We start from the raw sequence: 72,089 nt of genomic DNA on the forward strand, positions 1-72,089 counted from the left end.
TCTCATTCCTTCTAACGGTCATTCCTTACCACAGAGCCCCCTGTTTCCACTGCCTCACTCTTCTGTCCCTTTCATGTTCCACATCACTGGCATGACTCAGGGTCTCCAGGGTTGAGTTTGGCCTACAACCACTTCCAGTACTTTAGGTTTCCTCTTTCTTTAGCAGACTCCTGTGTGGACACAGTACACGTGCCACCTAAGACAGGATGTATTACAGAAGCACCTGTCAGGCCTTTACTTTTAAACACAGCAGTTTGTTCATCTCATTCCTCTGAGGAACATAGGCTCCTCTTTTGCAGGCACTTCTGAAATAATGGCTGATTGTCAACGCGGATTACTTGATCAAAAAGAAACAGCCCCCCCACCCAAAATAAAGCAAAAGTGTTCAAAGAGAAAGCATAGATGGGATTTTGGCCAAAATAGATCTGGTTTCAGCTACTTTCTTACTTGGACTTGCTTGTTTGTCCTGCCTTTTTCTTAAACTCTTTTAGCCATGCCATGTGGCATGTGGTGTCTTAGTTCCCTGGCCAGGGATTGAACCTTTGCCCCCTACATTGGGAGCACAAAGTCTTAACCACTGAACCACCAGGAAAGTCCCTCTCCACCTTCTGGTCCTTCATATTCTTTAACTCACTCTTAGTACATTCTAGCCACAAGGACCTTCCCCAATTCCTCAAATGCACCCACTTCTTTCTTCAGGGTGTCCCCTCATTCTCTTGCTTCTTCTGGAATGTGCTTCCTTCTACAGTGCATTTGGCTATCACCTACCTCTTCATTCAAGTCTCAACTTAGATGCCATTTCTTCAGAGACGCCCTCCATTGACCTCCCCAACCTCAATCAGCCCCTCTTCTTTCATATCACTTGCTGCTATTTGCAGTATATTCTTGGCGGTGTTTATTAGTATAACGCCTGTCTCTTCCCAAAGGGAAAGAGTTCTGTGAGAGCAAAGGGCATGTCAGCTTGGTTTACCAATGCTCTGCCCATAGCCTGTGTTGAAAAAGATTTTTAAATGAAAGAATAAATGACATTGATTGATTCACTTAATCTTTATGGTTTTATCTATACAATGATCATATTAATTTCAACTTTTTAAAAGTCATTAGAATGAAATAAGGGGACATATCAAAAGAGCCATGCAGACATACTTGTGTGCTTGGTCATGTTCGGCTCTTGCAATCCCATGGACTGTAGCCTGCTAAGCTCTTCTGTCCACAGGATTCTTTAGCAAGAATACTGGGCCTCCAAATTCGCTTTTACCCCTGACTCAGCTCTCCTTACTTTTGCTTTTCATGTTTTGGAAAAATTTTTGTGACTCTTTCCTTGCCACTGATTCCTGGTAAGACTCCTTCCTGAGTTCAGCTTTGCCTGCTCAGCCTTGGGATGCGTTACTGAAGGGAGGTGAACTTTCTATTACCTGTGGTTATAAACAACTGTTATTTCAGCCCCAGTCAGGAATAATCTATACATACATTTCTAGAATGAACACAGCTCCCGATGGGTGGAGAATCCAATTGACTGATGAATCTAAGCACGATTTCATTTATGGGGGATGGAGCTACAGTGTGCATCGTACTGTATCATGAGTTTCTCAGATTTCTTCTGTTGGTTTCTTAGAAACTGTGGAGCAGCACGCAGTGGCCTGTCAAACCTGGGGAGCTGGCAGAGCAACTGGCTAGTCCTGAGGGTCTTCGCATAAAAGGCAGGCGGGATCCTGGTCGACTGGCAGCTCCATCTGAATGGTGAGTGAGTGCACAGGAAAGCGACTGCTGAGGACTTTCGCAATTTCTCTCCGAACCACCTGGCTCTCCCGGCTGGCTGCTGTTGATAAAGAACTGAGAGAGATTGGCACTGATTGCACACATGGGGCGACGGCTCATCTCCGGCTTCAAGTACTTTGTCTCTGCTGCTGGGGTAGGGCACAGGCAGTGCAGTCGAAAGGAGCCGTGATGGCTCTGACAATCAGCTACACTTACACAGACATGGCTGCAAAGCACCCTGTCACTATGCGAACTTCCTGCCCACAGTTAGTTCTCTCTGGGGTCTGGCGTCCCTAGGGGCTGAGTGTGACAGAGGAGATAAGCCATGAAAAAGTCAAGTCAGAATTACTATTTCTAATACAGCCCTGATCACTGGCTCCCTGGGTTCTCTGAGTTTTCACCCTTATATATAATCACAATTTATCTCAAGGATGGTGACAAGAGCCAGCAAACATTTAGAGCAGCAGCCCTCTCTGCCGTCTTTTTCTCTTTTCCCAAAAGGTATCAGGAGGCTGTGAAGTTCCCTCCATAGTAACCTGAGTGTTTACTAGATCCTTCCATTTGCAGTGAAATATTGGTGTAGGGGAGGCTGTAAATTCCCTGCAGCCAGATCCAAGCCTCTCAGCTGAGATGAGGATGTCTGAGAAAGCACAGTCCTCCAATGACTCTTCCTGTATCCTGCCTCTGAGTAACTTCATGAGTTATTTCTCAGCAGCCTAATATATCATTCTTGGTCTGAGCTGTCTCCCGAGCCATTGACCATTTTCTCAGCCCTAGGATGTATCATGAGCAAAATCACCTTCTACTTGACAAAGTAGTTTTTTAGGGTAAACCTCACATCCCGAGAGTTATCTCACATGGTTACAGAATTGCTAACCATCCAGTAAAGGAACCACCATTAATTCTGACTAGTATATCTTTTACCTTTTTGGAATCTTAAGAATGGGACCTGTGTCTCCTTCGCCTTTCTCTCTTTGATGCTAGGGTGAAACATCTCACACACCAAAGATAATCAGTGAAGGTTTCTTGTTAAATTCATTCCACTCCTTTAACCAATAGGACATCGTGTCAAAAAGAATTTAAGGCCTTGAAGCTTGGGTGGTGTTTTATCCTTTTGTTCTACTCTCTAAACCGCTACCTTCCACCTCCAGGGTGGTCCTAAGTAGCACTGTTGCCATGACGACATTGGCACGGGGAAGGGGGTTTCAAAGGTCCTTGGTCACACAAAACACATTGCAATTGTTTTGGCATGCAACAGACACTCAGGGCGGCTCTACCAAAAGGAGGGAAATTCCTGACGTTATAGGATATGACTGAATTTTTGTCCAGGATGTTTACAAACTCACTGACCTGCAGCAACGTGAACAGAGAGAATCACTTGGTTCATTGTTAGCGACCAGACATGCAAGCTGTGCACAGACAGCACCCCATCCACTGCTAAGATGAGCTCTTTCACACCATTGTAGCTCAGGTGCTTTGGCACACCTGCCAAGAGGAGAAAACAGGAGGCCGGGGTTAGTAGGGTATCTCGTGAAATATGGCTCAATGCAAAGACTAACTGGGGCTGCAAAGTCCTTACTAAAATACTACCTTGCCCTCTCCATCTGTGGTTTCTCTTTTCAAATGTTTACGAAAGCAGGTTCACCTGTTTCAAAGGTTTTGCCATCAGCTACAGGTTCACAAAGAGCATTTGCAGATTTTACTCTGCAGCCATCAAGACAGTCATCACCCTTCACTTCCAGAGTGCATTATTTCCCCCAATTACGTTTGTAATTATCTGGAAAGCAAAGTGGAATCCCATGGGATTTGGTATTGAATAATCTTGGGTTGGCATTCTGACTACAACTATTGTGAATTTTACCCAGCACTTGGAACTTCTCTAATCCTCAGAATATTCATAGTAAAATAGGCATAATAAAAGCAATATGTAGTTAACAGTGTCCTTTGGGGACTCTGAAAACATCTCAGAAAACATCTGTCTTTGGTAAACTCTAATACTATACAATTGTTAGTCATCTAACCAGTCCCTTAGCAAACTATGATAAGAGGAGATCCTAATGTTATAATACCATCTCATTATTCTGTCTGTAGAATTTCTATCATTTTAAGTGCAGTAGTAAGGGTTTACTATTCAAGCCGCAGAATGTAGTAGTTTGACTGTCGTTGTTGTTTCTAGAGGAATAGTGTGGGACATGCGTGAAGGTGGGGAGTTTGGCAGCCAGTCAGCTATGTTTTGGGGCTGAAGGAACTGGAGTGTCTCTACCTGGATGTGGGAAGGTGAAGGGAAGTAGAATCACTGTTTTCAAACATTGCAAGGATTGTCACATAGATGATAGGGTTTGAAAATATAAGGACATTTGGTTTGGCTGGCTACAGAGAGAAAAACCAAGTCAATGGTTGGTTAAAATCATAAAAGGTATCAGGTTGATATACGAATTTTTAAAAAATCAACTCAATTAGCACCACAGTGGTAAAGCCATTTGATGCGATAGGTAAATCTCTGTCAACTAAAGATGACCCAAAGAGGATTCTGTAGAAAAGTTTTCTGAGGATGAACACTTTTTAGCTTCCACTTCAATTATATACAAACAACACAAACACCTCGTGTGTTGGTTGTAAATAAATATGCCTTGGCTCTATTAAAATTCTCCTAAAGAAAACATCTCTGGATGAGGCTCTGAAATCCATATGCTTTCAGAGTGGCTCTTGACCTTGCAAGCACATTAGTATCACTAGAGATTTAAGAAATCCCAATGACCAAGTTAGACCCAAGACCAATTAAATCAGATATTCTGGGGAGAAGACCAGCATCAGTATTTTGTTACCTCAATTGTTGATTCTAACAGAGCCAAAGTAGAGAACCATTGCACCAGTATTTACAAGCTACTGGGAAGCCCTACTTTTAAGTGGTTCTCAAGCTTGCCCACGTTAAAAAAAAAAAAAGCTAGCTTGTATTAAATCTGTCAGGATCTATCAAGAGATCTATCAAGATCTCTGGGTCTAGGGCCTGGGCATAAGTATTTTTCAAAAGCTTCCCAGATGATTGTAATGAGCTGCCAGATTAGAACCACTTTTTTAAAGGGAATAGGGAATCCTTAATCCTCCTTTTTCAGGATTTAAGAACCTTGCTCATAGGGATTCCCTCCTTGGAGCTAACTTAAAATTCAGTACAGTATGAGTTTAGTTTTATCCCATTTAATATCTTTTCGTAGAACAAACAGCTGGTCAACATGATTTTTTACTCTATGAGCTCCACAAACTTGGGGTATTAGAAACAAAGAAATTCTTGTCTCAGATTAGCCATAGAAAGTGCATGTAGTCATGCGTGAAAATGTTACACAATAATAAAATAATTAATAATATTAGCACCTTTATTGAGAACCTACTATATAGGTCAAGGTTTGTGCTAAGCACTTTCTAGTAATGATCTTATTTAATAGTTATAAAACTTAAGATCTAATCAGTGCTAGACTTGTTTGACTGGAGAAGAAATTGGGAGTCAGAAGGGTTAAGAAGAATTTGTAAGGCCACATGGGTAAGTGGGATGCCAGACTCTAAGATCCCTCCTCTGGGTGTGAAGTGTTCTGTAAACACTAGACCCCAGGTATTGTAACCCAAAGGTGACAATTACGTCTAGTGTGCCATCCCTGGAGAGTCTCCTTTGGCCTTATGCTGTCATTCATCTGGGGCTCTTGAGACGAAGTCAGGACCCCACTACCTCGTTTTCTCTTGCCTCCTTTTATCACTTTACTTTTATGGAGAATGCAAGTCTACTCCTATTTATTTTCCTCTATGAAATAATACTGACAAGCAAGAGGACATGTTCCCGTGGACCTCAGTGTTCATCACATCCTAGAAACCTTTTTCTTTCTGATGGAGAGCCTGCAAAACTATTAATGCATCCAGAAAAATACCCAAATTAGTGTTCAAAAAAAATAATTACCCAGGCTAATAGGTATATGAAAAATCACTCACTAGGTTTCATAATTAAAGATTCACATATACAATCAATAAGATATAATATAATCACCTATCAGATTATAGGAGAATCAACAGTTTGATAATATACAGTGATGGTGAGGTTGGGAAGAAATGAGCACTCTCCTACACTGTTGGTGGGAAAAAAAAACTGATATGGTCTCTTTGGTAGAAATGACAGTATCTATCAAATTTTAAAAGGTCCGTAACTTCTGAAACAGCAATACATGTCTAGGAATTATTCCACATATATAAGTGCTAAGAATATAATTGAAGCATTATTTGTAATGTCCATCAATAAGCAAGTGGATGCTAACAATAGAATACTTTGTACCCATGAAAAAGAAAGAGGTTATCTATGTATTTACTAATATGGAAAGATTCCTAGTTGAAAAAAACAAGGTGCAGAACAAAATACATGTATAATCTTGTTTGATGAAAAAAAGACGTATACACATACACTATATATATATACACACACACACTCATGTATATAGACATACATATGTATACACATATTTAGGGTTTCCCTGGTGGCTTGGTGGTAAATAATCTGTCTGTCAAGCAGGAGACATAGGTTCAATCCCTAGGTTGGAAAGATCCCCTGGACACGGGAATGGTAACCCACTCCTGTACTCTTGCTTGGGATGGGGTTGCAAAAGAGTCAGAAACAACTTAGCAACAGCATACACATGTGTATGTGTGTGTGTGTGTGTGTTTTATTACATATACATATATGTGTAAATGCATAGATGTTTTTGGAAAGATATAAGGCAATGGCAACCCACTCCAGTACTCTTGCCTGGAAAATCCCATGGATGGAGGGGCCTGGTGGGCTGCAGTCCATGGTGTCACTAGGAGTCGGACACAACTGAGCGACTTCACTTTCAGTTTTCACTTTCATGCATTGGAGAAGGAAATGGCAACCCACTCCAGTGTTCTTGCCTGGAGAATCCCAGGGACAGGGGAGCCTGGTGGGCTGCCGTCTCTGGGGTTGCACACAGTCGGACATGACTGAAGAGATTTAGCAGCAGCAGCAGCAGCATGTCACCTTTTACCTTATTAGTAGATGTTAGGGTTGAAGAATAAGATTGAGAATTTACAGGTGAAAAAATGGGGAGAAGTCTTATCATTTTATGCCTCTCCATTTACACATATATGTGTATGTATGCCTTTATATGGAAAAGCATACATACACATATATGTGTATGTATGTGTACAAGGGAAACCCATATATATATAGGGTTTCTCAGATGGTAAAGAATCCACCTACAATGCAGGAGATCCTGATTCTACTCCTGGGTTAGGAAGATCCCCTGGATAACAAATAGGCTACCCACGCCAGTATTCTTGGGCTTCCCTGGTGGCTTAGACAGTAAAGAATCGGCCTGCCTTGCAAGAGACCTGGGTTTGATTCCTGGGTTTGGAAGATCCTCTGGAGGAGGGCATGGAAACCCTCTTCAGTATTCTTGCCTGAATTCCACAAACAGAGGAGCCTGGCAGGCTACAGTCCGTGGGGTTGCAGAGTCAGACGTGACTGAGCAACTAGGCACACAGCACATACACACACACACATATATTTAAATTTATCAAGTACAAATATCATTTTATGCTAACCTAATTTGAAAACCTAACTCAAAAATAAGTATATTTCATGTAGGAGTTATCTGCCTATCTGATAGGAATTTCAATAATTAGCTACACTTTTCCTTACATTAAAAAAAAGATAATCATGAGAGAAGAGCTGTACTGAGAGAGAACACCAAATATAGTCATCCTAAATTGTATATGCATTTGTCTCTTTTCAATAGCTTCTGTAAAAGCAGCAACAGCTGCAGCTCGGCACTCAGCCCCCAGGACAGGAGGTGGAATCATCTGGGACCTAAACAAATACACTGTCCCCTGCCAAGCGAGGGCGTTCACTTGTCACACAAGGACTTTGAGTCCATTTCCTGTTTCACTGTGGCAGTAGCATCAACATCTTGTTAAAATTCAGATTTCTAAGGCCCCATCCCATCCAGGAGTACTGTCTCAGGAGCTGTCTGGTGGGCCTCACAGTCTGTTTTAACAGACCCTGCAAGTGGTTCTGATGCCACTAATGTCTGAGAACTGCTGGCCTAGTCTAACAAGCATTTTACCTTCTCAGTATCATAGTAGTTATAATGCTGCCCAAGAGACAGAGTTGCACAATCTTTCTTAGGTAATTTTCATGTATTTAGGAATAAACGTATAATTTTGCGGTTTCTCCCTCGCTGTTTATCTCTAGTATTTGTACATATTGCTTTTATACTATGCCATATGATATGATAATTGCTAGAGAAGAAATAGCCAATTCTTTTTTATTTATTCCCATATCAATAAAACTCATAGTACTTAGATTCATAAAAATTCCTTATAAGCTTACATTTTCCTTATAATGCAGGCTCACAGTGAGCATGCCTTGAGGACATTTCCTTTTGTGGTTATAGGGAAGAGAAAACACACATGCTGGAAATAATATGAAAATCACTCCTACCTTCCATGAGTAAGATGGAGAAGTCCTTAAGATAGTGACGGTGCTGGCCAAAACCAGGCCAGAAAAGACGAATGTGCAGATTGGGTCTGCTATCTTATACTCTGGCTAGAAAAAAAAGGAATTTCAGTTCTTTGAATCCAGGCCTCCCCTGCAGAAAGTCTGATTGATAAAATAAGGAAACCCCCACACTCCCTTCCTTTCCTGTCACCCGTTCACCCTCCTGACACTTACCATCCAAATCAGAGACAAGACTTCCTAAAGGCATAATCCTTCTAAGCTTTCAACTCTCAATGATTAAAGAAAGGGAGACCAGAAGACATGCTCTCCCTACAATTTAAGAAGTAAGGAGAGGGATTTTCCCAGTGGCTACCTTCCAGTGTTGGGGACTAAGGTTTGATCCCTGGTCAGGTAACTAAGATCCCACATGCTATGGAGCAACTAAGACCACGCAGCGCAACTACAGAAAGCCTGCTCACTGCAATGAAAAGCCAGTGCTGCCAAATTTTTTTAATTAATGTATTTATTTTAATTGGAGGCTAATTACATTGCAATATTGGGGTGGTTTTTGCCACACATCAACATGAATCAGCCTCAGGTGTACATGTGTCCCCCATCCTGAACCTTCCTCCCCCCCTCCCTCCCCACCCCATCCCTCTGGGTTTTCCCAGTGCACTGACTTTCAGTGTGCTTCATGCATTGAACTTGCACTCCATTTTACATATGGTTAGATACATGTTTCAATGCTATTCTTTCAGCTCAGGAAAAGCCAGTGCTGCTAATTTTTTTTAAATGAAGATAAAAAAAAAAGTAAGAGGAGAGATATCCTTGAGTGCTCCCTCAAAAGGCCTTATTTAATGTCTCTCAAATTAATGGAAGTAGAGAGGATAGACGAAAATATGCACATATGGGCACAGTATTCAATGACTTTTCAGCCCTAATTATGATAAGAAAGGGCATCATCTGCTCAGAGGTTGCATGTGACCAACGTACAGCCAGAGCTTGGTCTTGGCAGATGGGGTCAGTTTATGTCTTTCTCTCTTAAGTATGTTATAGACTCAAGGTGGGCATCTTTGATACAGTCCAAAAAGTATACACTGAGGCCTCGTTCTCACGCTCTATCACCACTGGAGCCCTTGGCCTCAGGGTGAAACATTTGCTATTCTGCCCTTGATGAAGTTCTGTGCCACAGAAAACTTTGTGCCTCATTACTTCCAAGAAACTCGGCCAGGGTGACCTTGATAAGAGTACTCTCAAACTCTACTCACCTGTACAACTCGAACAATTTTGCCTTAAACTTAAAGCTTTCAGTGAGGATTTACTCAGTTGAATTCAGACATGTCTTTGTAATTTTTGTTTACATGTTTTAGTTTTTTAGTAAAACAATAGAGTCGCTGCTAAATGGACAGTCATGATGCAAATGGACAGAGATAAATGCCCCTCTCCTCCACTACCCGCCTGCCTGTACCTCTGCCCTCACCCACCTCTTTTAGTTCTTGTTATTACCAAACACTTCACTTCATGGGAAATAGATGGGGAAAGAGTGGAAACAGTGTCAGACTTTATTTTTGGGGGCTCCAAAATCACTGCAGATGGTGATCGCAGCCATAAAATTAAAAGACACTTACTCCTTGGAAGAAAAGTTATGAGCAACCTAGATAGCATATTCAAAAGCAGAGATATTACTTTGCCAACTAAGGTCTGTCTAGTCAAGGCTATGGTTTCTCCAGTAGTCACGTATGGATATGAGAGTTGGACTGTGAAGAAAGCTGAGCACCGAAGAATTGATGCTTTTGAAGTGTGGTGTTGGAGCAGACTCTTGAGAGTCCCTTGGACTGCAAAGAGATCCAACCAGTCAATTCTGAAGGAGATCAGCCCTGGGATTTCTTTGGAAGGACTGATGCTAAGGCTGAAACTCCAGTACTTTGGCCACCTCATGCAAAGAGTTGACTCATTGGAAAAGACTCTGTGATGCTGGGAGGGATTGAGGGCAGGAGGAGAAGGGGACGACAGAGGATGAGATGGCTGGATGGCATCATTGACTCGATGGACGTGAGTCTGACTGAATTCCGGGAGTTGGCGATGGACAGGGAGGCCTGGCGTGCTGCGATTCATGGGGTCGCAAAGAGTCGGACACGACTGAGTGACTGAACTGACTGAACTAATTACCAAACAGGGAGCTATAGTGAATATTTGTTTAGGGTCAGAGCCTCACCCAGATCTACTCCAGGTTTCCATTAACACAGTTCTTTTGGAAAAGAAGTTCTCTCCCTCCCATTGTGGAAGAGTCAGTCAATGGCTCTACCCTCCCCAGCCAAGCAAAAGATACAAGATGCAGTCTACATCAATTGGGTTCCATTTCCTGGAAACATGAATTTTCAGCAGAGTGACAAGAAGAGGAAAAACATTAGCTGAATCACATTCATTTCAGGCTTCCCAAGTGGCTCAGTAATAAGGAATTCACCTCCAATGCAGGAGACGTGGATTTGATCCCTGGGTTGGAAAGATCCACTGGAGGAGGAAATGGCAACCCACTCTAGTATTCTTGCCTGGAAAATCCTTTGGACCGAGGAGCCTGGTGGGCTAAGGTTCATAGAGTTGCAAAGAGTTGGGCACCACTGAGTGACTGAGCATGCACGCACACAGGTACATTCATTTCAGCATGATGCCTGGGACAGAAATTGGATAGTTTCTGAAATCTGCATACCAAAAGTTTCCCTTATTTCTACCTTGCTTTCTTAGAGGAGTACCTCTAATAAATTTCAATCAATGAATCTGTGTTTTGCTTAAGTGAGCTAGAGACCTTTTCTGTTGCTTATAACCCAAGAATCCTACGTTTTTCATGGTTCTGTTGCTGTCCACCTTAACCCCAGGACAAAAGAACTGCTTTCTTAAAAGACTGGCAGCCGTATAGTTAAAGACATTGCTCTTATGAATTAGGAAAATCAGCTTTGAATGTTTGTTTGTTTGCACCTTGTAAAGTAATTCGTGTAGGCAAATCGGCAGTCCACCCCCATTTAAAGTAATAATGGAGGGCCAGATCACGTACCACCTAGTCTATAAAGTCACTGGAACAGGGAGTTGACTCCGACATACTCACCTTAAAGTAAATAATAAGCGCACTGGTTAACACACTGATGCTCTGAAATAGATCTCCAACGGTGTGTACAAAAGCAGCTCTGACACTGGCATTGGCTTGCACTTCTTTGTGACTGTGGGCAGGGTGTTTCTGGTGTAAAATCATACTTAGTCTGAAAGAAAAAACAATGTCCTTGGCACACATGAGATTAACCCTTAAAAATCTTTGCAGTATCATGTTGACGACAGCCTGTGTTATCCAAAATGGCAAAGGATTGAAACATTGCTGCTTTATAATGGACTCTTTTGGAGTAATTTTGAACACAGGGGTATCACAGAATTTTAAAATTTTCACACAAGGACAGACATTGAAGATTCATATCATTTTCTCTTTCTAATTAATGCTGTGCTGCGCTTAGTCACTCAGTCATGTCCGACTCTTTGTGACCCCATGGACTATAGCCCGCCAGGCTCCTCTGTCCATGGGGATTCTCCAGACAAGAATACTGGGGTGGGTTGCCATGTCCTCCTGGAGATCTTTCCAACCCAAGGATCGAACACAAGTCTCGCGCATAGCAGGCAGATTCTTTACCCTCTGAGCCACCAGGGAAGCCCAGGAATACTGGAGTGGGTAGCCTATCCCTTCTCCAGGGATCTTCTGACCCAGAAATCAAACCAGGGTCTACTGCATTGCAGACAGATTATTTACCAGCTGAACTACCAGGGAAGCCCAGTTTAATGCTACTAGTTTCATTTTAAAACTAGAGAGTAACATCTATTAGGTAAATGCCAAGTATTTGACAAGGAGGAGGGGAAATATCATTTATCAAGTGTCTACCGAGCTAGACTTAAAGCTGAGCTTTGGTGGGAGCTTAATTAAATGTGCTAGTTTCAAATGCAAAAAGCAGCAAAAAGCAATACAACAAAATAAGCAGTGAATTTCATCAAGGTTGAATTTTTTAAACTTTTATTTTACTCAATTTTATTCATTTCCACTAGAACTTGAAATGTGAATAATTCCCTAATGGCCAATGATGAAAGTAATGTGCTTATGTAAATACATAGCTATTTATCAAACCTGCAATATATTCATGTATATAAATGTTTTATATGTGTATAACATATTGCAAAATTTAACATCTCTAATCCAATTCTAAGAGATCAGTAGTGGGCCCTATAAATTATGTACCCAATTCTGTTTATCTACATTAGGAGTAATATCTCTTATGTTTTGCCTAGAAACACTTTCTGAGCATTTTGGAACAAAGGTGTAAAAAAATAATTTTTCAGTGCCACATACCCCAGTCTGTTTGCAGGTAAAGTGTGTATTAAATCTCAGGCCATCGTCACAAAGCAGAGTGACTTCTATTCATCAAGATTTGATCATTACATAATCTACAGGTTTTATATTGTTAATGTTTGAGCAGAAATTCACCTTCTATTAGAAGCTACCATTTAAAGTTCTTCAGACAGCCGTGTATGCCTGGCAGTTTCTAGGCCTGCCATGTATGCTCATCCCATAGTCATTCATTCTTTTACTCATTTTATATTAAAAAAAAAAACTTATTTAGGGATTTTATATGCCAGGCACTGTTTAATACTTGGAGCGTAATGGTGAAAACAGACATGGCCCCTCCCCATTATAACTCTAAGTATGATGGAGATGGCGGAGATTCTAAAAAGACACACATAAATGGAAAATTCTAATTATCCTGAGCCTATTAAGAACTGGTGCTACAGATAGTACAGCAAGGGAGTCTGATTTAGTTAGACAGACAAAGCAATTGAGTTGGGTTTGAAAGGTTATACTAGAGTTAAATGGGCTAGGAGAGGAGGAAATGTTTCAGGCAGAGAAAGTTTAGCCTTAAGGCTCTATCAATAACCTTCATCCTAGAATCCCTTAGCAACTTCTGTTAGAACTTTCTGCCCTGATTTTGGGCTCCCAAGGAATAGATTTATTCCCAAATTATGGTTCAGATATCTCTGTAGTCAGACAGTGAAGCATCTAGCACTTGAAATCTGTAATCCCAGTTCTCTAAGTAAACATTTTAGTCACTCAGTATGTTTATCCATAAAAATTACCTCCTTGTGCAGGGAAGTCAATGCTTTTCAATTCCCTGGTCTTTGTAAGTATGAAACTCACCTGCAATATTAGGCTCAGAGTTTGAAAGCAGTTGCAGTAAAAAGAAAATGTGGATGGTATCTATTCAGGAAGTCAGCCTCAGTCATCAAGGTGCCAGATTTATGTGGTAGTTAACTGGGTGCACCTTCATCTTTAGGCAGCATGGACACAGCCTATATGACAATGACTCCTGGGAAATTATTAATATTTTTATTGTTACTGCTGTCCTGGGGACATATTGTTCTTCTTAGGCAAAGATGATGACAGTCAGCAGGACATGTGGCCTGGCTTATTTGTCTCCTAGGAGTGATAGACTTGTATTGATCTCTCCATACTTTTTCTCCCACTGCCAATGTGAAATGCATTTCCAAGTTAACTGGGTGGAATTAGGGATCTCATCAGCGACAGAAGATCAAATACCACTCTTCTGATTGTTCATCTTAAAGATTTTGAGCAATGGGTCCCAAACTAAGAAGTAAGGAACTAAAAGCAGGTGCAAGGTCAGGATATGAGGGTACCTAGAGGAACTTATTCCAAGTATCCATGCTCAGGTTCCTCTAATTCCAAGGACTCCTTTGTACCCTCTCTTAAAAAAACAAAATGCTTACAATGCCACTCTGCTCTCTGTCTACTTTTATGCATGAACCTACCTGATTGCATGTATCATGTTTCATCGCAAGACAGGGGATACATAGATGGTATCTGGGTTTCCTGTTGCTGCCATAACAAGTTACCACAAAGCCTTTGTGGCTTAGAACAACATAAATGTATTATCTTATCGTTCTGGAGGTTAGAAAGTGGGCAGGACCGCATTCCTTCTGGAGGTTCCAGGGGGAAATTCATTTTCTTACCTTTTCCAGCTTCTAGAGGTCACTTCTGTTCACTGACTCCAGGCCCTTTCCTCTATCTTCAAAGTCAGCAATGCATCATCTTCTCTGCCCTCTGACCTTATGCTTCCCTCTTTTAAGGATTTTTGTGGTTGTGTTGGGCCTGTTTGGATAATCCAGGATAATCTGCCCATCTCAAGATCCATCCTTAACAACATTTGCAAAGTTTCTCTTCCCATGTAAATTGCATATTCAGGAGTTCCAAGGGTTAGAATGTGGAAACCCCTGAAGGGTCGTTATTGGGTCTGCCATCGATGGTAGGTAGGTAGGTAGATAGATAACAGAGTTTTAAGTAAGGTTACCCCAAATCAGACTGTCAAATAGGAAAGAGCAAATCAACCAAAAAGGGTCAAAGTCCTGGCCTCAACTCCCCATTGTCATGAGTAATCAAACAGTTCATCTAAGAAGACCAGATCAATATGGCAATGATCAGGTGTCCTATGAGAATGATTTAAGACTGCCTGGATAAGAGAATGGACCAATAGATGGAAACTAAAGAAAGAATATAGCTAACACAGTTTAAGGAAGAATGTTCATGCAGTCATAATGATACAAAGATAAGATAGGTTGCTCTTGAGAGAAATAAATTCCCTGTTATTCTGTTAAAATATATATGAAACTAATAACCATTTTATGGGGATATTGCAAAAGGGAATTCAAAAGTAGAAAGGGGCTGAAGTAAACAAAATTTATGACCCTTTCCAACCCAGGTCTCTGGGAACCCATAATGTGTTCATGTAACAAAAACAGGAGAGGGGTAAGTCACATCCCACGTGGAACTGTTTCATTTGTGTGAGAGAGTAGAATGGCTAGAAGCTCAATTCTGGGTTTGGTGGATCTATCTTCAAATCCTCCTCTGCACTACCTCATTGGCAATTTATTTAACCTTACTGAGGTTCTGTTTCCTAATCTGTAAAGTATTTGTGGTGTGCACATTGAGCTTGATAATGTAGATCAAAAGATCTTAGCAGTCGCTGGCGCAGAGGAAGCACTCAAGATGATAGCTATTAGAAGTGGATATTAAAATGCACATTAACTAGCACAAGCAGCCTGATCTTCGGTCGTAGAGCCGTTTGAACACTGTCAGGTCTCGACCATCCTCACCAGTGGGGGAATTAGAAACAAGCAGTAACAACAACAAAACCAGCACAAATCTCTGTCCTGACAAGCTTCATGGGCAGCGTGCGGGGCCACTTACATAATGTCGGCTGCCGCTGCACAGCTCGAAACAATGATCATCAGAGTCGCCTGGATCTGGTAATCAGGGTACAGCAGGCGTTCACACGCCAGGTACACCAGCACGCCTGTCAGCACCCAGATGCACAGGATGGATAGCAGGGCCCCCAGGATCTCTAGGGATACAAGCACACAGACATACATGCACAGAGAATCTGTGAACCACCTTAATCTCCCCAAGACTCATGAAACATTAATGCTCCACCTCCCCACCAAAGGAAAGAGGCTGCACGGCACTTCACTAAGTCATTTACAAAGCAGAAGTGTGGATGAATTTTAGTACTAGGATGAGACCCTTTCTTGTTGCTTTCATAAAATGCTAGTTCATTATGCTTCATGTTACTAAGTAATTTTCAGCAAATTTTTAAAGCAGATTAATTGCTGCCTGCCCTTGCTGTTTTCCTGAGGGATTTTAATTTAAACAGGTGCTTAAATGATTGAAAGTTATTAAGAGATGAAATAATGAGACGCAAAGGGTAAAATGTGTTTAGAAACTCTTAATTCTGCCACAAAACATTTACAACTTGCCAGCACTGTAAAATAGTAAAAAGGGAAGGTTTCAGAGGCTTCATGAAAATGAGTTTCATTTGCCAACTCAACTTACTATAAATACAGAGGCAAACTCCAAGGTATGTCAACACTCTAACTGCATTTTATGGGCAAGAGTAAGGAAAAAAAGTATCAGAATAGAGACATTTACGTGAATATTTAAAGATAAGACAGTGTTCAAGCTTCCTACTGAGCAAAGCATGCTTGCTTACTTAGAAGCTCCTTAAGCCTCACCTTGATCTTTCACTCAACCTTTTAGATCAGCTCTAAAACCCTACAAGGCTCTAGAAACACTCCATGAGTCAGTGGTCAGGCACATCCCATAATTTTGACCCTCCCTCCTTTTACATAGAGCAACAGATCAAATTGCCAACATCTGCTGGATCATTGAAAAAGCAAGAGAGTTCCAGAAAAACATCTATTTCTGCTTTATTGACTATATCAAAGCCTTTGACTGTGTGGATCACAATAAACTGTGGACAATTTTGAAAGAGATAGGAATACCAGACCACCTGACCTGCCTCTTGAGAAACCTGTATGCAGGTCAGGAAGCAACAGTTAGACCTGGACATGGAACAACAGACTGGTTCCAAATAGGAAAAGGAGTACGTCAAGACTGTATATTGTCACCCTGCTTATTTAACTTCTATGCAGAGTACATCATGAGAAACGCTGGGCTAGAAGAAGCACAAGCTGGAATCAAGATTGCCGGGAGAAATATCAATAACCTCAGATGCAGACGACACCACCCTTATGGCAGAAAGTGAAGAGGAACTAAAAAGCCCCTGGATGAAAATGAAAGAGGAGAGGGAAAAAGTTGGCTTAAAGCTCAACATTGAGAAAACGAAGATCATGGCATCTGGTCCCATCACTTCATGGGAAATAGATGAGGAAACAGTGTCAGACTTTACTTTGGGGGGCTCCAAAATCACTGCAGATGGTGACTGCAGCCATGAAATTAAAAGACGCTTACTCCTTGGAAGGAAAGTTATGACCAACCTAGATAGCATATTCAAAAGCAGAGACATTACTTTGCCAACAAAGGTCCATCTAGTCAAGGCTATGGTTTTTCCTGTGGTCATGTATGGATGTGAGAGTTGGACTGTGAAGAAGGCTGAGCGCCGAAGAATTGATGCTTTTGAAGTGTGGTGTTGGAGAAGACTCTTGAGAGTCCCTTGGACTGCAAGGAGATCCAACCAGTCCATTCTGAAGGAGATCAGCCCTGAGATTTCTTTGGAAGGACTGATGCTAAAGCTGAAACTCCAGTACTTTGGCCACCTCATGGGAAGAGTTGACTCATTGGAAAAGATTCTGATACTGGGAGGGATTGGGGGCAGGAGGAGAAGGGGATGACACAGGATGAGATGGCTGGATGGCATCACCGACTCGATGGACATGAGTTTGAGTGAACTCCGGGAGTTGGTGATGGACAGGGAGGCCTGGCATGCTGCAGTTCATGGGGTCGCAAAGAGTCAGACACAACTGAACAACTGAACTGAACTGAACTATTTACTTTATGTATAACAGCTTGTACCTCTCAATTTCCTATCCCTATCATGCTCCACTCCCTTCCCTCTCCCCTACTTTGTTTCATTTTTTAGATTTCACATATAAGTGGTATCATATAGGATTTTTCATTCTCTGTCTGTTTTATTTCACTTAGTAGAATGTCCTCCCTGTCCATCCATGTTGATGCAAATGGCAAATTTCCACTCTTGTTATGACTGAGTAGTATTCCACTGTGTGTGTGTGTGTGTGTGTGTGTGTGTGTGTGCCCATCTTATCTTTATCACCTCATCTGTTGATGGACACTTTAGATTACTTCCATATCATGAAAATTAAAATATTGTTGCTATGAACATTGGGTGCATATGTTAATATTATCTTTACCTAAACTCACTTTTTATACTTAGCTTCTTCCTCAACAAAGTTATCCATGAAATTATATGTTTGATGTACTAGTTGATTTTCATCTATATGTCTGTGGGGGGTGCTGCCTAATATGGTAGCCATTGATCCAATGTGGCTGTTTAAATTTAAAGTAAAATTAAATATCCAGTCTTTCACTAGCACTAGCCACATTTAAATTGCTCCATGGCCCCAGTGTACTAGCTATTGTACAACATTTCTCTTGAAACAGAGAGTTCTGTTGAGCAGCCTTGGCCTCTGGATTGTCAATTCTCACTGACCTCCTTGGCCAGGAGGAGAAAGTTCAAGTAGCAACCTAAATTCTGAGTCCTGCCTGTGTTTACAAAACAGCTTTGACCCATGGTATCAGAAAGGGTAAAATACAAGTAAAAATTTATGAGGATCAATGATGGGTACTCAGTCAAAGGTAGGTGTTTTCCAAATGTAGCCCTATTAGGGACTGAAAAGCATCTTTAAATCACAATGTCACCAAGTCCTTTTATTGATGTTTATTTCCTCAATTCTCCCTCTCCCTCTCTTTCTCTGAATGTTAAAGGAAAGACAGTGCAAAACACCTCTGATGATAAATTGTTTGGCATGAAATTGTTGTTATTGTTCAGTCAAAACAAATCATGTCCAACTCTTTGCAACCCCATGGACTGCAGCATGCCAGGCTTCTCTGTCCCTCCCCATCTCCTGGAGTTTACTCAACTTCATGTCCATTGCATCGGTGATGGCACTCAACCATCTAATCTCATGAAATTAGAGCTTTCTATCATTCTAAGCATGAAAAACCACAGTTCAAAATCATCAGGCTACAACCTGTGGTCTGCGTCTAGCGGCACCTTTTAGTGAAGCTGTCTGTGTTAGCATGTTAGCCAAAGCTCTGCCCTCAGATCTGTTTCATGTTGATGTTCTCAACTGGTGTGAAAATATGGAGTTGTAACTCTTAGTATAAATGATATTTACATTCAGCCAGAAGCCCCTCTTATTCCTCTGACATAAGAAATTATACAAAGGAGGAGAAGTAGAGAGGCAGAATGTGTTGAAGAGATGGGTGGACTGTAAAAATGAGCCACAGTAAAAAGTTCCCAGACTGTAAAGCCTCATCATACCTGGTCCCCTTCCTAGACAAGAGCAAGCCATCACCCCATCAAAGACCCAGGTCTAAGAAGAGACAAAAAGTGAACTTTCCTCCCCTCTGCCTCCTCTTCCTTCTCCTTTTCTTGTGGTTGTTGATGGCTGTTTGAACAAGATATCCAGCTGAGCCATCCACTGAATGGCTAAACGCCATGTGAACTGGAAAGTCCATATTCTTTTCCCAACCCCTCTATGGGAAGTTCTTCAGTCTTTCCAACTCTCTGGGCTCTCTGGGCTTGATTTTGCAAAATGTCAGAAGCTTCAGCCCACCCTCTCTCCCCAATGCCAAGTCATTCAATGAATAACATCATGGCTGTTACCACACACTGAGATTCTTGGGCTGAGGTGGCCGCTAAAATGACTCCTCTTGTCCCATTGGAGTAGAGGTAGCCGCCATGAATCTGGCTATTAGTGTAATTAGCACTGAGAGTACACATTCCCATATACACGTCTATTTCCCTCTGTGCACCAGAGATGTGCCTCTAAGGGATTTTCAAACGAAGCTTCCCTTCACCCCTTCCATTTTCATCCTTAATTGGACTCTGCAGCATTACTCTGCCTTGATGCTCGGTTGATGAACTACACCTGCTCGGCACCATCCAAAAGTTAGCCGCTTGGAGGGGGGCTTTGATGACAGCCACAAGGAGAAGAGACTGAGCAGGAAACTGGTCAGGTCAACTAAGAGATGGGCAGCATCCGTGGTGACAGCAAGACTCCCAGCAATGTGCCCACCTACGGGGATACAGAATAGAAAGTGGGGTTAGGGCCCCACGGGGCCACCAGATCCTATGTGTACTAACCACAGTTTGGTGAAAACGCCTCAGACTCACAGAACTGAAGACGAGAAAGGGTCTTAACTTGGATATAATCTACATCGTTTTGACAAGTAAGGAAACTGAGATTGAGAGGGTGAGTAGAATTTGAACATGTAGAAATGAATTGCACAAGAGAGGCCATTCCTGGGAGAGCTAAGGTACAGAGATTAGAAAGTGGGGCCCATTTGAAGAACATTCCGGTTAGATTAGGGCATAAAGGGAAGTATAATAGGGTGACAATGGAGAGGTGCAGGCTGGATTGAAAGGGTCTCCAGACTGAGGACCTGGACTTTGTCTGTAAACCGGATGACACAGTCTGGCCCACTGGTGTGCTATTGTTCAATGTGTAATTTTACCATAGTCTTCACTACTTCTGCTCCATTAGTTTATCTTAACCACCTGGGCTTGAAATGAATATTGGGGAGGTGTAAGAAGAAAGGACAGGCACCTCGCAATGAGATCCTTTTTAAAAATGTTTATCCTATATTGTAACATAGTTGATTTACAATGTTGTGTTAATTTCAGGTGGACAGCAAAATGACTTTCTTGTTCATACACATACACCTATTCTTTTTCAGATTCTTTTCCCATATAGATTATTATGGAATATTGAGTAGAGTTCCCTGTGCCATACAGTAGGTCCTTATTGATCATCTAGCCTATATATAGTAGTGTGTTTATGTTAATCTCAAATTCCTAATTTATCTCCCCCGTACCTTCCCCTGGCTTGCCTGGTGGCTCAGACAGTAAAGCGTCTGCCTGCAACACAAGAGACCCAGGTTCAATCCCTGGGTCAGGCAGATCCCCTGCAGAAGGAAATGGCAACCCACTTTAGTATTCTTGCCTGGAAAATCCCGTGGACAGAGGAGTTTGGCAGGCTACAGCCCATGGCATCTCAAGGAGTCAGACCCGACTGAGTGACTAACACACACACCTTCCCCTTGGTAGCTTTAAGTTTATTTTCTGTGTCTGCAAGACTGTTTCTGTTTTGTAAATAGGTTCATTTGTGTCATGTTTTTAGATTCCATGCGTAAATAATATCATATGATATTTCACTTTCTCAGACTTACTTCACTTGGCATGATCATCTTGAATGCAGCAACAATCCAGTAACGCACAGGAAGGGAACCCAGACCATAGGAGACCTGCCTTGTTGTCTATTTGGTTTGTTCCCTGCACTCCCATTTAGTTCTCCGTTGAGAAAAGACCTCCAACCTCTAAAACAGAAGTCAAAGAGCAGCTTTGTGTTTTCTCAAGCAGGGCTTGTTGCTCGAGTGCAATAACCTTTACTGCTCTTGTTCCATCTTCCCAGCAAAGCGCTTCTGCTGACGGATTAGTCCTCCCAGAAGCTGGTTTTCCCTTGTGTATTGCAAAGTGATGGAGTCTGTCGGTCATCAGCCCCTCCATCATCAGACTCACCTCGTCTCAACTAATGATTTTTAAAAATTACATATAAGGTTCATAATTGCAGTAATCCCCACAGATTACTGGCTCTAGCTGTAGTTAATAACTGGTTTGTCAGAGTTTAATGGTCTGAAACAAAATCGTCTTCAAGCTTGTTACTGAGCTGTCAGGGCAAAAATCAGAATGATTCATTAGCCGAAAAGCAACATTTTGCTAACAAATCAGTTGTCCTTCCAATTATCCTCTAATGTTGCTCTGTCTGCCAAACTTGGGCCTGATAATAAAGCTGTGTTAATAATGCATTATTGCTTCCCAGAGGAATGACTGCATGCAGATAAGCACCATGCCACAGTCTTAGCAATGAATGATGGTGATGATTCTGTATGCTGGGCTAAAATCATAGCTTCAGTCAAGGAAATGACATCTTATAGGAGTTCTTCTACAGATTCAACCAAGTCAGGAGGCACCTGGGAAAGAAAAAGGACTTACTTTGGAAGAAGTATGTTTGTATGGAGACCTGGGAACTGAGAACCATTTTACAACCATCTGAGGTTCTTATAAGAACAATCCAGAAAACTGTGGGCCTTCATGCTGAATCTTATGGAGTAAATTGTTTTTAAGAGGTCATCTTGGCTGAACTGGCATTTGCTTCTGAAAGCATAGGGATATTATTGACAATTAATTGAATCATCCAGCCTGGATGTATGGAGCCCTTATGGTGCACAGTGCAGGGGTAGGATGTACAAAGATACCTAAAGTGAAACGAAGCACAGGCCCTCTCTGCAGTGATCTCATCATTTGATGCTCACTGTCCAGAAGACAGGTGACATGAGCAAAGGGATCAGAAAGCCACTGTCACTGGGAACCCTGAAGAACTTTCCACAGAAGGGATGAGTAAGAATTAACTAGAAAGGAAGTGTTTTTCAGGAAGAGATAAGAGCAGGAACAAAAACAGAGAGAAATGAAAGAGCAGGGCACCTTCGTTGAAAAGTAAAAGGGGTGAACCTTTGCCGACAAAGGTCCATATGGTCAAAGCTATGGTTTTTCCAGTAATCATGTACAGATGTGAAAATTGGACCATGATTAAGGCTAAGTGCTGAAGAATTGATGCTTTCCAATTATCCAGGAGAAGACTCTTGAGAGGTCCCTTGAGAGACTGCAAGGAGATCAAACCAGTCAATCTTAAAGGAAATCAACCCTGAATATTCATTGGAAGGACTGGTGCTGAAACTGAAGCTCCAGTACTTTGGCCACCTGATGCAAAGAGTTGACTCATTGGAAAAGACCCTGATGGTGGGAAAGATTGAAGGCAAAGGGAGAAGCGGGTGGCAGAGGATAAGATGGTTGGATAGCATTACTGACTCAATGGACATGAATTTGAGCACACTCCAGGAGAGAGTGGAGGACAGAGGAGCCAGGCATGCTGCAGTCTATGTGGTCGCAAAGAGTCAGACACGACCTAGCAGCTGAACAACAACAGGAAGTGTGGAGTGTTGGAGGAATAGTGGGCAACGAGACAGGAAGGGTGGCTTGGGCCCTTTGTAAGGTGTCACACGTCACACTAAAGGGCTTGAATGTTATCCCGTGGGAGAGAAGGATCTTTTTATGATTTTGAGGCAAGGTTATGGCATGCTCAGGTCTGTCTTTAAGCAGGAGATCTTTGCCAGTGATAGGGAGGATGACTCGGAGCCGGGAGAAGCTGGAGGTTAAGACACAGCAGGAAGAGCCAAAGGGAATTGCAATGCAGGCAGGAAGCGGGGCAGCAACAGTCATATTCCTGGAGTACTTGGCACAATGGAGGGAGCGAGACAGTGAGAGCAATGCAGGAGAGGTGCTCAGGACTGAGTCCTGGAAACAGACTCTTCTAGGGCCTGGCGGGTGGAGACGACCTTAGACAAGCAGGGGAGAGGTTGGGTCTGGGTCTCATATACACCTCAGATCTGAGAGTTCATGTCAAGCACTCGTGATGATTTTCATGAAGAGCAGAGACATACTGACGGGACTGAGAGAACTCAGTGTTCATCTGACAATTGTTTGTTCATCTAAAAATTGTTTGTTACTGGCTTCCCTGGTGGCTCAGAGGTTAAAGTGCCTGCCTCCAATGTGGGAGACCCGGGTTTGATCCCTGGGTCGGGAAGATCCCCTGGAGAAGGAAATGGTAACCCACTCCAGTATTCTTGCCTGGAAAATCCTATGGACAGAAGAAGCCTGGTAGGCTACAGTCCATGGGGTCGCAAACAGTCGGACACGGCTGAGCGACTTCACTGTATGAGTAGCATTATTATGCTGTGTTTAATGTCATGTCAGAAATTCATGATGTCATTATTTTTAAAGTATTTCAAACACATCACAGTTTGCTTTGGCACATTTTCTTAAATTTTTAGTACCAGGAACCTCAAAAAATATAAGTAACCTAAGCCACTGAGACACTCTGGCTCTAGTACAAAACAAGTACCCTTATTAATCAAGCTTGTGGTTGTCACACCACCCAGTAAATTTTCTCTTACTAAGAGAGAATTTTTCTCCCTCTGAGATACTTACCATCTTCCCCAGCCTGATGCCAGCTCTGTATTCCGGTCCAGCAAGCTAGTGCTTCCTCCATCCTTGCTTAACTCTTAACAGTCCTACCTCAGGATGTCTTTCCCTGGCCACTCTCATTTTCTTCCAGAAATGGCCATACTTGAGCTTACATTGGCCACCTCATGCGTTTGGCCACCCCATGCAAAGAGTTGACTCATTGGAGAAGACTCTGATGCTGGGAGGGATTGGGGGCAGGAGAAGAAGGGGATGACAGAGGATGAGATGGCTGGATGGCATCACGACTCAATGGACGTGAGTTTGAGTGAACTCTGGGAGTTGGTGATGGACAGGGAGGCCTGGCGTGCTGCGATTCATGGGGTCGCAGAGTCGGACACGACTGAGCGACTGAACTGAACTGAACTGAACTGAGCTTACTTCTGTGGGTTCTCTATGTCTGTATGTCTGTCTTCTTAAATACAGATGCATATTTACATATGCAGTATAACTCTGCTTAATGGCCTTTGTACAATTAGGACCTTTCACCAGCAATCAGAAAGTAGGTTCAGAGGCCCATTCACAGTGGACACACTGATACTTGTGGCCTCCTTTAATTCCTTCTTCCTCTCTGCTCTGTACCCTGTGGTCAGTTCTTTCTCTAAACACAGCTCTATGACCTTGTTCTGTCCTGTTTTAAATGTCAGTTACTCCCCAAGGCCTACAGAATAAATCCAGATTCCTCAGCCAGGCTACTCAGCCTTCTGGAACCCTCAACCACCATTCTAGTTTCATTCTCCACTAATCATGTTGTACCCCGTACTACTGCCTCCGGTTCTCTCAGTTGTTAAGTCATAAACACCCAACGCAAACTACTTTAAACAGCAAAGTGATCATTTATTGGCTCAAATAACAGAATAAATCTGGGTGGGATTGGATCAGGTACAGCCTAATCGTAAGGTTCAAAAAATCTTGGGGCTCTGCTCTGGCTCCGATTATTGCTTTTTATTTTTCTGCTGAAGGCAAACTTTCTCCCCTTCAGCAAGAAAAAAAAGTGGGTCTCTGAGTTTATATCATTTCAGCATAGTATTTTAAAGGAGAACGAAAGAGCTTTTCCCCAAATCTCCTTGTATAAAGACCCAGAGACCCCGATTTATCCAGCTTGGCATCTCACATCCCACTGTGCCTGTGAACTTGAAGTGCTGGGGCCAGAAGGACCAGAGCTGCCACCAGGACAATAAGTATGAGAAAACCTTATTGGACAGGTAATGCCAGTCCGCTGCAAACAGGGGCACCCAAATATACCTACACATCAGAATCACTTGACTTGCTTGTCCTGATGCTGCCCTACCCACTCAAAATCTTTCCAGGTGAAGCTGATATTTATGATATCCTGGGCCACATGCAAGCCCCTGAATGTGAAAGGCCCTTCTCATCTCCCTCTTTGCCATCTTTCGATTCCTACTCATCCTTCAAGGCCTTTTTCAGACCCACATCCTGCAGGAGGACCTTCCAGATTCCCAAAAGTCATCTGATAACACTACTTGCTTTCTCTGACTTGGTCAAAAATGGTTTTAGAAAGGCGGTGAGCTGTGAGTTGGGGTCTTGAATGATGGTCAGGGTTTTGACGAGTAGAGAGAATGAGGGGGCTTTTCCATATAAATCAAAAGGCATAAGCAAAGGTTACAGAGATCTTAAAGTGCAATGATTATTTTGCATAGAATGAATAAATAGAAGAAACAGAAGAAATGTCATATACGGAAGTAGTAAAAGTAGAAGATTGATAGTTTGGCAGACAGATGGTGGAATAACTTGAAAGCCAAAGTAGAATTTTTCACTTTGTCCAGGATGCCAGAGTTTTCCAATGTGTTGATCTCTTTTCACCTGGGGCAGCCAAGTAGAGCTTAACACAGAGAAAGCCCCTGAGTCAGCCTCTTTCTGCTGCAAGGATGCCTGTCAGTTTATCTCTGTGCTCAGGAAAATTTCCTGTGCTTGCTGTGATGGGGAAATGGCAAAGGTGAGCCACTGGAGAATTTTGAAGACAGAATTAACATGAAGAGAGCAATGTTTTAGGAAAATTAGCTCAATATCAATACACTTCAAATTCCAAATGATTTTCTGTCAGTAGCCATTGAATTCCTTTACTGACAACATCACTTTCTTCTGACTCTAAAGCCAGATTTGAACTCATAGACTAATTATTAGAAATGAGAAGGAAAGGAGGAGATTTATTTGCTTTCTCAAAGTGAGTAGCTTCTCATTTGCCCTCTAAAAATATGTCATTTTAGACACAAAGTGACAGGGCATGGATAGGTACAAAGAGGAAACTGAGTTTTGTGAATGAGAGACCATCTCATTCCAGAATATTAATTAGACATCACCCAGGGAGATTATGTGTCTGTTCTCAACATCCACATGATTTCAGGGCAAAGCAATAGAAGAAATTAGTGGAGAAAACAAGCCAGTTTATGCATCCTGCGAGGTGTGTTCACATGGGGGTGGTGTGTGTGTGTGTTCAATCGCCAAGTCATGTCCAACTCTTTGCAACCCCATGGACTGTGGTACGCCAGGCTTCCCTGGTTGCTCAGATGGTATGGGGTGGGGTGGGACCAGTACTTTATCTGTAAGGCTATGAATTTCCAGAATATCACTTTTTCATATCATGTTTCAAATGGATCCTATTTTTTAGATTTTCCATTTTGTTGATCTCTTATACAAGCAACTGAAAATTATGTACAATCTCGTGAATTTCCTTAATAAAAAAAAGAATGCCTCTCTAGTATAGATATCAGTGGATTTCCAGAGGGAGCTTTCCAGATTGGAGCTGCTAAAAGTAACTTCTTGGCAGCTCTATCAAGTTATTAAATCATTCATTCAAAAGACTTACCCTGGCTCTAGAAATTATATGGTATTAATTTTTTTAATTTGACTAGAAGGTTATTTACCAACTCTGGATTCATCTTGAATCTGATTAAGGGCCTAGGCTCTCTTCCCTGATGCTGGGAAGGATTGAGGGCAGAAGGAGAAGAGGGCATCAGAGGATGAGATGGCTAGATGGCATCACCAATGCAATGGACATAAACTTGGGCAAACTTCGGGGGATGGCATGCTGCAGTCCATGGAGTCGCAAAGAGTTAGACACAACTGGGTGACTGAACAACAACAACAAGCTCTCCTCAAGTTTTCTAGTTTTCAAAAGCTATGAACGTCTATGTGTATAGGTCAGAAGACTCAATAGCTTGAAGAAACAAATTAATTCTGATTGCTTGCTATTGTAGTACAAAAAAAAATAGCTTAGCAAAATCTCCTTTAGTCTTAGATTATTATTAATTTAGCACCCATTTGTGGTAATAAAGAGAAAATGAAGCCAAAATATCAGTAAGAGAATGTAACAAGTAATAGTGGTAAGAGGTGGGTATTGAAAAATGAAACTGTCAGTTGCTCAGTCATGTCTAACTCCTTGTGACTACCTGGACTGTAGCCTGCAGGCTCTTCTGTCCCTGGAATTATCCAGGCAAGAATTCTGAAGTGGGTAGCCATTCGCTTCTCCAGGGGATCTTGCCAACCAAGGGATCAAATCCAGGGATCAACTCCAGGTCTCCCACATTGCAGTCAGATTCTTTACCATCTAACCCACCAGAGAAGCCCCAAGAGTACTAGTAGCTTATGGCAAAAACTATATAGGTGGTTTATAATGTTATTTTAAATTATTTTGGTAAAAAAATTATAAATAACATAGCATACCCAAACCTTTAGATTGTTAACTATACATAGCTTTGTTATTAATAAAAAAGGATACAAATATATTAGATAAGAATATAACAAGATATTAAAAGATGCAATAAGACTAAAGCTCTGACAAAAGAAACATAGAGGAAGTAAAAATATTTTTAAAGCCAAAGATTGTGAATTGGAAAACAGAAGGAAAATTAAAATAATGTATTCAATGAAAATATTTACCAATAAAATAAATAGACACCTACTATATGCAGGTCAGGAAGCAACAGTTAGACTGGACATGGAAGAACAGACTGGTTCCAAATAGGAAAAGGAGTACGTCAAGGCTGTATATTGTCACCCTGCTTATTTAACTTCTATGCAGAGTACATCATGAGAAACACTGGGCTGGAAGAAGCACAAGCTGGAATCAAGATTGCCGGGAGAAATATCAATAATCAGATATGCAGATGACACCACCCTTATGGCAGAAAGTAAAGAAAACTAAAAAGCCTCTTGATGAAACTGAAAGAGGAGAGTGAAAAAGTTGGCTTAAAGCTCAACATTGAGAAAATGAAGATCATGGCATCTGGTCCCATCACTTCATGGGAAATAGATGGGGAAACAATGGAAACAGTGTCAGACTTTACTTTGGGGGGTTCCAAAATCACTGCAGATGGTGACTGCAGCCATGAAATTAAAAGACGCTTACTCCTTGGAAGGAAAGTTATAACCAACCTAGATAGCATATTGAAAAGCAGAGACATTACTTTGCCAACAAAGGTCCGTCTAGTCAAGGCTATGGTTTTTCCAGTATGTGTATGGATGTGAGAGTTGGACTGTGAAGAAAGCTGAGTGTCAAAGAATTGATACTTTTGAACTGTGGTGTTGGAGAAGACTCTTGAGAGTCCCTTGGACTGCAAGGAGATCCAACCAGTCCATCCTAAAGGAGATCAGTCCTGGGTGTACTTTGGAAGGACTGATGCTAAAGCTGAAACTCCAGTACTTTGGCCACTTCATGCCAAGAGTTGACTCATTGGAAAAGACTCTGAGGCTGGGAGGGATTGGGGGCAGGAGGAGAAGGGGATGACACAGGATAAGATGGCTGGATGGCATCACCAACTCGATGGACATGAGTTTGAGTGAACTCCGGGAGTGGTAATGGACAGGGAGGCCTGGCGTGCTGTGATTCATGAGGTCGCAAAGAGTTGGACACGACTGAGCGACTGAACTGAACTGAAGTTAAAATTAAGGAAAAGAAGTAAAAATATACTGACAGTATTAAAATGAGAAAGGAACTGGATTAAAGAGAATACCAATATGAGACTATCATGTTCCATTGTATGATAATAAATATTAAAATTTCTGAGATGAATCAATTTAGAGATTTATAAATAACCAAAATTTACTCAAGAAGTAGAAATTTTTAATATGTCCGTGAATGAGAAAGAAGCTAAAATATATCAAAAGATTATATCCAAGAATGTCTCTGAAGTTAGAAAATTTATTAGGGAGTTCTTAAAAAAGAAAGAATAATTTCAATGCCATATAAACTTTTAGCTTTTTTATATAAAAAGGAAATTATTGAAACTAAATTTTTCATTTCAATATGCATAATTCAGATTCAAAAACCTAGAAAAGTAGTTCCAAACAGAAAGCTATAGTTAAATTTCAATGACGAAAAAAAGGTATAAAAATCCTAACAAAAATATCAGTGACTCAGATTGAGCAATGCATTGAAAGGATGGTCCACCAAGTCAAGTTCAGAGGCACCATATGGGAGCCTAAGAACATAAGCTCTGGAGTTCAAACTGCCTGCCACTGATAGGTGTTATAAAAGTCAGTACTTTACTCTTTGTGCTTCAGATTTATGGTCTATAAACTGCAATTTATAATAGGACCTATCTCTCAGGAATGTCATCAAGGCTCAGTAAGGTAATTCATGGAAAGCACTCATCATGGCTCCCAGCACATAGTAAGCATAAATAAATGTTAGCTGTTTTCATCATAATGTCAGAAATGCATGGTGATCTCTTAATACAATGCACATTGACAATAGGCCAAACGTTTTAAAACAGAAAGAACTTAAAAGGTTTTTGATAAAAGGCAATACTCATCCTTGATTATTTGTTAACCATTAAAAAACTAGGAGGACAAGAAGAATACTTTGTTAACATAATAAAAATACTTAACCCCTCAGGAAATATTTCACTTAACAGTTAAATAGTTGAACATATGAGTTGATTTAACATATTATTTAACATGATAAAAATATGAAACATACAGAAGAGAAATAACTATTGAAAGCAAGGGGAAATAAACATTTTTGCACGAAAAAGTGTTATCTCTTGGGATGGGGAGGAGGGATGACAGGAACAAGGAAAATTAACTGAGATACATTTAGAATGGCAATAGTTCAAATACATTATTGAATTCAAAGTGAATATACAAAATGAAAACTTTCCAAAATACAATAAGTAATGATCTACAAAGCAGGATGTGAGAAAAGGGAGACCCCACTCACCTCTGGAAAGAATAAACCAAACACAAAAAACTACTATAAACCTAGAAATATATTGTCCATGTCTTTAAACAAGCAAACTAAAACCACAGAACCTTGAAGAGAGATGTAGAGTACTGGGGTAAATGGGGGAACATACCATATTCCCAGAAGGAAAAGCTGAGTATTTTAAGATTTGTGTTCCCAAATTAATTCATATACAATGAAATCATGATTAAATTTTGAAGGAAGCTGAACAAAATTATTTTAATGTTCAATTAGAATAATAAACAGAAATGAAAACTTTATATATTTTTTTCTATTAAAGGATAATGAGGGAAGAACAACAGACATTACAACATGTAAATCTACATTAATATGTTAACTGCCGACAGATCAGCAACACAGGTCAATAAAACACCTCAGAACCTAACTCTATTAAGTTCAAGAGGGAGGTGATATATGTCTACTTATGGCTGCTTCACGTTGTTGTACAGCAGAAACCAACACATTGTACAGCAATTATCCTCCAATTAACAATAAATTTTAAAAAAAGAAAATGATAATATGGAGAAAAATCAATGGAGGAAATAATGAACTATTCCATAAATGATGCTGAAATCTTTGTTAGCTCGTTAGAAAGAGAATTTTCAATCCTGAGAGCATATATAATTTCATATTGATTTAAAATTAAATGTGAATAATTGAACAACACAGTGATATTTATTTTCTCAGTAGATAGGAAAGGCTTGCTGCTGCTGCTGCTGCTAAGTCGCTTCAGTCGTGTCCGACTCTGTGCGACCCCATAGACAGCAGCCCACCAGGCTCCGCCGTCCCTGGGATTCTCCAGGCAAGAACACTGGAGTGGGGTGCCATTTCCTTCTCCAAGGCATTAAAGTGAAAAGTGAAAGTGAAGTTGCTCAGTCGTGTCCGACTCCTAGCCACCCCATGGACTGCAGCCTACCAGGCTCCTCCGTCTAAACACTAAAATAGTGGAAGACTACTATAATAAAATAAATCAGTTCAAAATGAAATGTTTGATAGAATTACCTATATAAAATTTGGAACTTCTCTAAGTCAAACCAAAAATTATACCAAAATTTTAAAAAAGTAAATGACAAATTAGAAAGTGCTTATAACAAATGTAATAGAAGTTTAATATCCTAATATATAAAGAGTTCCCAGAGATCAATATAGAGAATTACAAATTATCTGACAAAATACAGATCACTAATACATTAGCTTAGGGAAATAGAGATCACTAGTAAACATGCAAATAATATTAACAGTAACAATTAAAGGAAAGAAAGTTAAAAGTTAAGTTAGTTGAAAGTTAAGTCGCTCAGTCGTGTCCAACTCTTTGCTACCTCGTGGACTGTAGCCCACCAGGCTTCTCCATCCATGGGATTCTCCAGGCAAGAATACTGGAGTGGGTTGCCATTTCCTTCTCCAGGGGATCTTCCTGACCCAGGGATCGAACCCAAGTCTCCCACATTAGAGGCAGATGCTTTAACCTCTGAGGCACCAGGGAAGCCAGGTTACAATTCAAGGAATGCATATTAAAATAAAGCATATGCATCTATACATTAGCAAAGATTTTTGAAAGATTGAAATAAATTCTAGTAATGATTTGGAGAGAGTCATTCTGCAAAGGTGGCAGACTCAGGAATTGTTTCAAGCTTTCTAGATAGCAGTTTGACAACGTGCACAAAGAAGTAATAAAAATATTCATATTCTTCAACCAACAATTTCCATTTTCAGGAATCTCTTTGAAGGGATAAACCAGAAAAGCAGGCAGAGTTTTGTTCAAGATTTTTCACTGCATCATTGTCCATAAGCAGGAAAAAAAACTCTCTAAATTTCTAACAATCGAGAGATGGTTATGAAAATCACAAGAGCATATTATAGAATATTGTTCAGGCATAGAAATGTTTTTTGAAGAGTATTTGATGACATGGCAAAAAAGCATTCAGCATGCTCTCAGTTATATTTTAAAAAGTTGTGAGTTATGAATAGAAAATATACTGTACAAAAATACCCCATAATGTTATTGGAGATTATCATTCAATTGTGGGATTTTGACGAATATTATTTTTCTTCCTTCTATTTTCCAACTTATCTACAATGAGCATATTGTTACTTTAAGTGTACAGAAAATATGCAGTCTCTTTTTAAAAGAAGCACTTTAGACAACCCTCCTGTAATGACGCAGGGGTTTCATTTGTTTGCTTGTTTAATCGGGGACGTTTTGAGAAATACTCACCTACGACCTCTGCAATCATGAAAACTAAGCATATTCCTGAAGCAGCGCAGAGCTTCCACTTGGCACAGATTTGCTCCTGCGCACTGTCCTCTGTGGCCTTGCAGTTATGGTGGCAGTGATGGATGACTCCTGACTCCAGCTCCTCTGGCTTTTCTCCAGGACACTGATCTTTATTCAAGGGTTTCTGCTGGAGTTCCACGCTGTGGAGGAGTTTGACAGAAGCAAGAAGTGAACATGGTTGCAAACAGACTTCTCACTGACAGCCCTACCCATTCTCAGAACAGCTATGAGGACATTTGCTGACTAGCTCAGAACTTAGAATTCACAGTTCCTTCCAGATGAAACATCCAGTGTAAGGAACAAGCTAGAGATTCTCTTCTGAATTCTGTTTCAAGAAAATTTTGTTTTTATATAAGCAAACTCATATTTAGCCTATACTGCCCCTGATTAGGGCTTCCCAGGTGACTCAGTGGGTAAAAGAATCTGTTTGCAATGCAGGAGACACAGGCAGACCAAATTTGATCCCCGGCTCAGGAAGATCCCCTGGAGAAGGGCATGGCAACCCACTCCAGTATTCTTGCCTGGAGAATCCTATGGACAGTGGAGCCTGGTGGGCTACAGTCCATAGGGTCACAAAGAGGCAGGCACGACTGAAGCGACTAAGCACGCACACACACGCACAGCTCTAATTAAGAGATAGCAAAGGAGGGACTTCCCTGGTGGTCCAGTGGTTGAGCATCTGCCTAACAATGCAGGGCACACAGATTTAATCCCTGGTCCAGAAAAATTCCACATGCAGTGGGGCATCTAAGCTTGCAAGCCACAACTACTGAGCCCAAGCACCCTAAAGCCCATGCTCTGCAACAAGAGAACCCACTGCAACAATAGAAGCCACACAATGAAGAAAAATTTAAAAAGCCTACACGCCTGCAACAAAGGGTAGCCCCCGGTCACTGCAACTAGAGAAAGCTTGTACGCAGCAAGGAAGACCCAGTGCAGCTGAAGATAAATTCATTTTTTAAAAGAGATCAGAAAAAAGGAGAAAGGAAGCAAATACATTTTGATTCATTTCCTTCCCAGCAACTTCACTGAAAAGATTTTGGGCACTGCTATAAATTTAGAAAGGGGCAGTGATGAGATTATTATTATTATTAATGAGGAATGTGTGTATGAGCCAGCCTGGTGATGGAAATACTCACTGTGGCATGCCATCACTGTCTTTCTTCCCAACAGTCACATTGTTAATAGGTTATAGCACTTTTCCCTGCTGAGTCCATACGGACTCTTAACACAGCTTTGTAGAAATCTCTACCCATCTATCAAAGTTGTAATGAGAGTTTGTTGTTGTTCTTTAGCAGCTAAGTCATGTCAGACTCCTTTTCAACCCCATGGTCTGTAGCCCACCAGGCTCCTCTCTCCATGGGATTTCCCAGGCAAGAATACTGGAGTGGTTTTCCATTTCCTTCTCCAGGGGATCTTCCCATCCCTAACCCTAACCCTAACCCTAACCCTAACCCTAACCCAGGTATCAAACTCACATCTCCTGCATTTGACAAGCAGATTCTTTACCACTGAGCCACTAGGGAAGCCCAATGAGAGTTAAACCTACTTGTACTTCCCAAAAGATGCAGTGCATTTTTGTTCTGTTCAAGTATAAAGAATTCATAGAAATATGGAGCCATTTATAGAAATATAGAATTTCACAGATGCAAGGATTGTAGATGACATTAATCCAGTGCCACAGAGACGAGCCTGTCGGTTACAGTCTATGCGGGTCACAAAAGATCAGACACAACTGAACAGCTAAACAACAAACAACACAGTTTCTTATGGAAGTAATTAAGATTCAGAGACTTTAACAATTTCCTGAGGTCAGATAGCTGGGAAATGGCAGAGCTGGGACTCCAAGCTCAGTCTTGTTTTCACCCTGCCCATGCTTAAAACCAAAGTTTACCTCCACAGTGATCTCAAACCACTCAGGCTTATGGTTTTACTAAACTTATTAGAAGACATTAATAAGAATCTTAGAAGAACTTGCATTCATGGCTTTTAAAGGCACAAAGATAGAAATAAATTATTTTCCTCCACTTGAAGAGTTACTTCATTGGTCTTATCACCATCCAGAAAAAGATCTGATGGTTTTGGCTTAAATGATATTTATAATTCTCAGTTCAGTTCAGTTTGGTTCAATCACTCAGTCGTGTCCCACTCTTGCGACCCTATGAACTGCAGCACGCCAGGCCTCCCTGTCTATCACAAACCCCCACAGTTCACTCAAACTCATGTCCATAGAGTCAGTGATGCCATCCAGCCATCTCATCCTCGGTCATCCCCTTCTCCTCCTGCCCCCAATCCTTCCCAGCATCAGAGTCTTTTCCAGTGAGTCAACTCTTGGCATGAAGTGGCCAAAGTATTGGAGTTTCAGCTTTAGCATCAGTCCTTCCAAAGAACATCCAGGATTGATCTCCTTCAGAATGGACTGGTTGGATCTCCTTGCAGTCCAAGGGACTCTCAAGAGTCTTCTCCAATACCACAGTTCAAAAGCATCAATTCTTCAGCACTCAGCTTTCTTCACAGTCCAACTCTCATATCCATACATGACCAATGGAAAAACCATAGCCTTCACTAGACAGACATTTGTTGGCAAAGTAATGTCTCTGCTTTTGAATATGCTGTCTAGGTTGGTCATAGCTTTTCTTCCAAGAAGTAAGCGTCTTTTAATTTCATGGCTGCAGTCACCATCTGCAGTGATTTTGGAGCCCCAAAAAATAAAGTCTGACACTGTTTCCACTGTTTCCCCATCTATTTCCCATGAAGTGATGGGACCAGATGCCGTGATCTTCATTTTCTGAATGTTGAGCTTTAAGCCAACTTTTTCACTCTCCTCTTTCACTTTCATCAAGAGGCTTTTTGGTTCCTCTTTACTTTCTGCCATAAGGGTGGTGTCATCTGCGTATCTGAGGTTATTGATATTTCTCCCGGCAGTCTTGATTCCAGCTTGTGCTTCTTCTAGCCCAGAGTTTCTCATGATGTACTCTGCATAAAAGTTAAATAAGCCGGATGGCAATATACAGCCTTGATGTACTCCTTTTCCTATTTGGAACCAGTCTGTTGTTCCATGTCCAGTTCTAACTGTTGTTTCCTGACCTGCATATAGGTTTCTCAAGAGGCAGGTTAGGTGGTCTGGTATTCCCATCTCTTTCAGAATTTTCCACAGTTTCTTGTGATCCACACAGTCAAAGGCTTTGGCATAGTCAATAAAGCAAAAATAGATGTTTTTCTGGAACTCTCTTGCTTTTTGGATGATCCAGCGGATGTTGGCAATTTGATCTTTGGTTTCTCTGCCTTTTCTAAAACCAGCTTGAACATCTGGAAGTTCACGGTTCACGTATTGCTGAAGCCTGGCTTGGAGAATTTTGAGCATTACTTTACTAGCGTGTGAGATGAGTGCAATTGTGTGGTAGTTTGAGCATTCTACATATTCATTATAGAAAAACTGGAATTACAAAAAGGTACAAAACAGAGGGGAAAATCACTAATAAACATACTTCCAAGAGACAAATATTACTGATAGTTTTTGTTTAGCTTTGTAATACATAAATGCACTTTTTTACCTAGTTGTTGCTGTCGTTCTCTCACTAAGTCGTGTCCAACACTTTGTGACCCCATGGACTGTAGCACACCAGGCTCCTCTGTCCTCCACCATCTCCTGGAGTTTGCTCAAATTCATGTCCATTGAGTCGGTGGTACTATCTAACCATCTCATCCTCTGCCACACCCTTCTTCTTTTGCCTTCAGTCTTTCCCAGCATCAGGGTCTTTTCCAGTGAGTCAGCTCTTCAGATCAGGTGACCAAAGTATTGGAGCTTCAGCTTCAGTACCAGTCTTTCCAATGAATATTCAGGGTTCATTTCCTTTAAGATTGACTGGTTTGATCTTGCAGCTTCTCAAGGGACCTCTGAAGAGTCTTCTCCAGCACCACAATTTGAAAGCATCAATTCTTCAGCACTCAGCCTCTTTATGGTCCAACTCTCACATCCGTACATGACTATTGGGAAAACCATAGCACTGACTAAGCCCGCTAGGGCTTCCCTGGTGGCTCAGATGGTAACGAATCTGCCTACAATGCAGGAGACCCAGGTTCGATCCCTAGTTCGGAAAGATCCTCTGGAGAAGGAAATGGCAGCCCACTCCAGTATTCTTGCCTGGACGACTCAATGAAAAGAGGAGCCTGGCAGGCTATAGTCCATGGGGTTGCGAAGATTCAGACATAACTGGGAGACTCACACTTTCACTTTCTTTGACTATACAGACCTTTGTTGGCAAAGTGATGTCTCTGCTTTTTAATATGATGTCTAGATTCCTCACAGCTCTTCTTCCAAAGAGCAAGTGCCTTCTAATTTCATGGCTACAGTCACCATCCACAGTGATTTTAGAGCCCAGGAAAATAAACCTGTCACTGTTTCCACTTTTTCCCCTTCTATTTTCCATGCAGTGATGGGACTGGATGCCGTAATCTTAGTGTTTTGACTGTTGAGTTTCAAGCCAGCGTTTTCACTCTCTTCTTTCACCTTTATTAAGAGGCTCTTTAGTTCCTCTTCACTTTCTGCCATTAGAGTGATAATATCTGCATATCTTGAGGTTGTTGATATTTCTCCCAGAAGTGTTGATTTCAACTTGTGATTCATCCAGCCTGGCATTTCGTATGATGTACTCTGCATACAAGTTAAATAAGCAGGATGACAATATACAGCTTTGACGTACTCCTTTCCCAATTTTGAACCAGTTAGTTGTTTCACGTCTAGTTCTAACTATAGCAATAGTTAGAAGCATCTTCTAACTATTTAACTTCCTGTTAAATAGTTAATAGTCTAACTTCCTGTTTCTCAGGAGACAAATAAAGTAGTCTGGTATTCCCATCTCTTTAAGAATTTTTCAGAATTTGTTGTGATTCACTTTTTTCTTAGAGTCCATATTAATTAGAATGTTTTTCATTGCAAGTACAGAAAACAAAGCTCATGCTAGGTAGGTCAGTACCTGGGAATTATTGGTTTTGCAACTGAGAACATCTAGAGGCAGCAGGCCTGATTTATCAAAGCTCCAGAGCCATTGCTCTGCAGTTCTCTACTACTCTTTTACCGCAGGCTTAATTTTTATCATAAAGTGGAATAGTTGCCCAAGGTAATCAGGACTGTGTACTTGTATTTTATTATACAGGGAGAAAGAGTGTTCATTCTCCCAACTGCTAAACAGGAGTCCTGAGTTGCATGCTGATTTGACCAGCCTTTAAAGCCAGAGGAATATGGATGGGCTAATTGGCTTAGACCTTGTTACAGGCAGAAGACTGGCTAAACCCAACCACACTGACTCCTAGAGCTGAGAGTGGGGTAAACTCTACACAGATCACATGACTGCAACTCAGTGGAGGTGGGCTGGGAATTCCACCAAAGATACAGTTTTGGGACCTGATTTTTAGCTGTATATATTATTAACATTTTCTCAATTTATTAAATATTCTACATCATTAGTTCAATACAAAGAACATTATATTTAGTATAGATATGTCACAATATTTCCTAAAATTGAATAACTGACTCTTCCAATTATTTGCTTGTATAAGCTATGCTGTGATTCATATCCTTATATTTAATCTTTACTCAATATATTATTATTCCTCAAAATGTAATCCTGAAAGGGGAATTACTTGGTTAAAGAACCTCTACATTTTTAAGGAATTTCATGTATGTTGACAAATTGGCTTCAGAATGTTTTTGCTGGTGATGTTAATAACACTCAGGATTTTGAAGAATTCTAAGTAATCTAATTGGAATAAGAACCATTTGGCAAAAGACACATATGGTTCCTATATCTATAGATTTTCACCTTTGTAATGTGATACACACTGATAATTAGCAGCCATGTAGCATAGTACTGTTAGTCACCAATGGTCATTGACTCAGAGGAGCCAGAGAACTAACGGAAGAGCATGGTGGTTTCCTTTTCCTTTGTGCTGAGAAGGCAGTGTGAGGGGGACAGGGTCACTGAATGTTCTGGCATTGTTCGCATGACCACTGGTTTACTTCGCTGTATTTTCTGTTTTTCATAACCTTGTAGGCAGAGAAAACCAGGTGGTGAGTGAACTTACCTTGGATCAGTTTTGAAGGCAGAGCATAACAGGACCCCTACCAGAGGCACAGTCTGTGTGCAATGCCACAGAGGAAAAGTGCACAAAACCTGGCCAGTTTTTACTTTTAATATGGCTACCTTGTCCTAGACTAGGACAGGAGCTGAGATTGTTTCTAGAAGCACGAAGCCAGAAATCCAAAAGTGGTACTGAAATTGGAAGCAGTGTGTTCATACTATATCCAATTGTGTGTGTGTTTTACGGGCAAAGGCTGGAGCCCACCATCTTCACTGAACTCCTCAAAGGGTCTACAATTCCAAACGAAGTTAAAATATATTCCTCATCGTCTCATAAGACCAAAGTGATCTATCTCTAGACGTAGGACAGGCCCTCAATCTGAAAGTGATGCAAATTCTAAGAATTTTAAAACATAAGTTCTAGAAAGCAAATGCTAGAATATATAAAAAAAAATGAAATGTGAATCTGTCAAGGAGTAAATCACCAGAATTCCCACCCATGCAAATATGGCTGAGGCTTTGAAGAGCAGGAGCAATAGAGTAGAGCAAAGAAATTTACTGTAGTATCAAAGAGAAAAAAAAAAGGCAGGCGGGTGGGGGGGGAGGTAGAAACAGAGAAGAAAAATAATGAAATATTAGAAAATTTGACATCAGTAGCCTAGAACTTTGAGTTCATCCCTTTAAAAAGGAATTAAAGAGTGGAGCTTTATTTTATGACCTTGGAGAATCATTTTTTAAAATTTGTGTCTTATTTTCATTTGGTCTTTGAGGTTAAACGTTTCTATTTCTATACATTTGAAGTGGAACTGGTAATATCGGGCTGGCCAAATAGATTTTTCAACATTTTTGGCCAATAAGATAATTTTTTAACTTCTTATTTATACATTGACCACATAAAATCACTTTGTTTTTGTACTCTAACATTACTTTTCCCAAGAACCTCAAATCACTAGTCCTGTTGAGAGAGGAAATAAAAGCTTAGGTCCCACCGTGGCATTTCCACCACTTCATGTATTCATCCATTCAACAAATGTATTGCATGTCTACCATACATCTGCCCCATCAAAGGTGCTAAAGATACAGTGTCCTTGATACAAACAAAGCTCCTCATCTTAGAAGCTTTATGTCCTAGCAGAGAGGGGACATGGCAAACCAGCTGACAGTAACAGAGGCAGTGTGGTATCATGGGCAGTGGGAGAGGAAAGAGGACTGAGAGAGGAAAGGTTAAAAAGAGTGGTATATGGGAAAGTTGAGAGACTATAGATGTAAGTGTATTTTAATTAAGCACGTCAAGCTATTGAGAGTGACTGGTTTTCCAAGTTTAGTTTTAAATAAGTGATACAGTCACTCAAAACAATTTTCCACCCATCTCACTGAAACCTTATATATATATTTATATCCAAACAGGCTGCTTCCCTGGTGCTCAGTTAGTAAAGAATCTGCCTGCAATGCAGGAGACTCCAGTTGGATTCCTGGGATGGGAAGATCTCCTGGAGAAAGGATAGGCTGCCTGCTTCAGTATTCTTGGGCTTCCCTGGTGGCTCAGACGGTAAAGAATCCACCTGCAATGCAGGAGACCTGGTCTTGATCCCCGGCTTGGGAAGATCTCCTGGAGAAGGGAATGGCTACCCACTCCAGTATTCTTGCCTAGAGAATCCCCATGGACAGAGGAGCCTGGCAGGCTACGGACCATGGGGTCACAAAGAGCTGGACATGACTGAGCAACTAATCTGATATCCAAATAGAACTTCCCTGGTGGTTCAGATGATGAAAAAATCTACCTACAATGCAGGAGACCCGGGTTTGATCCAATCCCTGGGTTGGGAAGTTCCCCTGGAGAAGGGAATGGCACCCACCCCAGTATTCTTGTCTGGAGAATCCCATGGACAGAGAAGACTGGCATTCTACAATCCATGCAAAAGTCAGACTGGACTGAGCGACTAACACACACTCAAACAACCATCACCACAATCTAATTTAGAACATTTTCATCACCCCAAAAAGAAATTCCATACCCAGCAAATCCCCAATCTTCTCACACACAGTACTACCTCAAGAAACCACTAGTCTACTTTGTCTATAAAATTGCCTATTCCGGATATTTTCTATAAAGAGAATCATACATTATGTAGTTTTGTGACGGGCTTCTCTCATTTAGCATAATGCTTTCAAGGTTTGTTCATGTTATAGCAAATATCAGTGCATCAGTACTTTATTGCTTTGTGTTTAGTGCGTCTGCAGGAGAGGGGGAGGGGAGGGGAACAGAATTTACAAACAGAAGGTGCGAGTCCACCTCCCAACTCTGCTATAATCAGACATCCGGCCTTAAGAATGGTATTCATTCTCTTTGGAATTCCCTTTCCTATGTGGCAAAATGAGGGGTTAGGATAAATACTGTTATGTACGTTCAAGTGTCTTTGGGTTTTTTTTTGTTTGCTTTTGGCAGCACCCACGTGGCTTGGCTTAGTTCCCCCACCAGGCTCTAACCTTGAGAGAATCAGGCCATAAGAATAGAGCTACACGTCTTTCCCTTAGAGGACTGATACTACCTCAGCTAAAACTTTCCTTGGCGGTGAAAACAAGGAGTCCTATAGGTTCTATTGTTTCTATTTGAAAAGAAAGTAAAAATGAGCGTGACAGTTTTTATCATCACTGTATCCTGAAAACTGTACTCGTATATGAAGTAAATGAGACCCTATAACCATAAACCATTGTTTTATTTGCATCACAGAGAGCTAAATGGTCTATTTTAATGAGAAGGGAAATACTATTAATTCCATCATGTAGAGATGCTCTATTAATAGTGTCCATAGTGTTAACAATTTGTTGTTTAAAATTTCTGCTGACCTAACATGAGGCTTTATTGTTTATGATCTCAATAAATCACATCTAATATTATTTTCCAAGAAAAATAATTCTTACAATATGAGATAATGTGCTAGATTCTTTGTTGTATATTTTTTAAGCAAAGTTATAAATATCCTAAGGAAAAGTCCCTTTGCAGTTGCTCGAATATTTGATGCTATCAAACGCAATGCCACTACTCTTTGGAATATTAATCTGGCTTCATGAAATGCACAGAAACATTAAACATACTATTATGGGTATGTATTCTCTTAAATTCCACTCCTAACATAAATTTTTTTCAGATTCTCATTCATTTGTCTATGTATTCTGAGTATGTTTCTCTTGGATTGAGTTCCCCAAATGCACCAAAATCTCATTCTTATTTGCCTCTATCTTTACCAGGAAATTACCTCAATCAGGCAAACTTTTGTAACCCTACTTCCTATGTAGGGTTTCCCTAACTTTACTCTAACTCCTTTTTCTGTTTCAATTCTCGGTCTATCACTGCTGAAAAGCTTTCTCTGGCTCCCAAAGTCCAGCAAAGACCTAGGTTCCCTTGAGATATTCTTACTGAATGCTCTTAGAATAAACACATGCCATTTTGTAATTACCTATTTCTGAAACACATTCTATAATAGACTCGAACTTTCATGAAGACAGAGATCTGTGACTAGGAATGTTTTTGTTTCGTTATATATCCAGATGTGTTCAACCAATAATTGCTAAATAAGGGGGAAATGAATGAATACATTGCACGTGGCACTGTGGAAGATAATAAAAAGAACTAGAGCTAGGTAGAACATTAAACTCAGCTATATTTATTCTAGTTGTGAATATTTGATAATGATATTATATAATGAAGGAAACAGCAATTAAGATCAGTGTAACCACAATTTGCCACATAGTTGGAAAAAACCTTAATTCTTTCTAAATATAATTTACTAAAATTTACCATCTTTTTTTTTAATTTTTTTTATTTTTTATTTTTTTAATTAATTTTTTTTATTTAATTTTAAAATCATTAATTCTTACATGTGTTCCCAAACATGAACCCCCCTCCCACCTCCCTCCCCATAACATCTCTGTGGGTCATCCCCATGCACCAGCCCCAAGCATGCTGTATCCTGCGTCAGACATAGACTGGCGATTCAATTCTTACGTGATAGTATACATGATAGAATGCCATTCTCCCAAATCATCCCACCCTCTCCCTCTCCCTCTGAGTCCAAAAGTCCATTATACACCGCTGTGTCTTTTTTCCTGTCTTGGATACAGGGTCGTCATTGCTATCTTTCTAAATTCCATATATATGTGTTAGTAAAATTTACCATCTTAAAAGTGGGAATAATTGAGGGAAAGAAAGGTAAACACATTGGATTGTACATATCAATTTTTAAAGAAAATCTACAGATAAAAATATATTAATAAGATGATCCTTCATGCACTCAGGATATGTAAGGAATCAAATCAACTATACAGAGTATGACCTTTTCAGAATATAAATTATACAAGTCAATCAACAGTTGATAAAATTTTGCAAAATGCCCCTGGGTTGCAACAGCAGAAGTCTCCAAGTCTGAAGCAGTAGGATCTAGGAACTTTGTGAATATTCAAGACACAGAAAATTGTGAAACAGAATCGGATGTCTGTTACCTGTCTAGTGTAAAGGCGTACATCTTGGTGGCTTTGTCATTCACAAGGTAAGTTCTTTCAAGAAACTCCATGGTGGCCAGGATAAAAGCTTTGGCTGTTGCTGTTATTGTTGTTGTGTCAGCGGCTGCTGATCTTTAACCCACTGTCCAGTTTTGGAAGAGAAGCAGCGTTACAGTTATTCTCACACTTTCCAAAGGAAAAATGAAAAGACTTCCGGGATTACAGTAAGAAGCCTCCCACATCAATGTTCTTGATAGATCTGCTAAAATTATACTCTGTTTGAAATATCACCTGGCCTCATTCTCTCACCCAGAGAAACTTGTTTCCTGCAGGTAGGAACATATGGAGTGTGAGTGAGTGTGTGTGTGTGTGTGTGTGTGTGTGTGTGTGTACTTCCCATGATATCTGATTCTGTTGTGCTTTCTGGGAGGTAGAGGAGCTCAAGGGTCAACTACTAATTGCTGATGTAGGGGGTTGGTCTTCAGAGCACACCTGAGTGAGCTGCAAACAGTCACCTTCTGTATGGTACCATTCGCCACCCTCCTTTCCATTTTCTTTTTCTTCAGTGGTGAGTGGGGAGGTCTCTCTCCGAACTTAAAATCATTTCTCCTGGGATTTAGTCCTGAGATGCCCTCTAAGCAGCTGTCACGATTTACTTCTCTTCTCTTCTAGGACCATTTGGGGATTTCACTACTGAAGTGAGGACACGGGTGGTTAGTCACTGAAATCTGTAGTCTGAAACAGTTCCTGGTGCGGCAGCTTTGAAACCCTTTAGACAGGCAGGAGGGCAGTCTCAGCTTCTAAATAAATAACAACCCTCGGTCACACAAGAACTAGAATGATCTGTGCTCTGCCTGGCCAGGGGGCCCTTGGCTGAGGATAAAAGATGGGCCCAAGCTGATCCTACCAGGCAAACCCATCACAGATCTTAGAAATGGAGTCGTCTCACTTGATCTCAGGAGAACTTCAACCCCCAAATTCCTGTGAATTGACCTTTTATTTCCTGACAAAGAACTTTCCAAATAAGAGAAAGGACCCTGGCCCAAGGGCAACAGACTGGTCACCTAGCAGACCTTTACGTGCGAGCCAAACACCACCCAAGAACTATGGAGGTGCACGCAGGGGCAGGCGAGGGCAGAGTGGAGAAGAGGGCATAGACCCTCCACCTCTGAGTCCTGAGCTCCTTCTCCCTCTGCCAAGACTAATTCCCTAATGAGAAAACTCAGAGTGGTGTAGCCCTGGAGTAGCCCAGTGACCCAGCACCCTGGGGATTTACCCATGTTACTGAGCAGAGATCTCCCACCGTTAAATCAATATTATCTCCTGGAAGGAGAGTGGAATTCAATGGCGATGACTATAGACTATAATGAGGGGAGAAGTCACCTTTCACTGAGTGGCTGAGGTTTCCTATGACATCTGCCGTAAAGCTGTACGTCTTGTCTCTTTTGAGCTTTCAAACACTCTCCTCTCTAACATGAATTCTAAGGTCTCTTCATGCAGCCCCACTGCCTACTTGATCATTAACTTTGCTCTGACAGATGGAAATCAGAGAAATGGCTCTGGGAGGCCATTTTTCTTCACAGAAGAAATTCTGGGTCTGGTGGTAAAGTATGTCCTTCTCTTACATCTTTATTCTTAACTTTGCAAAATAATAGGTTATTCAATGGATGCAGAAGTAAGAAATGAGGAAAGAGTGACTAATCGATCGTGTGACCCGTTGCCATACTTTACAGCTTGAATCATTTGTGAGTAGTTTCTAGCACATGATAAAAGAAAGAGAATTCAAGTGAATGAGTATCAAAATAAGTGAAGCAACTACTTAAAACAAGGCTGAAATCCCTTAAAGATAAGTGCCAAGAAGAGGAGATAAGTATTATTCAAATGCAGGAATTAGAGTATTTAGCTTTAGCCTTCAACAGAGAAAAAAGCAATCTGGAAGTTTGAGGTTTCACATGATGAGTTTGGTGGCTAGCACACATACAGATGCAGATATATTTGTACCTGTTTGTGATTCCATGGGCCTTCCCTGGTGGTTCAGACAGTAAAGAATCTGCCTGCAGTGCAGGAGATCTGAGTTCATGATACCATGAGTATGGAGATATATTCATACACAGTTATTAATGTGAATTGCCAGTGAGAAGAGGATAGCGTAGGGATATGTGAGAAGGACAGAGTAGAGCTGATATAGACAGGGTAAGGTGGAAGTGGGGAAAGAGAAAACAGGGATCCAAGCAAAAAAAAGGTGAGAAAAAATTGTATTCTATGATCGCTCATGAGTTGAAGTATATAAAATTGCCATTTTTGTAGACCCAGCAGTTTCATATGATTTTATTAAATATATATGCATGTGTGTGTGGGTGTGTGGGTGTGTGTGTGTGTGTGTGTGTGTGTTTGTTAGTCACTCAGTTGTGTCTGACTCTTTGCAACCCCATGGACTGTAGCGTGCAGGGCTCCTCTACCTATGGAATTCTCCAGGCAAGACTACTGGAGTGGGTTGCATTTCCTTCTCCAGGGGATCTTCCCCACCCAGGGATCCAACGTGGGTCTCCCGCATTGCAGGCAGTCTCTTTACCGTCTGAGCCACCGGGGAACCCCACACACATGTATCCATACTTCTAAAATGCATGTGTGTGCATGTGTGACACATTTAAAAATAAAAAGTAAAGTGTGCACATACTTTTAAAGTACTGGGAAGAAAAGCACCAATACAGTATACTAACACATATATATGGAATTTAGAAAGATAGCAATGACGACCCTGTATGCAAGACAGGAAAAAAGACACAGCTGTGTATAACGGACTTTTGGACTCAGAGGGAGAGGGAGAGGGTGGGATGATTTGGGAGAATGGCATTCTATCATGTATACTATCATGTAAGAATCGAATCGCCAGTCTATGTCTGACGCAGGATACGGCATGCTTGGGGCTGGTGCATGGGGATGACCCACAGAGATGTTATGGGGAGGGAGGTGGGAGGGGGGTTCATGTTTGGGAACACATGTAAGAATTAAAGATTTTAAAATTAAATTAAAAAAATTAATTAAAAAAAAAATAAAGTACTGGGAAATTAGGTAGTATTTTCATCAAAGGTTTGTGAATTCCCAAGCACTACCCTTGACGATAATTACCTGACTGTAAATCAAAGCTTCTGGTACAAGTAGCATAACAGCAGGGAATAGTGGATTACAGCAAATAAAACTTTCATATTAAGGGAAAGTTTTGCTGCTGTAAACTTAGATGTAAAGTTATGATCAAGAATTGCATTCATGTTATGTAAAATAGTCACCTATTGATTATTTTATCTTATAAACCCCTTTTAAACTGCACCATAATTCCCCTTCCCCCAGTATGTTGTCAGCATATTGTTTATGAAAAATGTCCCACCCTCCTCGACTAACCTTTGGCCCACTCAGGCCTACACAGACTACTAGGGGTTAATGGCCCAAACCAGATGCCACTCCACGTGAGTCACAAAATACGTATTTGGAAAGCAACACAGATCAAAAAAGGAAACCTCCTATCTTGTTGACAGTTGGTTTTGGTGGGCATTTTGCTGCTTATCCCAGTTTCCTAGGCAACCGGCTTTCAAGCCATCCTGAATTACAGGTTGTCCTCTCCGCCCACTCTCTATCACAAGCTTGTAGCAACTGAAGGGGCAAAATGCAATTTATGATGGTTACTTCTGGGAATAAATATTCTATCAGCCACAAGAACATAACTGACACAACCAAAGATCTGGTTCTGCTCCCCAGTGCTAGCTGTTGTCAACAAAAATTTCTTAATAGGATTTTACATGTGGTAGCTAACACATCTGGAAAAATAATTTACACGTGTGTCTTACACTTGGTTTACTATTTTACTTGCAGAAAGGATGTGTGTACGCAAAAGCATTATAATCATCCCTACACACCAAAGTACTGAGTTCTCACAATCTGCCTTCCCCAAATTTAAATTCTTATTTCACGAACACTTCTTGTTGTTTGCATATAACTGTTCCTTACAAAGACATATGCAAATGTGCTTGTTTTTAAATACAAATGTGGATTTGTGCTCTGTTTGTATCCTTGTTGTTTGTGTGTAGAGCCAGTGGAATGGAGTGATTTTGTTTGTTTTTTAATTTCTCTTGCCTCCTTGACCAGACAGTGTCTACCCCACAGAAACAATAGCTTTGATTTCTGTCACCATTGATTAGTTCCACCTGTTTTTGAACTTCATAAAAATGGAATCATATGGTATTGACAGTGTGCAATATCTTGTATATGGTTCCCTTCTCTCAACATAATGTTTTGGGGATTCATGCATCAGAGTGGTTTAATGTATGGACTTTCAAATGTATGCGTGCTAAGTCGGTTCAGTCGTGTCCGACTCTTTGTGACCCCTTGGACTGTAGCCCTCCAGGCTCCTCTGTCTATTCAAATGTATAGAAAGACTTAGTTTTGGTTTCTGGGTTGACCCTTTTCTTCTTTCCTTGAACAAGTTTTCTGACTTCTGTGGTTTTCAATTTCTCATCTGTAAAATGAAGACATTATTTAGGATCTATCTTATAGAGTTCTTATGAAGAGTAAAAAAGATACTGTGTATAACAGTACTCCATGTAGTATCTACCATGTAACCAATTTTATCTAGATGTGAGCTGCTATGTAATTGGCCATGTCTAAAGAGAAGAGTGAAAAAGTTGGCTTAAAGCTCAACATTCAGAAAATGAAGATCATGGTATCTTGGGAAATAGATGGGGAAACAGTGGAAACAGTGTCAGACTTTATCTTTTTGGGCTCCAAAATCACTGTAGATGGTGATTGCAGCCATGAAATTAAAAGACACTTACTCCTTGGAAGAGAAGTTATGACCAACCTAGATAGCATATTCAAAAGCAGAGACATTACTTTGCCGACTAAGGTCCGTCTAGTCAAGGCTATGGTTTTTCCAGTGGTTATGTATGGATGTGAGAGTTGGACTGTGAAGAAAGCTGAGCACCGAAGAATTGATACTTTTGAACTGTGGTGTTGGAGAAGACTCTTGAGAGTCCCTTAGACTGCAAGGAGATCCAACCAGTCCATTCTAAAGGAGATTAGTCCTGGGTGTTCTTTGGAAAGAATGATGCTAAAGCTGAAACTCCAATACTGTGGCCACCTCATGTGAAGAGTTGACTCATTAGAAATACTCTGATACTGGGAGGGATTGGGGGCAGGAGGAAAAGGGGATGACAGAAGATGAGATGGCTGGATGGCATCACCGACTCAATGGACGTGAGTTTGAGTGAACTCCAGGAGTTGGTGATGGACAGGGAGGCCTGGCGTGCTGCGATTCATGGGGTTGCAAAGAGTCGGACACGACTGAGCGACTGAACTGAACTGAAGGATAATACCTTGGCTGTCAAGTAGAAATTGACCCCAGTCTTAGTAGAGGCTAAGAATTACTCAAGGAATGGAAGTAGAGGTTTCTGGGGAAAAGACCTGGGAACTTGAATCTGCCATTAGCTGGATGACTCTGAGTAGATGCCTCAAATTCTCGGGCATGAACTTTCTCAAATAAGAGATTTGTGCTGGCCCTATCCTTCCCATGTGGTAGTAGAGTGCCATTAAGGATGTGTCCTCAATAAAGAGGACACAACAGGAGAGAAAATGCAGACTCCATCAATGTAATCACCTACTAAAGATTCTAGACTTAGGCATTCCCACACAGACTATGACGGTACTATTTCTAGCGTAGCATTTTCTTAGCAAGGTGGTTATATGGTTATTACTACAGTGTGAGTTTTTCAAAAGTTCCATCCAGGAGCTTGTAAACACACTGGAAATTTAATTGGATTGTATTTTAAAGAACATTCTGAAAATTTCATTTTACTCTAAAGCAAACATGTATAAAAAGCATCTGCCAATATTTCATACTTTACTTGAAAATGTACCGAAAGCCATCTGAGTTTTATTTTTTTTTCTTGATAAATTGGGACTATATAATTCCTTGGGCAGGAGAGGGGGTCGGGCATTTTTATTTTTAAAGAGATGAGCTGTAGCAATGTTCCAGTGCAAATATAACTTGTATTTGTTGAGGAAAAAAAGACTTGATAAAATATTGATACTAAAACAATAAAAGAAATATTTTATTAAGTGTGATCGATGCAAATAAATAATACAAAAATAAATAAGCAGTGTTTTAGTGGGGAGAAATATTGAGGCTAGGTGGTTTAAATGTTTACAAAGTGTATATTTTATTGATTAGTCTACAAGTCTTATGCTTCCTTTTCCAAGTCTTCTTCGACTTAAACTAGTTAACCCTTAAACGCACCTTCCGAGTTACATATGATTGTGTCTTGCAAACTCTGGGGCAGTTTTCTGCTAGCTTCATATTCTCATCACAGTGCATCTCTCTCTTCTCTATTTTATTTGCGTTGGCAAGCAAGAGAAGGCCCCAGGGACCTAAGCCATGATTTTAAGGTGTTGGAATAAGAAAGGCTAACAAAAGCATGCTTCCTAATATTCTAGCTCCTTGATCTATAAATGCACAGAGCATCACTGAAAACCAAAGCATTGAATTCCTAAATCTAAAAAAAGAGAGAGGGAGAAAGAAAGAGAGCCCTCTTTCATTATCTAGAATGCCTCGATTTAATTTTCATGAGCACAGTTTACTTTCCTTTAGTGAAGTCTTGAGGGGCTGATAATTCGTTCTAGGAGGAGGATCTTCTCAGCAAGTCCCCAGTTGAACGCCAAGAGAGCAAAGGCATAGTTCATCTTCTCCTCCAAATTCTGAAGCCTGGATTTATTTGACTCGAGGCTGACAAGCCTGCCTCTCCGGAGATAGTCCAGGAGACAAGACAAAAGCCGCCTCAAAGCTTTCCCCTGAAAGACTGAGCCATTGCTTTTTACGTCAAACTCAAAGTGCATCAGGGGACAGCAGCTGGGTTTTCTGCTTGGAAGCGCAACTACAGGGCATCTCAGCTAACTCATCTCTTCTTTTGGTATTAGTGAATTTGCATCCAGTGAATCCACATTTTTTAATGCTTCTAATCCAATTGTGGCAAATCTCACCACCACCGCCAGGGTAGGAGTCCTTTGAAGTTGCATCCAGTACAGCAAGTGAGGCATCCTATTACCTTTTGCACCCCAAGACTCGCTTTTCATTCACCCAGATATTGTTAGTGAGAAATGATGGGAATTTCCATTTCCTTCACAGTCAGCTAACTCTGAAAAAGAAGAAAAAATATATAATTATAACAAGCTAACAAATAGCACGTCATTGAAAAATATTGTCTTTGGCAGCAGATTTTTATGTGCCTAAGATAATATTCTCCTTTAGCCTTCAGAATCTAAAACTAAGATTTTTCTCTGAGTCTGCACCAAAATTGTGATAATTCATCATTCACTGAATAAGCATTCCATTTTAAACTTTATAAACATTCAGATTAAACTGCTACAGAAATGATACTCAAGGCAAAGACAATGGTAATTAATGTCCTTCTATAGTTTAAGCTTTATTTATGCAATAAAAATCAATATGGCAAAACCATCTGACAAATTTTTGATAGAAGTTGGTTAGAATGGAATTTGTCATAACCTGCATTTCCTAGTCACAAGTTAGTTTCCAAGAAAGCTGGTAAATAGTAAACTCAGATACCCCTTGACCACTCTCTACTGAAGGAAACAGAAGGAGAAATGTATTCTATGATTAATGTAATGTCCCAATGAGTACTAACTCTCCATCACTTCTTAGAATCATCGTTGTTATGGATGATGCTGTCAGCAAATGGGGAATAGTTCTTTTTTAATTTAATTTTTATTGAGGTAACTGGTTTAAGCATTATATAAGTTTCATGTGTACAATATTGTACTTTTTAGCATTATTTCAGTTCAGTTCAGTCGCTCAGTCGTGTCCGACTCTTTGCAACCCCATGAATCGCAGCATGCCAGGCCTCCCTGTCCAACAACATCTCCCGGAGTTCACTCAAACTCACGTCCATCGAGTCGGTGATGCCATCTAGCCATCTCATCCTCTGTCGTCCCCTTCTCCTCCTGCCCCCAATCCCTCCCAGCATCAGAGTCTTTTCCAGTGAGTCAGCTCTTGGCATGAAGTGGCCAAAGTACTGGAGTTTCAGCTTTAGCATCATTCCTTCCAAAGAACACCCAGGACTGATCACCTTTAGAATGGACTGGTTGGATCTCCTTGCAGTCCAAGGGACTCTCAAGAGTCTTCTCCAACACCACAGTTCAAAAGTATCAATTCTTCGGTGCTCAGCTTTCCTCATAATCCAACTCTCGCATCCATACATGACCACTGGCAAAACCATAGCCTTGACTAAACAGACCTTTATTGGCAAAGTAATGTCTCTGCTTTTGAATATGCTATCTAGGTTGGTCATAACTTTTCCTCCAAGGAGTAAGCGTCTTTTAATTTCTTGGCTGCAGTCACCATCTGCAGTGATTTTGGAGCCCAAAAAGATAAAGTCTGACACTGTTTCTACTGTTTCCCCATCTATTTCTCATGAAGTGATGGGCCCAGATGCCATGATCTTCGTTTTCTGAATGTTGAGCTTTAAGCCAACTTTTTCACTCTCCTCTTTCACTTTCATCTTTCTGCCATAAAGGTGGTGTCATCTGCATATCTGAGGTTATTGATATTTCTCCCGGCAATCTTGATTCCAACTTGTGCTTCTTCCAGCCCAGTGTTTCTCATGATAGCATCCTTATCACCCCCAAATTTAGCTTTCATTCTGCACTATATAGTTAATTCCACTCTACCCATTCTGTCCTTCCCTGATCCTCTTTGCCTTCTGGTAACCGATACTCTGTTCTCTGTATTTATATGCTTGTTTTTGTTTGGTTTGCCTGGTGTGCTACAGTCCATGGGGTTGCAAAAGAGTCAGATACAACTTAGCGACTAAACAACAACAATATGAAATAGTCATTTCTCCTTTTTAATGAGGACCAGGCCCCCCACTAAGGTGAGGTGTACTGGTTAGTTCTAATATTTGAACATAGTGGAGTCATTGTCTGCCCAAATATACCCTTTCCAATATTGGCTGATCAGATTACAGGCCTCGGGCATCCCACTTGGTCATTTCCTACTAATTCACACTCTTTGCTTTGAAGATGCAATTTAATTTCTACCTAATGGCTTAGACAGTAAGATATACTCACCTGCATTACCCTCTTCTGGGAAGATATTGCCCTCAGGGCTAGCTTATTTAACACCTGCATCCAGCCCAGCCACCCAGTTTTAACTGATTTCACTGCTACACTGACCATACTGTTGTGCTGAAACGCACCCAGTTTGTAAATTTGGCTGCTGCAAGTTCTCATTCTGTCCTTTTTACAAATTTTCAATATGTCAGTGAATACATTTGTTCCTTGGGTTTCCCTGGTGGCTCAGAGGTTAAAGCGTCTGCCTTCAATGCGGGAGACCTGGGTTCGATCCCTAGGTCGGGAAGATCCCCTGGAGAAGGAAATCACAACCCACTCCAGTATTCTTTCCTGGAGAATCCCATGGATGGAGGAGCCTGGTGGGCTACAGTCCACGGGGTCACAAAGAGTCGGATACGACTGAGCGACTTCACTTTCACTTTCACCCCAATTTCCTAGCCAGAAAATGTTGAATGATAGTACTAAGCCACTTCAGAAGACGCTTCTGAGTAAAAATAATCCCTTTCTTCCTTCAGAGATAACAAAACACTTCCAAAGTTTTTAATATTGTTAAATACATTAAATATTGAGAAGTCATTTATGGATAAAAGCAATAAAACATACCAGAAGTTAAATACTACCTATATAAAAATTTTTAACATATTTTAACTTAAAAATAAGATATATACACAGCAAAACATCTTTAAAATTCAAGAAGATTGACAACGGATGGCAAATCCTCCTACCTAATATCCTAGGCTAAGATAGTGGGAATAAACTAAGTTTAAGAATATTCTGAATATCTTCATGGAATTTTTTATGCATTTATGGGCACACATACACAAACTTTTTTTGCAGTCCAAATTAATGTGTATTTGAGGAATGACTTATAAGCTTGTCAGCAGTTGATTATTTACATGTCATTTCTTAATTATTAATAGACTTTCTTTTCTTTGATGGCTCAGATGGTAAAGAATCTGCCTGCAGTGAAGACCTGGGTTCAATCCTTGGCTCAGGAAGATCCCCTAGAGAAGGGAATGGTTATCCACTCCAGTATTATTGACTGGAGAATTCCAAGGACAGAGGAGCCTGGCAGGCTACAGTCTTTGAGGTCACAAAGAATCAGACACAACTGAGCGACTAACACTTTCACTTCACTTCTTTTTTCTTTTCTACAACAGTTTCGGGTTCACAAAGAAATTGAGTGGAAGGTGCAGATTTCTTCTATACCCCTGCCCCACATATGAGAAGCCTCCCCCATTCTCAACATCCCTCCCAGAGTGGTACATCTGTTTTACACCCAAAGTGTCTCCATTAGGGCTTACTCTTGGTGTTGTCCATTCTATGGGTTTGGACAAATGTATTATGGGATGTGTCCACTATTATAGTAACATACACAGTTTCACTGACCTAAAATTCTTTCACACACACTTTTTATTTTAAAATTTTTAAGATTAATGTATTTATTTATTTTTGGCTGTACTGGGTCTTCATTGCCTCACCTGGACTTCCTCTAGTTGCAGTGAGTGGGGGCTACTCTCTAGGTGTGGTGCCCGGCTTCTCATAGCAATGGCTTCTGCTATTGTGGAGCAAGGGCTCTAGGGCCCACGGGCTTCAGTAGTTGCAATGTGGGGGCTTAGTTGTCCAGCGGCATGTGTGATCTTCCTGGGCTAGGGATCGAACCCATGTCCCCTGCATCAGCAGGTGGATTCTTATCTAACAGACCACCAGGGAAGTCCTACACACACTTTCTAAACTAAATTCACCCGATTTTTATGAGAGTGCTATCTGGTGAATCCTAAGGTTGCGTCAATAATAAAGCAAATGTCTTTCGTTTTGCTCTTGTTGGGAGACTCACAGGCCTGTCCTCTCCATACTGGACCAAGACAATCTGATGGTTGTGGCTGCTGTCCCACAACCTCCACGAGCCAGCAAGTCCAGTTCCACATCCCACCTCATGTCTTGTTTACCAGCAAACTGAACAGGCTAAAGTTCACAGCAGTTGCTCTTCATTAGGAGAAAAGTAAAAGACAGCCAGAGGCGCCCAGAGACAACTCAGCTCTTTGTTCAGTCCAACAGTTGACATTCATCTCATCCTCCTCTTCCTTCCAAGCCTTGAAATTTCTGCTGCTAATGGCTAAGCCCCAAGCTCATCCTAAGCTCCAGTGAATTGGACAGACATGGTTCCTGCTGTCTAAGAATTTATAATTTAGGGGAGAACTGCCTTTGAAAAGCAATCCAGAGACTTTCCTGGCAGTCCAGTGGTTAAGACTTCCCTTTCCAATGCAAGGGATGCGTGTTTGATCCCTGATCAGGGAACTAAGATCCTAATACCTCTCAGCCAAAAAAACAAAACATAAAACCAAAGCAATATTGTAGCAAATTCAATAAAGACTTTTAAAATGGTCCACATCAGAAATTTTTTTTAAAAAAGCAATCCATTTGCTCCAGTACTGGGTGACATACCATAGTCATTACAAACCAGCAAACACATCCCAGGACATATTTATACTTGAATATATATATATACACACACACACATATATATATATATAACGGGCTTCCCAGGTGGTGCTAGTGGTAAAGAACCTAGCTGCCAATGCAGGAGACGTAAGAGACATGGGTTCGATCCCTGAGCAGGAAGATTCCCTGGAGAAGGGCATGGCCACCCACTCCAATGTTCTTGCCTGGAGAATCCTATGGCCAAAGGAGCCTGGCAGGCTACAGTCCATGGGTTGCAAAAAGTCAGACACAACAGAGAGACTTTACTATATGTGTGTATGTATATATGTATATATATATATATGTATATATATATATATAATATATATATAGTTAGATGTTACTAACTATATATATAAAATTCTCTTCCACAAAACCTGAACAGAGTGAATATTAAAGTGAGTATCACCATCCCCAGTCATTTTGTACACCAACATTAAAAATTAGCAACTCTTATCTTTGCCTCTTGGATTATCAGATCTGGCTCTGTCAATCAAAAATAATACCACACATCATGCATTATCTTACAGTTGCTTTCACCTCTGAAAAGAAAATCTCTCTCTTAGAGCCTGAAATGACAGACACTGATGCTTATAACATTGTTCTGAAAGAGTTAGACAATTTAAAATGAAACACTTATTTTGTCATATGAATCCAAATATTTTCCTGTCCTTCAAAGAAATGTCACAGGAAGGTGAATCTTGTCTGGTTTCCTCTAATTGTGGAAGTAATGACAGTGAGCAAGATACAGTATCTCTTCCAACACCCTAAGGGCAAAATTATCCCGTCACTCTACATTGCAGATCTCTTTTATGGAAAATTTCAGTTATTACTCTTGAGCACAGTGTTTACAAACACTCAGCAACTTATTATTCAGTAGATGAGAGGAAATGGGAAGGCTACCAAAAAAAAGTAACTAAGACTTTAAATAATATGAAAAAACTAATTAGATGTGTGACTTGCCCATTATTTTCCCCTAAGAACTCCCACATGAGGCTCCTTTCTCCTAGGTCTCAAAAATAAATGTGGTATATACAGTAAATAGGCTTGAGAGTTATCTAAACTGAACACCTGAAGATGTAATGGTGGCCTGAATTTAATCAACAAAAACTAAAGGACACATTCAGTGACCTGTCTTCTAGAAAAGATCATGGTATAGAATTGATTATGGATAATTTCCACTGAACAAGTTATCTGGATTTTTAAATGGGCACTCATAAGAATAAGCTTCCATTGCCTGGAATGGGCCCTCCTAGACACCTGCCCAACCCTGCCTGCTCTTCTGGAACACTGCTTCTTCTGGCCATGCACGTGGATGCCGCCTTCTCATCTTGAGGGTTTCAGCTCAGTTAGCTCCTCTTCAGAGAGCCCTTCTCAGACCTTCCTGTGAAAAGCAGTGAGGTCTCAGCCACACCTAATCTTCTTCACAGTGCACTCTTCATTCCTTTCAGAGCTCTTCTCGCTATGCATGTTACCCTCTTTGTTTTCTATTTCAGTTCTCATCTGCTGCTACAAGAATGTAAGCTCTTGGGGGATCAGGGACTTTGCTGTTTCACACTGTTGTATCCCCTATTCTTGGTACACAGTATCCGGCTTATCGTGGGAGAATGGGTGAATAATAAGATTTTTTAGAAATCAATGAATGGAAAAATAAATGATTGCATGAATGATTGGATGGATGAATGAAAGATACTAGTAAGAATTACATTCACAGTACTGTAATTACTTGTGATTCAGACTAAGCTTTTTATTTTTTTAAGTGTTGAAAGTAAAGTATTAGTCGCTTATTCATGTTCGACTCTTTGTGACCCCATGTACTGTAGCCCATCAGGTTCCTCTGTCCATGAAATTCTCCAGGCAGGAATACTGGAGTGGGTAGCCATTCACTTCTCTAGGGGATCTCCCTGATCCAGGGATCAAAGCTGAGTCTCCTGCATTTCAGGCAGATTCTTTGCCAGGGATCTCTTTATTCATGTGACGATGAAGTTAAAATTAATTTGCATGATACCATTTCTGGGTTTAAAAAAAGGCAGAGGAACCAGAGATCAAATTGCGAACATCCACTGGCTCATTGAAAAAGCAAGAGAGTTCCAGAAAAACATCTATTTCTGCTTTATTGACTATGCCAAAGCCTTTGACTGTGTGGATCACAAGAAACTGTGGAAAATTCTGAAAGAGATGGGAATACCAGACCACCTGACCTGCCTTTCGAGAAACCTGTTTGCAAGTCAGGAAGCAACAGTTAGAACTGGACATGGAACAACAGACTGGTTCCAAATAGGAAAAGGAGTACGTCAAGGCTGTATACTGTCACCCTGCTTATTTAACTTCTATGCAGAGTGCATCATGAGAAATGCTGGGCTAGAAGAAGCACAAGCTGGAATCAAGATTGCCGGGAGAAATATCAATAACCTCAGATATGCAGATGACACCACCCTTATGGCAGAAAGTAAAGAGGAACCAAAAAGCCTCTTGATAAAAGTGAAAGTGGAGAGTGAAAAAGTTGGCTTAAAGCTCAACATTCAGAAAATGAAGATCATGGCATCTGGTCCCATCACTTCATGGGAAACAGATGGGGAAACAGTGGAAACAGTGTCAGACTTTATTTTTGGGGGCTCCAAAATCACTGCAGATGGTGACTGCAGCCATGAAATTAAAAGACGCTTACTCCTTGGAAGGAAAGTTATGACCAACCTAGATAGCATATTCAAAAGCAGAGACATTACTTTGCCAACAAAGGTCCGTCTAGTCAAGGCTATGGTTTTTCCTGTGGTCATGTATGGATGTGAGAGTTGGACTGTGAAGAAAGCTGAACACCGAAGAATGGATGCTTTTGAAATGTGGTGTTGGAGAAGACTCTTGAGAGTCCCTTGGACTGTAAGGAGATCCAACCAGTCCATTCTGAAGGAGATCAACCCTGGGATTTCTTTGGAAGGAATGATGCTGAAGCTGAAACTCCAGTACTTTGGCCACCTCGTGCGAAGAGTTGACTCACTGGAAAAGACCCTGATGCTGGGAGGTATTGAGGGCAGGAGGAGAAGGGGACGACAGAGGATGAGATGGCTGGATGGCATCACTGACTCAATGGACATGAGTCTGAGTGAACTCCAGGAGTTGGTGATGGACAGGGAGGCCTGGCGTGCTACAATTCATGGGGCCGCAAAGAGTCGGACCCGACTGAGTGACTGAACTGAACTGAACTGATCTCTGGGAACTCTGCTTGCCTTCTAGTTTGTCGTTTGTTTTGTTTTTTTTTTTTTAACTTTTCATTTTATATTGGAGTAGAGCTGATTAACAATATTGTGATAGCTTCAGATGGGCAGCAAAGGGACTCAGCCGTACATATATGTATATCCATTCTCCCCCAAACTCCCCTCCCATCCAGGCTGCCACATAACATTGAGCAGAGATCTCTGTGCTATACAGTAGGACTTTGTTGGTTATCTATTTTAAATATAGTGGTGTGTACATGTCAATCCCAGAGTAAACCTTTTGAACTCATGTAGACTTGTGTATCTCTCTACTCACTAGCCAGGCCATGATAACCTTTATGAACCTGTTTTATTATCTATAAAATGGGGACAATAAAATTTTTCTCATAGGACTGTTATAAAGATTAAATTCAATTATTTATAATAAATGAATTTCACATATAAAGCTAATAGTAATTACTCAGTAAACAAAGGATATCCATATTAATTCTTCATATGTAAAATCAGCCTGTAATCAGATAGGCAATTTTGCCTTATCAAATATGAAAAAAAATCACAAAGTACTTTCAGATCTAGTTGTCAAGTTTCAACTAGGATGGAAAAAAGCTACAACAGAGTGGACTACTTTTCTGCCTTAAAAAAAAAAAAAATTGGAACTGGCAAGGGTTCAGTTCAGTTCAACCACTCAGTCGTGTTTGACTCTGCGACCTGTGGACTGCAGCACGCCACGCTTCCCTGTCCATCACCAACTCTTGGAGCTGGCTCAAACTCACATCCATCAAGTCAATGATGCCATCCAACCATCTCATCCTCTCCCCCTCTCCTCCTGCCTTCAATCTTTCCCAGCATCAGGGTTTTTTCCTAATGAGTCAGTTCTTCATCAGGTAACCAAAGTATTGGAGTTTCAGCTTCAGCATCAGTCCTTCCAATGATATTCAGAACTGATTTCCTTCAGGATTGGCTGGTTTGATCTCTTTGCAGTCCAAAGGACTCTCAAGAGTCTTCTCCAACACCACAGTTCAAAATCATCAATTCTTGTATTGAAACTTGAAATTGCACTGCTAGCTGGTAAATCTTAGATATATCTATACTTCCTTTGGATGCAAATGGAGACAGAAAGAGGGAAGAGAAGATCATGAAGAACATATTCATGGAACAAAAAACCCCACAGCTCTGATATTTACTAAATTACTATACACCTAGATCATATTATAGTTTTCTTCTTAAAATTCAGAAACTTTATTGCTTATTTCCTTTACTTTACTAAAACTTATAGAATATTCCAGTGCTTTTTAAATTCTAGGTACATTTGGACAGTATATACACATCTTAAAAATACATGTGGAAAGAGCCAATTTTATAAGACGACATGAGGAGCTCTGCATTATTTCTCATTGGTGCAAAACTAATTGGCTTTTCCCATTCATTGCACAAATACTTGTTTTTCCATTTTATTATCCTTATAACTGCAGCTGAAATCAAAAGAGGGCACAGCTACCTGCCAAAATCTGGTGCAGGATGCTTTGCATTTCCAAGTGTCCTAGCCAAGTTGTTTTCCCAAGTCTTGGGAGCCATTGGTGATAGAAGTCATTACTCCATACGCTACCTCATTGATGGCACTAGTTTTCCAGGTGCATATCTAGTTACACCAGCATTTGGTGAATTTTTTTGAGCTGAAAAAACTTCTAAAATATATCTGTTATCTAAGACTCCAGAAGTAATGATGAAAAAATGGTGGCATTAACTCCTGGTTGCTCCACTGGACCACATTAGAATCATGAAAATCTGGGGTGGTGTCTCTTCATGTGAAGTGGAGAGGAATAATGAAAAGTAAAAGAGGATGGAAAAAGTAAAAAGAAAAGAACTATAACCCGTAAAACCAAATTACATTTCTAGATTTGGGGACCAGATCCAAGAATCTCAATAAATGCAACAAAAACTTTCTTAAATACCCACTTTTTTTATTCTGATAAAATCCTGAGTTTATGTGGATATAACCAATCAGGAATCTCCTGGCTCCTTGAAAGATTTGGCTTTAACCCCAAATTCCATAGTCAACCGAAATCTATAATCTTCCCTTCATTTTGGCAACTTTTTGTGGAAGAGAAAGGGCATGAGGAAGAATGGGAGAATGTCTGCCTTCGGGTTCTGCTTCTGTGTTAAACCAGAAAAGAAACTCCGCTTCATTTTTTCACAGAAGAAATCTGTGCATACAGTGCGTAGATGAAGGTACCAGACTTACTGAAGACTGAAGACAACGATGAAGGAAGTTAAATTGCAGCCATGTGAAAAATCTAAACTGGAACTGCAGTCATCCTTGTTCTCATGACTTCAGTTATCTTACTAAAGGGTTTAAGGTTTTCCGTGAACTTTTACTCACCTCATCTGTCTCTGCATCTTGCTGACATCTGTCTCTTTATTCTTTTTCTTTTCTCTTCTTCCTCATGGATTCATAGCAAATTCTTAAATTTATCATACTTGTAGTAATACAGGGATTATTTTCTGTTGCCAAGTTAGTCAGCTCTCAGCCCTCATGCTGAGATGCTTATCGAGGTATTTTCCCAAATGAGAAGAATTTTCTTACTGAATGTAATTCTGATGCTAGAATTTTAGTATTATAATATTTCCCCTCTCATTTCATTAAATAGTGCTATATATGTGGTGATGTTTACTGCCATTTCCTGATATTTGATTCTCCTCTCTTTCTGGACACATGGGTAGACTTCTCTGCCCCCTTGAGACTGGATGATAATTCAGTGCAATGGGCTGAGATTGAAAGTCTTGTGAATTACTTTCTGTTTGAGATATTGAAATGCCAGTGTGAGGTCCCCCAGTACTGTTTGCCCTGCTGTGACATCCATAAAAACCTGTGTATAACTTGAATCTGCCTCAGCCTGGGTGCCTGAAAGACAACAGTGAATCAGCAGAGCCTCCCTCCTGACCTGCACTAGATTAATAAAACAAGGAGAAACAAATCTTTGCTGCTGTGAGCATCTGGGATCCGTGGCTTGTTTGTTTTTGCAGCATTACCTGGCCTCTTCTAACTTATACAGTTAAGTCCCCCACATACAACAAGTTTTGCATATTTGTACATCCAACTAAATCAGCTAAACAGTACTGTACTGTAAAAGGTTTATAATACTTTTCATCCAGTTCAGTTCAGTCTCTCAGTCCTGTCCAACTCTTCACAACTCCATGGACTGCAGCACACCAGGCCTCCCTGTTCAGCACCAACTCCTGGAACTTACTCAGACTCATGTCCATTGAGTCAGTAATGCCATCCAACCATCTCTTCCTCTGTCATCCCCCTTCTCCTCCCACCTTCAGTCTTTCCCAGAATCAGGGTCTTTTCCAGTGAGTCAGTTCTTCACATCAGGTGGCCTAAGTATTAGAGCTTCAGCTTCAGCATCAGTCCTTCCAATGAATATTCAGGACTGATTTCCTTTAGAATGGACTGGTTGGACCTCCTTGAAGCCCAAGGGATTCTCAAGAGTCTTCTCCAACACCACAGTTCAAAAGCATCAATTCTTCAGCACTCAGCTTTCTTTATAGGCCAACTCTCACATCCATACATGACTACTGGAAAAACCATAACTTTGACTAGATGGAACTTTCTTGGCAAAGTAATGTCTCTGCTTTTTAGTATGCTGTCTAGGTTGGTCATAGCTTTTTTTCCAAGGAATAAGTGTCTTTTAATTTCATGGCTGCAGTCACCATCTGCAGTGATTTTGGAGCCCCCAAAAATAAAGTCTCTCACTGTTTCCATTATTTCCCCATCTATTTTCCATGAATTGATGGGACCAGATGCCATGATCTTAGTTTTCTGAATGTTGAGTTTTAAGCCAACTTTTTTCACTCTCCTCTTTCACTTTTATCAAGAGGCTCTTTAGTTTTTCTTCACTTTCTGCTGTAAGTGTGGTGTCATCTGCATATCTGAGATTATTGATATTTCTCCTGGAAATCTTGAGTCCAGCTTGTGCTTTATCCAGCCTGGCATTTCACATGATTCACTCTGTATATAAGTTAAATAAGCAAGGTGATAATATACAACCTTGACATACTCTTTTCCTGATTTGGAACCAGTCTGTTGTTTTATGTCCAGTTCTAACTGTTGCTTCTTGACCTGCATACAGATTTCTCAGGAGGCAGGTTAGGTGGTCTGGTATTCCTATCTCTTTCAGAATTTTCCACAGTTTGTTGTGATCTGCACAGTCAAAGGCTTTGGCATAGTCAATAAAGCAGAAATAAATGTTTTTTTCTAGAACTCTCTTGCTTTCTCAATGATCCAGCGGATGTTCGCAATTTGATCTCTGATTCCTCTGCCTTTTCTAAAAACAGCTTGAACATCTGGAAGTTCACGGTTCACATATTGCTGAAGCTGGCTTGGAGAATTTTGAGCATTACTTTACTAGCATGTGAGATGAGTGCAATTGTGCGGTAGTTTGAGCATTCTTTGGCATTGCCTTTCTTTGGGATTGGAATGAAAACTGACCTTTTCCAGTCCTGGAAAAGTGGCCACTGCTGAGTTTTCCACATTTGCTGGCATATTGAGTGCAGCACTTTCACAGCATCATCTTTCAGGATTTGAAATAGCTCAACTGATTCTTTGTAGTGATGCTTCCTAAGGCCCATTTGACTTAACATTCCAGGATGTCTGGCTCTAGGTGGATGATCACACCATTGTGGTTATCTGGGTCATGAAGATCTTTTCACCCAAATAACACATAAAAAACAAACACACACAAAAAAATTTTTTTAAATTTTACAGTGTAGTTCCTCGAAAACTATAGTAGTATAGCACAACAGCTGGCGTACAGGGGCTGGCATCAAGTGGACAAGCGAGAAGAGTTACTGACTGGAAGAGGGAGAGGAGGTGGGAGACAGTATATGGTCAGCAATAGGAGATGGAGGGCAAGGTGAAATTTCACTCATACCTGACGTTGATGGCACAGCTTCTGGCACCTTGCTAGAACCAGATGCACGTTCGCATCTTTGAATGTTTGCAACTTGAAGGTTTATATGTAGGGGGCTTACTGTACAGTGTTCTTATCACAAAGGCATGGCACAGCCCTTACTTACTTCTCCCTACAGTAAAAGATTACATCCCCTTATACTATATTTTACTCTCAGGGGACTGAGCACCAAAAACAGGTTCTATCTTTTGACAATGTTCACTCTGAGTCTCAAGGCCTGAAAACACATCATATTTGGAGAGTTTGTTCATGGGAATTAGCAGATCATTCTGCCCATCCATTGGCTTCCTGAGCTTTTCCTCTGCTTTGGACATTGCTTATCAAGAGCCTATCAAGTTGCAACTAACCAAACACTTGATTCTCAAGTGCAAACAGAGGGGAGGTTTCCCCACAGCAAGTCAATATACATGTTTACTGGCCAACAAGACCCAATTCAGGTTCTTCGTTCATTTTCTTCATTGATAGTTCCCAGTATCTTCAGTGTCCATTCAGTGGTCTATATTATTACATCTCAAAGTGAATTGAGAAATTAAAATGAGCAACTATCTTGTATGTGAGGTATATTAAGAATGAAACATTAAGTTCTAAGTTAGAAAGGGACTATATTGCATATCTGTATAAATGTACCAGAAAGCCTTGAAGTGAACACATAAAACAAGTAATAAATCATACCTCAAAAAATCTGTTAAACATGATGAAGTGAAATATATCTTTAAGTATAATTTCTTTAAGTGATTTCTTTAAGTATAATTTTGAAAACCAAATACTGCTCTATGTTACGACATTTTCATGATGCTTTACACACAATAAATACCATAAACTTTCATTTCAGTATTTCAAGAAGTATGATCATGTACCCAAGGTATTAGTGGCTAATAATGAAATTAGTTCAGGTTTCTAATTAATTTACATTTAAAGATTCCATCATGTTATTTTAATATGGATGGTCTGTTTATATAAATATCATTAGTCTCATTCCAGTGTCTGTTCATTCATTGCATAAAATCAGGAAGCCATATTTTTAAAACATGAAGGCTGGTGGTCGGGGGAATAGACCTTTGGTCTCTGTGTCATCTGAGTAAATGGGAAAGCTTAAAAGTTGGCACATCATTTCTGTTGTCATGTATTAAAACTTGAGCCCAGGAGAGGATGGTTAATTATTCAGTGGCATGGAATAAATAGTGAAGGTGGAGGAGATGGAGCCTGACCTGAAACCTGCCCTCTAAGGTGAGACAACAGATGCAAATCTTCTCTTTCACTCATTTGACAAAGGTTTGTTGCATGCCAACACTGTGCCAAGCAACATGCTCACTGCTGGTGCTGCAGTGGTGAGCAAATCCACCAGTTCCCTGTGCTGTGCAATGTGTGTTCTGCTGGTAGAGACAAATGCCCAGGACATTTCAGAAACCCTGGCAATCTCAGTCATGATTTAGGGAGCAGCTGATTCAAGGATTCCCATACAGAGGAGCAGAGCTCTAGTGGAGGGGAATGGAGACCGAGGTCCTCTATGGGATAAAGGCAGACTGTGATCATCATTAAGGACACAAGGACCCTGCAAGGCTTTGGTCCACACTTGTCAGAAGGGAGACTTGGGCTTCCATGAGTGATTAGGAGAGCACACAGAGATCGAGTGTTGTGTAGAACCTAATACCAAGTCCTAATAAATGAGAGCATGAAAGTCTTCAAATTTTCCTGTCTCAACTATGAGTTCCTCTGGGGCCTTCAGTGGGTGTCAGACCTCTGATGAAGAGTCAGAGATGGTGAGCCAGCTATTGGAGACTGTGATGATACAGACAAGGAAAGGCTGTATGGCAGTGGTTAAGGGTATGAGTCATACGAGCAGAAAACCTGGCTTGGAATCCCAGTTCTGCCCAGCATGAGCTAAGTAACTTTGGGTAAGTGGTATAATCAAGATCTTTAGCTGTAAACAGTTAGTGATTATGACAGAATCTAATTTATTGAATTGTTGTGATTATTAAATGAGATAATGTATGAACCGTACTTAGAATATTGCCTAACTCTCCACAAACTCCTAGGATATATTACTTGTTATTAAAGGTGTCAGGACCCAATCTTTGCAGCTGCAAATAGGTCTCTTGATCTCATTTCTTCCACATTAAGACCCTAGTGTAAACCAATTAGAGTATGTAGGCCACACAAAAGCCAGTCTCATCACTGCTTCTAAGCCTTAGTTACTAAAATGTAACTAGGATGAGTATAAACACCCAATGAATTAGCATCAAATGCAAATGCAATTCTGATACCCTGTTTTCCATTTCAGTAAAAGCCCACATACCATAGACAATGCTGTAAAAACACCTTTATGTTCATGTAGCACCATGCCTTCTTAGTACTGTAGCTTCTACCACCTCTCAAGACACTAGGCCTCCTGAGAGCATCTTAAGAATGGGGTATTAGCCATGCAGAATGAAACTTAGGCTTAATGACCTCACTTAGGACCAGATGATGTGATATTAGAGTGGGGAGCAGGGAAGGTTGCAATACAGAGGAAGGAAGAAGGGCTGAATGGGTGGTCAGGTTAAGATGGTAGAACAATTCCCAAGAGAATATATTCTTCTCACATTTCCCTTAGCTTCCTCTTTGATTAAACTGAAAGTTGCAAATGCAGAGAGTTACTTCAGCAGCCAGAATGCTGACACTGGCCAGATGTCTTCTTTCTTGTTTGCAAACTCAGTCTAAATTCTGAAGATAAGGGACTTCCTGGTGGTCCAGTGGTTAAGAATCTGCCTTTCAATACTAAGGACACAGGTCGGATCCCTGGTTACGGAAGTATTAATAAGATCCCACACGCTGCTGAAGAAAAGTGATGACCAACCTAGGCAGCATATTAAAAAGCAGAGACATTACTTTGCCAACAAAGGTCTGTCTAGTCAAAGCTATGGTTTTTCCAGTGGTCATGTATGGATATGACAGTTGGACTATAAAGAAAGTCGAATGCTGAAGAATTGATGGTTTTGAACTGTTGTGTTGGAGAAGACTCTTGAGAGTCCCTTGGACAGCAAAGAGATCCAACCAGTCCATCCTAAAGGAAATCAGTCCTGAATATTCATTGGAAGGGCTGATGCTGAAGCTGAAACTCCAGTACTTTGGCCACCTGATGCGAAGAACTGACTCATTGGAAAAGACCCTGATGCTGGGAAAGACTGAAGGCAGAAGGAGAAGGGGATGACAGAGGATGAGATGGTTGGATGGCATCACTGACTCGGTGGACATGAGTTTAAGTAAACTCTGGGATTTGGTGATGGACAGGGAGGCCTGGCGTGCTGTGGTTCATGGGGTCACAAAGAGGTGGACAGGACTCAGCGACTGAACTGAACTGAACTGACATGCTGTGGAGCAATTAAGCCTACCTGACATAACTACTGAGCTCACGCACTCTAGACCCCAAGTGCATCAATGCAGCCAACAATAAAAATAAGTGAAAATAAATTCTGAAGATGGAAAAGAGCAGTGTGAACTGACTCCCAGAGAATTCTAGCTCGGGGTTGATCTCAAAATGTTTCATTAGCATAAAGTGTCTTAGCTTGTAAATAGAGCCAACCTGGAACCTTTTGCAGAACACTCTTACTGATAAAGGTGATCAAAACTGGATCTGTCATTTTCAGGTTAAGGCTTCATTATTACTTGCCATGGAAGCCAAAGAAAAGGGCCATACTTGTCTTCTACCATCTCTGACTCCCCATGACACTGGGCCTGTCATGACTTTGGGCCTCAGAGGTACTTGCCTGATTTCCAAACTCTGAGTGAGTTTCAACTTTAACTGAATTGTTTCCACGATTTTCTCTACATAAATTCACCAGAATTTTATTATCACCTAATAGCAGTAAAAAGATGAATGACTTAGATTGTTGTTCAGGTAATAAAAGACCAGGCCGATGAATAGCTTCACACATCAAAAGAAAATGATGATGTCTTTCAAGTGAGAAGGTATGCATAGAGAATGAACAGGATATGTTTGGAGACATTTACCCTTTGGTTGACTGATCTCTTTTAATATGTTTGCACAAAAAAGAGAGGGGGAACGTGTAGTGAAATACTACTCCAAATCTATGTTAGTTTGAGGGTTGCTGTAGGCTTTCAAGTTCTGAAAATATGACTTATCCAGTCTGGTAATGCATTGAGAATGCTCTGAGGTTTAAAAAAATGAGCTATTGATCTTAGAAGATTTTAATTTAGATTAGTTCACTTAAAAGTGTAATAAATGGCAGGGCTCACATGTTGAATCACTAAGGCAGCAATTATTTTAAGAGGATCAGTTGTCTGTGCTTTGAATTTATTAAAATCTCTTTATAGAGCTTTTAGACAGTATTTGAAATAACCACATAACCTGTCTGTGAAAAGATGTTTTGAGTTGTATGTCAAAAGTTGAAGAGAAATTATAAAGACAACTTAGTTTTCCAAGACCAATAATAACAGATGGGCAGTTGCTTTTACTCTATTTGTGAGCAACTGTTGTTTTGAAAGGGTTTTTTTTTTTTTTTTTGGTGAGAGAAAGAGAGAAAAAAGGGAGAGGGGGTACAATATCTGGAACCAGAAGGTTTCTGAGTTAAATTTGCAAGAGCTAAAATTCTTTACCAAGGTAGGATAAAAGTAGTGACACAGTTTGGTAACCTCTAGCAAATGAATTCTTGCTCTTGTTCATAAGGAAAAGGCAAATGTAATAAAAAGAGGAAAATGAGAGATACCTTGCTGGTAGCATTAACTTGCAATTTTACCTTAAAAGCCAAATATTTAGGTTGAAAGGCCTTCTACCTCTGACCGTTTTCGGTTTCAATGAAGATTTCATCATTATGGTTCTTGATTTGCTAGTGGCTCCCTGCTGAGATAAAGCCAGAGGGGTCTTCATCTCTAAGCTGAGACCTCTGGTTCTCCTTTTCATCTTATAAAATTCATTTAGAGCCATCTTTCCTGACATCTGTACATAAAGCAATATAAAACATTACAATATAAATTACATCTGAGGGATTCATCTGAAATTCTATTTCACTGTTTAATAATTAAAAGTCAAAAACCTCTCTGTGGCTTTATAGCAGTCTCTATCGAGAATAAATTTTCTTGATAAGGCATCCTCCTCCCAAACAATGGAAGCCGTTGGCATATTCTGCAGAAATAAGATTAATTATTAATAAATCCTATCCTCTGGAATGTGGCTCCATGTCTGAAACTCTTTGGAGGTGATGTTACGTATTCAGAGTTCCCAGATTATCCACACATTTATGAGTGTTGGAATTTAACATAAGTGCCTCCATGTTTTTCATTCATAAAATGATGTTGGGCAGTTACCCACTACACATGGTTGTGCAAGGATTGAATGAGTCAATATGAATAAAGGGCTCAGAATAGAGCCTGGGAAACAGAAAACACTAGGTGCTGGCTGTTATTTTAACTGTTATGTTTTGTGTTATTCAGAAGAACCTTTCTGTTTCACATGAATGAGAAATTCTCCAAAGGAAAACCCTTCTAGGAGGACAAACATGATGATAGCTGAAAAATTGTTTTTCATTGTTTTATGAAACTTACCCATTTCTATTTGGGGAGGGTGATGCCTTTATTATTGCACTATAATTGCTTTACGGGCTTCCCTTTGTGGTTCAGCTGGTAAAGAATCTGCCTGCAGTGTGGGAGACCTGGGTTCTATCCCTGGATTGGGAAGATCCCCTGGAGGAGGGAAAGGTTACCCACTCCAGTATTCTGGCCTGCAGAATTCCATGGACTGTATAGTCCATAGGGTCACAAAGAGTTGGACATGACTGAGTGACTTTCACTTTCACTATAATTGCTTCACAATGTTGTATTAGTTTCTGCTGTACAATGAAGTGGATCAGCTATATGTATACATATATCCCCTCCCTCTTTGGCCTCCATTCCCCCTCTTCCTTGCCACCCCCACCTCACCCCCATCTAGGTCATCACAGAGCACCAAACTGAGTTCCCTGTGCTTTGTAGCATCTCCCCACCAACTATCTATTTTACACATGGCATCCAGTCCCATCACTTCATGGGAAATAGATGGGGAAACAGTGGAAAGTGTCAGACTTTTATTTTGGGGGGCTCCAAAATCACAGCAGATGGTGACTGCAGCCATGAAATTAAAAGACGCTTACTCCTTGGAAGGAAAGTTATGAGCAACCTAGATAGCATATTCAAAAGCAGAGACGTTACTTTGCCGACTAAGGTCCGTCTAGTCAAGGCTATGGTTTTTCCTGTGGTCATGTATGGATGTGAAAGTTGGACTGTGAAGAAGGCTGAGCGCTGAAGAATTGATGCTTTTGAAGTGTGGTGTTGGAGAAGACTCTTGAGAGTCCCTTGGACTGCAAGGAGATCCAACCAGTCCATTCTGAAGGAGATCAACCCTGGGATTTCTTTGGAAGGAATGATGCTAAAGCTGAAGCTCTAGTACTTTGGCCACCTCATGTGAAGAGTTGACTCATTGGAAAAGACTCTGATGCTGGGAGGGATTGGGGGCAGGAGGAGAAGGGGACGACCGAGGATGAGATGGCTGGATGGCATCACAACTCGATGGATGTGAGTCTGAGTGAACTCCAGGAGTTGGTGATGGACAGGGAGGCCTGGCATGCTGCGATTCATGAGGTCACAAAGAGTCGGACATGACTGAGAGACTGAACTGAACTGAGCTGAATGTGTACATGTATCAATCCTAATGTCCCAATTCATCCCACCCTCCTTAAGCATTTCTAAAATGACCCAACATTAATCTTTGAGAGCCTAAAATCTACAAAGTAGTAGGGACAAGGAGCAGTGTCCTAGGCTTTGCACCTACCATTCCTGTGTAGAAGGATTTTCTCCAAATCGCAGGATGCCTGGCCTCTTCTCATCACTTACTTCTCAGTTCATTTCCCACAGCCTCAATGAGCATTTACCAACATTCTAGAAACTGACTCCCAACCCTTATCCCATCTTCAGTCCTGTAGCCGTAGAACTGTCCTACTTGTTGCTAATGAAAAGATTTCATCCATTTATTTATTTAGCATCTGTCTCCCTTACCCAAAGAGAATCTCAGGGAGAGAAAGAACCTTGTCTTCTGCCTAACACATAGAAGGTGCTCAATGCCTACTTGTGGAGCAAAAGAAAGTGACAATCATGAAAGAATGCATATGACAAGAATACATACTGCTATTAAAAATAGCACAAGGCTCTTGAAAGACCTGGGGATGTGACCAGAAGGATCCAGGGTGAAGGGTGCACACGGGAAGAAGTAAGTTCCCTAAAAGGAACCAAGAGAACTGGAACAGAAGACTGATGGGAGGGCAACGTAGGGGTGATACTTGGCAAAGATAACCTGTGGCTATTTTACAAGTTTTCCTACAGTGCTAGGGAAGGCCCTTTTGCTGGTGTTCCACTTAGAGAAACAAAGATGGTGATTATCTTATACAGCCTAGAATGTAATTCAAAAGTCCTCATTCTTATTTCTGATGCTTCCTTGGCAGTCATTCTGCAGGACTGACTTGGTCATTTTCATATAGCTATGGCATATTCTGTGGCCAGGGAAGCATAACCTACAAAAGAATAGCTTTCTGTCACCCCGTCCCTACTCGTTTTCTTAGTAGCCCGCAGTCTCGGAGGCTCGCGTGGCTGAGAATCTGCTGAAGTCGGAATCATGAACCTCTGGCTCGGGAAACAGCCAGTTAATTCACTTTTTAAAAATGAAGCACTGTTTAATAGGAGAGCCAGGGATTTAAGGCTGACAGGGGTCAGCTTAATCTTTGATGGGAGTATTCGCTCTAGTGATTACCCCACAGCTTAAGTGTTCAGTCATAATACTTAATTCCTCCAGGTTGATTTTCCGGATTCTATCATCACCAGATCATTGCTGTTCCACCAAGTACACTCCCTGGGGTTCTGGCGCCCTGCTGTGGAATCTGATTAGCAATTCAGAAGAAGGGCCAGTGGGAAGGGTTCAGTCATTCAGTTGTGTCCGACTCTTTGCAAGCCCATGAACCACAGCACGGCAGGCCTCCCTGTCCATCCCCAACTCCTGGAATCTACCCAAACGCATGTCCATTGACTCGGTGATGCCATCCAACCATCTTGTCCTGTCGTCCCCTTCTCCTCCTGCCCTCAATCTTTCCCAGCATCAGGGTCTTTTCAAATGAGTCAGTTCTTTGCATCAGGTGGCCAAAGTATTGGAGCTTCAACTTCAACATCAGTCCTTCCAATGAACACCCAGGACTGATCTCCTTTAGGATGGACTGGTTGGATCTCTTTGCACTCCAAGCGACTCTCAAGAGTCTTCTCCAACACCACAGTTCAAAAGCATCAATTCTTCAGTGCTCATCTTTCTTTATAGTCCAACTCTCACATCCATACATGACTACTGGAAAAACCATAGCCTTGACTAGACGGACCTTTATTGACAAAGTAATGTCTCTGCTTTTTAATATGCTGTCAAGGTTGGTCATAACTTTCCTTCCAAGGAGTAAGTGTCTTTTAATTTCATGGCTGCAATCGCGTTAGGTACCCAGAATACATGGGTTCTGTGATAGTCTTTGTCAGATGAACATTGTTTTTCTCATCCAGATTTTAATTTAATTTCCCCTAACAATTATTTCTAGCTGTAGACAGGCAATATGATAGCACTTCCCTGGGAAACTTTATGAAACATAGAGGAAGAAAAGAGCCCCTGCTTTTAAGTGCTGTGTGTCTGAATCCTCTAATTTGATGATGAATTAGACAAGGTGTGTGTTCCCACCTGGAACTGGGTCATCACTTGTTAGTGATCTAGGGATGGGTTACTGTACTGCCTGTGGATGTCCTATGCCCCAGCTGTGCTGAGAGCTTGTTAAGGGAGCAAATGAGAAAAGTATAGTCCCTCTAATCTGTCGTGTTCTGTTTTTACAAATCGCTTGGCTTTTATTCTTCTACCAATGTCCTCACCTATTGTCTGACCCTCTCCCAGAACAACTACATTATTGTACCAGGAATTTTAATGATTTTGTATATTATATCATCATCCTAAAGTAAACTTTTTGTGGGTGCAGAGGGAACAAAGCCCACATTACCCAAGAGTTTTTCCCAGTAGACAAGTCCTTAAAAAGTTTTACTAAAATGAGTTGAATATCTAAACTGTCTACCAGGACTATCTCCATAAATGCATAGCTAAAAGCACTAAAACCCAACAGTATGCTGGCGCCTTAACAAACCCGTTACTCACATCTCTGAATCCGAGAGATAAGAATGCCTTAACGGAGAATCATAATGCAGGCAATTGTTAAATCAGAATCAAAT

The 72,089-nt window shown here is 40.8% G+C and overlaps 1 protein-coding gene across 1 annotated transcript; it reads right to left on the minus strand.

Annotated features, from left to right (window-relative positions):
- Positions 1–1,673: 1,673 nt before the first annotated feature.
- SLC30A8 (solute carrier family 30 member 8) lies at positions 1,674–43,092 on the minus strand. Its single transcript, XM_068984047.1, is given in 9 exon segments — positions 1,674–1,819; positions 3,109–3,243; positions 8,252–8,284; positions 8,287–8,356; positions 11,349–11,499; positions 15,534–15,687; positions 19,754–19,900; positions 32,382–32,581; positions 43,022–43,092. Coding segments are annotated over 9 exon segments (1,107 nt in total).
- Positions 43,093–72,089: the final 28,997 nt, after the last annotated feature.

Source organism: Capricornis sumatraensis, chromosome 11 (assembly GCF_032405125.1).
Source record: "Capricornis sumatraensis isolate serow.1 chromosome 11, serow.2, whole genome shotgun sequence".
In the NCBI taxonomy this organism is placed as follows: Eukaryota; Metazoa; Chordata; class Mammalia; order Artiodactyla; family Bovidae; genus Capricornis; species Capricornis sumatraensis.